This window comes from Lagenorhynchus albirostris, chromosome X, assembly GCF_949774975.1.
Source record: "Lagenorhynchus albirostris chromosome X, mLagAlb1.1, whole genome shotgun sequence".
NCBI classification, from domain to species: domain Eukaryota; kingdom Metazoa; phylum Chordata; class Mammalia; order Artiodactyla; family Delphinidae; genus Lagenorhynchus; species Lagenorhynchus albirostris.
The window spans coordinates 29078024-29150112 of record NC_083116.1 but is presented as its reverse complement, the minus strand read 5'-3'; the positions used below and the strand labels follow the sequence as shown (position 1 = coordinate 29150112).

The window sequence follows — 72089 nt, the reverse complement described above, 5'->3', positions numbered from 1 at the left end:
TGAAGAACAGAAGGGATAGCAGAACTTATTAATAAAATGGATATGCATGGGAAATAAGGCAGAGGAGACAATCAAAGATGGCTAACTTGGAAACTGGGTGAACAGTGATAGCTATTTACTGAGGTGAGGAAGACCTTGGGAAGAATAGATTGGAACAGGGTGAGAATCAAGTGTTCCATTTTGGACATGTTGAACTGGAAATCTACTAAATCTTCAAATGGAGGTGTCAGTTGAATATACAAGTTTGGAGCTCAGGGGAATGTCTGGGCTAGATTTTTATTTTGAGTCATCAGTATAGGTGGTATTTAAAGCCATGGGACTGGAAGAGATTATTAAGGGAGGAAGCGAAGCTGGTGAACAGATGTGGACCAAGGACTGAGTCCTGGAGCATTCTCACATTTTGAGATCAGACTTTGTCAGATCTGCATTGTCATCTGAGACTCACCCTTCTTAATTCTCCTGCCTAGCCTCTCTCTGTGTCAGGTCTGCCTCATGGTCTGAGGCATTTCCTGCCCAATCTTGCTTCCTCCTGCTTTGTATTTCACAGGTAGTACCTCCAGTAAACCTCCTGCACTCCTAACTCTGTCTCAGTATCTGCTTCCCAGAGGACCTGAACTGACAACAACTGGTACTAGGATTGGTCTGAGAAAGCAGAGGTAAGGTGGGGCTTTGGGACTGGATCATTTACTACATGAAATGAAATGAGAACGTCATCCCAAGTGGTATGTGGGCCAAGGCCCAGCTGCTAAAACTTTCACTGGTGGTGAGTTGGGAGAATGCTCTGGTGAAAGACAGTGTTCTGGCAGATGCAATGAAAAGATGTGGATAACACGTTTACAAGGACAGTGGAATTGGCTGGCTCTTATTAAATTGCATTGAAACCCTATGGAGGAATAATAGAACTGCTGAGGGCAACTAACATCAGAAAACTAAGTGTAAAAGCCAGGGTGCCTCTTTGGTAGCTCACAAAGAGGTCCTTACCTTCTTCAATGAGCGAGCAGAAAAATCTAAAGACCAAACTTAGAACTTAATAATTAGAGTCACCAAGCTTCAAAGATGACTGAATGCTTATCCAAAGCAGATCTGTTATGCCAAGGTCAGGGCTCTAGTTGGGAAAACCCAGGATCCTGACAAATGGCATGAGAACATCTAAGTAGATGCCTCCAAAGATTTCTGGCTCCCCAGACTGCTCTGAACCCTCAGAGCATGCAGAGGTAACCCATTCCTCCGTATTAAGGGCTAGCATTCACCCCACTTCTTTAGGGAAGACGGTAAAAAGGCCTCTCCCCTATAAGGCACAAGATCTGCCTTCACCTCTTCTCCTGGTTATCAGGCCAATAACTAGGGTATAACCCAGCCATGGATGTACTGGACTTGGTAAGAAAGAAAAGGGTCTATATACACCAAAAGGGCTGCCAGACCTTGCCCACATATGCTGGAAGGAGCCAGAGAGATCCCATGGATTGGATTTCAAGGGTGTTTCAAGTTCTGGGTCCAGAACTTAAGACTGGATAAGGGAGGGTTTATTGACTTGGGAGCACTCTCAGGATACAGGTCTTAACATCTTGGCACGGACCCTAGGGGTAGGTACAAACCCACAGTTATGGTGGCTCCTAGAAGCCTGGAGAAAGTGATGAACCACACTGAGCGAGGTTAAAATGCCTGAATTGCCAGAGCAGATGGTCAAGAAAGGAATTCAAAGGTTCCAAGAAGTAAGCATGCTGGAGTGGATATGTTACCTGAGGCCAGAAAACCCACCAGAGAGTAACGCGGCATGGGAGGACTCAGGATACACCCCACTGACCAAAGCCAAGAGGAATGCGCGGGTGAGAGGGAGGCCAGCATCGCCAGGAAGTTCTGCGGTGGCTCTTCTTTGCAGGCCAGGGGAGATGCTAGGAGAGGCAATCACAGAGTTGGGTTCATTAATAGAGGCCAAAGTAATAAGGACCGCAGCTTTGGCTGTGTTTAACTGCCCAAAGCCGGGAGGTCACAATAACTATAATGACTGGCAATGTCAGAGGGGCAGCCAAGAGAGTTTGACCCGCAGGGAGAGGATTAATAGAGTATGGCGCCCCTAGGAGCAAACAGACGGACCACCAATAAGGATGTTGTTTAATTATATAATTTTTAAAAAGCAGCAATAGAAAAGAGGCTGAGGGTTAACACCCCCCAGAAAAGCCATGATGCTCTGCCCAGTTCCTGGACCTGAGTCAGTTTTCAGACCCAGAACCCGCTGACTGAAGAAGTGGCTAGGTCCCCAGGAGGAAGGACACTGCATCACCATGGTAATTACAGACCATAATAATAGTTCCAGTCCTTCCCTAAAGGGATCTACGGCCATTTACTTAGGTGAGTGTATGCTGGGGAAAGGGGAGACATTTAGAGGACTGCTAGACATTGAATACCCAGAGATCTAAAGTGTCTCTCTAGGAAGGGGTTCCAGGTAATAAATAGGGAGGTAGAACACAAATTTGGATAAAAGATAGTTTGTAAATATAGGTGTATTCTCCTGGGATACAGGATTTAACACCCTGGCAAGGTCCCTCGAATATGGTACAAACACACCTTGAAGGTTGGATCCTAGAAGCATAGAAAACATGTTGGTTGATGTTAACTTTGGGTAGAAATGCCTGAACTGCCATGACAGACAGTGGCTTAGAAGGCTCAGAGTGGACCCTGGGAGTGGATATGTTATGTGAGGCCAGAAGATCCACTGGAGGATTATGTTGCACATGAGGGCTCAGGGAACACACCGTTCACCACGGCCATGAGGAATGTGCTGGTGAGAGGGCGCCAGCATCACTGAGAAGTTCATGTGGCTCTCCTCTGCAGGCCAGGGCGGACAGTAGGAGGGGCAAACACGGGACTGGTCTCATAACTAGCAATAGGGATGACAGGGCCTCTTCCGTCCAGGAAGGACCAGAAATTCACTCTCATGGAAATGGACATTTATTCTGGGTGTGGTTTTGACTTTCCTGCCCACAGAAACTCAGCCAGCACCACAGTATCCAGGGGCCTAAGGAGTGCCTGACTGTGGGCACAGTGTGTGCAGCTGACCAGGGACTTGCTTCAAAGGAAGTGTGGGAGTGTGCTTGTGACCACAGGACCCCCGGCATGTTACCTTCCACACCATTCAGAAGTAGCTGACCTGATAAAGCAATGGAATGGCCTGCTGAAGGTGCAGCTGAAGCACCAGCTCAGAAGCAATACTCTGCGAGGATGTGGTACCACCCTCCAGGATACAAAGTAAATGCTAATCAGAGACCTCTGTATAGCACCATCTCCCCCAGAGGAGAAGTACATGGGTGCAGGGACCAAGGAGTGGAAGCAGAAGTCACCACATACACAGTCATTCCCAATAACTTACTAGTAGGGAGACATTGTACTTTCAGTCCCCCATAATTTTGAGCTCTGCAGTGTAAGAGGTACTTGTCCTCAAAGAGGGCACACTCTTACCAGGGGCACAGCAAGAGTCCCACTGAACTATAAGCTGCCAGCAGTGCACTCTGGAGGCCAGAGGGATGGGAGGTAGGAATCAAAAATACTCTGTTATAAGGAACTTGTACTACACATGAAGCAGTATGGTATTATTTGAAGGCGGACTTAGATTAGTTAAAAATGTATATTATAGGGAATTCCCTGGTGGTCCAGAGGTTAAGACCCTGCACTCCCAATGCAGGGGGCCCAGGTTCAACTCCTGGTCAGGGAACTAGATCCCACATGCCACAACTAAAGATCCTGCATGCTGCAACTAAAGATCCCGCATGCCGCAGCAAAGATCCCACATGCAGCAACGAAGATCCCGCGTGCCACAACTAAGACCCAGCACGGCCAAATAAATAAGTAAATATGTTTTTAAAAAAGAGTAAGTTTTTTAAAATGTATATTATAAACTCTAGGGCAACAATTATAATTGGTACACTAACAGGAAAAATAGATAAAGAAACACAAAAAGAAAAGAAAAGAATTGGCATACTAAGAGAGGAAATAAAATGGAATCATATAAAAAGCTCAATTAAAATCATAGAAGACAGAAAAAGAGGATGGTGAGGAAACAGAGAACAAATGCAACAAATAGAAAACACTGACAAAGGTGGTAGATATTAATCTAACTATATCAATAATCACTTTAAATGTGAATGGTCTAACTGCACCAATTAAAAGACAGAAATTGTTGGAGTGGATAAAAAAACAAGACCCACTATATGTTGTCTATAAGGAACCCACTTTAAATATAAAGACAGGTAGGTCAAAAATAAAAAGGATAGGAACTTCCCTGGTGGCGCAGTGGTTAAGAATCCGCCTGCCAATGCAGGGAACACAGGTTCAAGCCTGGTCCGGGACGAACCCACATGCCATGGAGCAACTAAGCCCGTGTGCCACAACTGCTGAGCCTGCACTCTAGAGCCTGTGAGCCACAACTACTGAAGCCCGCGTGCCTAGAGCCTGTGCTCCACAATAAGAGAAGACACCACAATGAGAAGCCCACGCACCCCAAAGAAGAGTAGCCCCCGCTCATCGCAACTAGAGAAAGCCTGCGTACAGCAACGAAGACCCAACGCAGCCAAAAATAATAAACAAATAAAATTAAATTAAATTTTAAAAAAAATAAATAATAAAATAAAATAAAAAGAATAGACACAAATATACCAAGAAAACACTAGCCAAAAGAAAGCTGAAGTTGCTACATTTCTATCAAAGTAGCTTTCAGAACAAGGAATACTATCAAGCATGAAGAGGAGCATTACATAATGATAAAGTGGCCAATTCTCAAGAAGAGATAACAATCCTAAGTGTATATGCACCTAACAACAGAGCATCAAAATAGGTGAGGCAAAAACTGACAAAACTGAAAGGAGAAATGGATATACCCACTATCGGAATTGGGGACTTCAACATCCTTTTGCCAGTAATTGATAGATCAAGCAGACAGAAAATCAATATGAATATAGAGTGGATAGTGGAGAAGGGAGAAGATGACAACCAGTGGAAGCCCTGAGACCAACTGCAGCAAGGTGTAATTCTTCCCATTAACCTCCTCTACTATGTTTCCCATAGAAAGAGAGGCTCACAGGAAAATTGTGCAGTTTTGGAGAAGAAAATCCAGGCAACACAAAGGGAAAACTGGGCAGGCATGGAGGTGCACGGCTTAGATCACTCTTCAAGAAAGAATGTGCCATATATCTGTAAGGAGTGAAGTTAGCTGACAGCCTCCAGCTGCAGCACCTTCCAAGGTCAGCTGCAGCATTCTCGACAAGACCATGCTTTCCCTTGGAAGATTACAGCCAATGACGGAGCATGGCGGCAATACTAGGGCCTGGCCATTTCTGTCCAACTTTGGACTCTTCTAACAGGCCGTCTTTCCTCCAGAACTCTCCATTGGGTTGATCAAGACTTTGTCACATCTGCCTTGCAGCCTAAGTCATCTCTGCCCAATTCCCCTTCCTCCCCCAACACCTTCACATGTGTCAGATCTGCATTATGGTCTAAGGGTTTTCCTTGCCCAGTCTTCTTGCTCCCTGCCCTTTTAGCTTTCACAGGCATTATCCCCAGTCAATATCTTGTATTCTTTTTTTTGTGTGTGTGGTATGCGGGCCTCTCACTGTTGTGGCCTCTCCCGCTGTGGAGCACAGGCCCCGGACGTGCAGGCTCAGCGGCCATGGCTCACGGGCCCAGCCGCTCCGCAGCATGTGGGATCTTCCCGGACCGGGGCACGAACCCGTGTCCCCTGCATCAGCAGGTGGACTCTCAACCACTGCGCCACCAGGGAAGCCCAACATCTTGTATTCTTAACTCCATATTAGCATCTGCTTCCTGGAGGATCCAAATTAGCACAATTAGCCATTCACCACTGGCATCCACTTTGAGAAATTCTGCAGAAGACACTTAATCAAGCATTTCAAGGGTCTCTTCATTATGATGAAAATGTTTTCAGCAAGTTCTTCAGTTGAATTCACAACTAGGTAATCTAGACAATGAAAATCATTTAATACCCCAAACTCACAATCTCCATCAAAGCATATGTGCTACAGCTACAGTTTTTGCAATCATTGCATTCAGTTTCTCTTGCATGGTACTACAATGATGAAGCTTGTCATAAAAGCATAAATTTGGGTTGTTCAAAGTCAATCCTAGCTATGCTTATGATCATTCAAATTGAAGGTTTTCTCTCCAGAAAGACACAGATTTTTCTTGTTTTTTTTTGTTTTTTTTTTTTTTGGCGGTATGCAGGCCACTCACTGTTGTGGCCTCTCCCGTTGCGGAGCACAGGCTCCGGACGCACAGGCTCAGCGGCCATGGCTCACGGGCCCAGCCGCTCCGCGGCACGTGGGATCCTCCCAGACTGGGGCACAAACCCGTGTCCCCTGCATCGGCAGGCGGACTCTCAACCACTACACCGCCAGGGAAGCCTCAGATTTTTCTTGAAACTCAAATAGTCAAGTGATGACTTTTCCTTATGAAAGTCAGTGACTTTCTTGAGCAAAAGTAGTCATTTATAGTCATTGCCCATCTCTTCATAAAGCTGAGGAAGAAAATCCTTAACATAACTGACAAGCATTAAGTGCTTCTCTTGAATCTCCATGTGTAGCTCAGGTAGAGAGAGGTTTCCTGTGGATAACAGTGTGTAGATAGATGTGTTAGTCAGGGTAGATTAGACTCTGCTGTGGTAACAAACCAACCCTGAAATTTCACTGACTTAACACAAAGATTTATTTCTCACTCACACAAAGTCCTATGAGATGGTTCCTGTCAAACAACTCTCCTAGATAGGTCTCCTCTAAGTGATGAACTCAGGGATCCAGGTTCCTTGCATTGTGCTCTGCCATCTCAAGTCCTTTGCTTCCAGCTGCGGCAACAGCAGAGAGTTTCTGCATGAAAAATTAGGAAGGCTATTGGATGGGCCAGGCCTGGAAGTGGCAGTTATCAATCCCATCCACATTCCATTGGCCAGAACAAAACCACATGACCCCACTTGGCTAAAAGGAAAGCCAAGGGGAAATACAGACGAGCACATGGATATTGGCGTACAGTCTCTTCCATGATAGAACTTTGCTTTTGGTGTAACAGCTTGAATACTTGAAACAAGGCCTCAAGTTGGATTTACTACAGTTTTAACACCTTTCATACTTTATCCTTATACGTCACTTCTAGTCTAAATTATTCTCATGATGTCCTTCCGTATCTCTGTTAATTGCATCACCATCCACCCATTTACTCAAGTCAAAAATTTAGAAGTTATCCTTGTTTCTTTTACATGAAAAGCAGAAAAAAGAGAGCCAAAGAGCCCAATGCAGGGGTGATTCCAAAGCAGCTTCCATGAATATTATGGTCTTATAGGAAGGCATATTCCTACAATGAAGATGGGTTGATCACATTTACCTGTAAAGAGTATCTATACTAATATTCCCCTAACTTCTCATTCTAGTATGATAGCCCATTAATACTCCCCTAAAGGGAAGAGGGTGCCTTGAATATCTAATGTGAGTATTCAGGTCTGCTTAGCAGTCCTACTTCTCGCAGTCAATTAAGAAACATTCTGATGCATATATCAGTGTCATATGACTCGGTTCATTCATTCATTCATATATTAAACAAATATTTAGTGAGTGCCTACTAGCCTATGCGTCATGGCACCGTTCTAAGAGCCAGAAATATAGAAGTATACAAAATAGACAAAACCCCTGTCCTCATGGAGTTTACATTCTAGTGGGCTAAAGGAAGACAGGTTTTTAGGGAAAACACATAGTATGTCAGATAGTGATAAATTCTATAGAGAAAAAGAAAGCAGAGAAGGGGGCAGTGGTGGGAATAGAAAGGCCTGTTAGGAGGAAATTCCAATAATGTAAGGGAGAGAGAATAAATTTTAAAGGGAAAAATGAATGCCAGGCACAACTACAAGATTTTTGGCCTGAGTTACCAAAAAAAAAAAAGTTTCATTTACTGACATGGGGAAGACAAGGGGAGGGGCAGCTTTGGTGGGGAAAACCAGGGGTTTGGTTTGAGACACATTAGGCTTGAGATGCCCATTAGATGTCCAAGTGGAGCTATTAAGGAGGAACCTGGGTATGAGAATCTGGAGTTCAGGGGAGGATTACAAGCTGGAGATACATATTTGAGAGTCATCAGGACACAGATGGTATTTAAAGCCACAAGACTAGATGAGATCACCGTGGAAATGAGTTTAAACAGAGAAGAGGCTCAAGGACTGAGCATGAAGCACTCCAACATTTAGAGGTTGTGGAGATGAAGAAGAGCCAGCAACGGAGACTGAGAAGGAGTGCCCAGTAGTTATCAAGAGTCAGCCCCCGGAATCAGCTTATTGCAGGGTACACTGACAACGTTGAATTTCTGGATCCGCAAAGCTAAGGAATAGATAGCAGGGACTCCCACCAAGGTACTACTGTCCTGGGAAATCTGGCTGATTAGTCAGTCAGCTTTTCCCTTGGCCGTCTTTCAAAATGCAACAAACCTCATGCAAATTATATGCAAGAGAGCAGCAGCATGGCAATATTGTGGGAGATATGGCTAGTCTCTGGTTGAGGATACTAAACACCAGAACCGTGCGTGCCACACCTGCAGGAGGAGCTCAGCCCTGTGACCCTCCAACCAGGCTCTCAGGCCCAATCTTGGAGAGCTTCCAGAAGACACAATGAAAACCACTCCCAGTGCCCCAATGGCAAAGGGCTACACAGCTCATTGCAGCCAGCTGCTGCTACTTTCCTTGCTGCTGCCAACACCAGCTGATCTAGAAGGAACACTTTCCACGACAACAGCTGGACCCTACCAGCAGGTTAGGGTGAGGGTGAGGGTTAAATTAGTGTTCAGGTTGGATTAAGGTTAGAACTTCCCGTCTGTGATGGGCTAAATCCCAGTGGCCTTGAGCCTCTCCTCGGGATGTTCCCTCCACATCCTGCTGTAACTGAAACCTTGGCTGTCTGCTGACCCCTCTAAAGTGCAGGCTGTTTATTCTCTCATCTCCCCACAGCTAAATACCTTAGAGAGTGCCAAGGGGTGGAGCTGGAGCTCTCCTTGCTCCCCAAGGCCACTTCCTGATCTTTGCTCCTCCCCACTCTTGAGAAGTCTCTGGCTACTCCTTGACTCACACCATCCTGTGATTTCACCCTCTCCCCATCCTGCTGGTAGTCTTCTGTCACCTTCCTGGTCACTGCCCTCATTCATAAAAGCTTTAGTTCTTGACTGTCTGTCCTCTGTCCCAACTTCTCTCACCATTCTCAGTGGTTTCGACATTCACACGGTCAACCACCCAGCACCCTGGCCTCTTGTTTCCTCAATCTGTCCACTGCCAGTGACCACTGCCATTTTGCAGAGCACTTCGCAATCTGGAGCAGCAGTATGGGGCCCTGGATCTTGAAGGTCCATGTACATCAATGCATTTTTTTCATTTACACATCCACACATGATTTCCAGAAGCTGACAAGCCTTTAGTACAGGAATTATGTGAAGGCGCGTATGATTTACTAGGAATTAGAATTATAAAAGAATTATCATTCTTTTCTGTTTTGTTTTCCATTGGACTCACCATGGGTCAGCGTTTACAAATGGGATGTTAAAGTTTAACAGTGGATGAAAATAAACCCCCAACAATACAAAAATACACACGCAGGAGGTTGTTCATTGTAACACTGTTTATAATTGCAAAATATTGGAAACCACCTAAATGTTCATTCCTAGGAGCACGGCTAAATAAACTATGGTACATCCATACAATAGAATACTATGTGGTTATAAATAAGAGCGACAACAATACCCATGAACTGAGTTGGAGTAACCCCTAGGATATAGTATACAGTGAAAAAAGCAAAGTACCAAAGTTATAGCTATAGAATGTTACCTTTCATGTGATAAAAGGAGATATTTTCATGCAAGCACCTGTACACAAATGTTCATAGCAGCTTTATTCATAATAGCCAAAAACTGGAATCAGCCCAAATGTCTACCAATGGATAAGTGGGTGACCAAATTGTGGTACATCCACACATGGAATATGACTCAGCAATAAAAAGGAAGAAACTAGTGATGAACACAACAACGTGGGTGAATCTCAAAGGCATTGTGCTGAGCGAAAGAAGCCGGTCTCAAAAGGTTACATGCTGTATGTTTTCATTTATATGACATTCTCGAAGGGCAAAACTATGAGAACAGAGAACAGATCAATGGCTGCCAGAGCTGGGGGTGGGGGAGGCCTTGACTACAGACAGGCAACACAGGAGCATTCTGGGGGCTGATGGAGCAGCTCTGTATCCTGATTGTGAGGGTGGTCACACAGATCTATACATGTGTTAAAACTCATATAACTAACTCTACACCAAAACAAGGTAATTTTACTGTACATAAATGGCAAAAAGTGTAGAGGTGGAGCTGGTGATTAAAATGTGATGAGTTTAGGGAATTCCCTGGAAGTCCTGTGGTTAGGGCTCCACGCTTCCACTGCAGGGGGCACGGGTTCGATCCCTGGTCAGGGAACTAAGACCCCACATGCCATGTGGCCAAAAAAAAAAAAAAATGTGATGAGTTTAGCCCTAGGTCTTCAGATAGATATTAAAGGTGTATCATTTCATCACCCGGACCATCTCTTAGTGCTTTAAAACTACCAGCTGCAAAGAAACTAAAACAATTAGGTGACTACCATAAAAAGCCATTGTAATTTGAATTACCATAGCCTGGTAATGGGAGCAAATTAAATTCCATTATGTGAAATGTGTATCCCCAACATAGTTCCTGATACAGAGTAAGTATTCAATAAACATTTGTGGAATGAATAAATGAGTGAGAGAATGAGAGAAGGAAAAGGCTCACACATTTTGATATGAACCCTTCCTGCCTCAACATCATCAAAAATTTTGAAGCAGAATGGAAGGAGATTCAAGCATTGCTTAAAGTTAAACACAGTGTGCCAAGGGAGAGAAATGCAAAAGCTATGGAAGCCACACTTTATAGTGTTATATTTAACTGTAAAGGTCAGAGCTGCTGAAGTCATTGTTGACACACTTGCCAAAACTGCTGCTCAAGACATGGTGAAAATGATGACTGGGGACAAGGAGTCTCTGTCAAATATCACAGTTCACTTTAGAATTACAGATGTGGCTGGAAATTTAAAATGGCAAGCATTCAATTTCTGACAAAGCTTATATTATTCACTGGGAATTGATAAATCTACCAATCTTGTGAATCAGTTAATCTTTTGCTATTTATCATATATGACCTAAATAAATAATTTCGTGAAGACATTATGTTCTGCTAATCTTTTCCAACTTGTAGAACTGAAGAAGATTTCCTTCCTTCTTTCCTTTCTTCCTTCCTTCCTTCCTTCCTTCCATCCTTCATTCATCTAAGTAATGTTTACTGAGCACTATGTGCCAGCCAGTGTTCCAGGCACAGGGGACACAGCTGTGAACAAGAGACAACATCCCTTCCCTCATGGAGCTTACGTCCTGGTAGCTGGAAACAGACAATAAACCAAGAAAAGAAAAAGAGCAGTTAGGGATAAATGCTATACAGAGAATTGAAATGGGGCGATGTGGCAGAGTGAATGGGGGCTGTGTAGACTGGGTGGTCAGGCGAGCCCTCTAACAGGAGATAACAAGGAACCAGCTCTGCAAATATCTGAGGAAAGAAATTTCCAGAGAGAGCAGCTAGAAAAGTGGTTCTCAAAAGGAATGGCACTGTCTCCTAGAGGGCATTTTGGACACTGGGGAGAGGGGAGCCAGAGTGATTGGGGTACCCTACTGGCATTTAATGGGCAGGGCAAGGATGTTGCATATCTGCAATGCACCAGACTGTCCTGCATCCTTCATGGCTTTCAAAGATCCCACCAGGCATCCATGTAGGTGGAAAAGCTGTTTCTAATTATCAGAGTTGAAAACTTAACTCTGCTTAACTCTAAAATACAAAACATTTTTCTCACAGTGTTTATGTACACAGAATTTCCCAAGAATGCAATTACCATGTAAATAGAAAGCAGATTGTATTTTGTTTCATTCAGAACTGCACCAAGAGTTGTTCAACATTTCAAAACCAACACCTCCCTCATGACAAGGCAAATATCACCAGAAACACTGCAGCTAATGGGGATGTTTCAGGCAAAACTGATGATGGCGGAGAGATTTTTTTTTAATGGATAATACATACCCGTGGTAAAAAGAAAAGAGGGGAAAAAGCAAACAGTACAAAAGGGCACACAGTCAAAAGTCAATCTCCCTTCCACCTCTGTTCCTACCTCTCCCAGTTTTCTTCCCTAGAGATAATCTGATTATCAGGGGTTTTTTTTATATCCTTCCAATGGAATTATCTTTTTTCTTTAGAAGAGAGGAAGGGAGGGAGAGAGGGGGAAAATCCATACAAATGAATATTTGTCTGAGCATTAAGAAAAAAGACAGACGCACACAGCAGAGGGGGTATAGTTCAGTGGAAGAGCATCTGACTGCAGGAAAGATGTAGGCGCGCACGCGCGCGCGCACACACACACACACACACACACACACACACACACACACACACACACACACACACACACACACACACACACACACACACACACACACACACACACACACACCAAGCTCTTAAGGTTGGTTGCTCTAACGTTACCTCAGAGGATGCGCAGGGGGACTTAATTTTCTTTAATACACTTCTATACTGTTTTTCTTGGTATGACAGGTATATTCTACTTTTGCAATTTACAAAATTCCATAAGGTTAAAGAATAAAATACAAATTAAGAGAGCAGGAATCAACCAACATTGGCATAAATATAGCAAGATAAACTATAATCTTAGAAACACCAGCAAGTTAAACTAAGGTAATGTACTAACAGAAGATTTAACTCAGTGAGAAGAGAAACAAAAAGTGAGAGTTGGAGAATCAAAAACTGTGAGCATCTCCCAAGGCCTGATGAGGACGACAGGAGGCTGCCTACTGGCCTGAATCAGCCAGCCACCCTTTTTCCTCATATTACAATACTACTTCTAAGATTACTTTACTTACTGCCTCTTTCCTGTTTTTCTGTTTTCTTTTTTTTAGTTATCATAAATTTATCTTTAACACAGCAGTCCAGTTTCACATCGTGCGCCTTTTCCAAAGTTGGAGATCCTTAACTTACTATGTCCTTCACAGACTTTTCAACAAGTATGAAAAAGAGGCCATGAGATTAGCTTGAGTCTACAAATCACAATCTAAATATAGGACACCCTCAAGGACTGATTTATGTTTAAGATCAATCTACATAATATTCCCAATGCTTAGCAAATGAATGAGACTCTGGCTGAGTAAAATATGAACAAACCTCGTTACGTTAGCACATTATCATGAAAAGACAGAAGGCAGCAAATAAATACTTTGCTGTTACTCATTTTACTGTGCAAGGTTCCTGTTGTGAAAAATTACTTTCGACGTTAAAATATACCATCAACTCACGATCTCTCCTGGCCCACAGCTGTGAAGACTAAACTGGTTCTTCCTGCCTCTGGCTCACTTGAACATCTTATTCCTGCTGAAGACAAAAAGAACAGCAGTGCTAAAGAAAAGGGTATACCTGGTTCCCAAGGTGGATGCAATTGAAGGCTTACACAAGTTGCCTTCAAACCAAACAAAACCAATACAACCCAGTTGAGCCAATCTCCATACAATGGGGTTATTGCATCAACTGTTCCATTCCCAGGGCAGAGTTCCCTGAAGGACCTTTAGGATCTAGTCCTGTTGTCCAACAGAGTGCTTTAGGACAGAACTGGTAACTGAAGGTTCCCTTACTGTAGTCCCCACATTCTAATTCGAACCCTCTTAAAGTCCAGTGTCGGGCTTCCCTGGTGGTGCAGTGGTCTTTAGAGTCATCAACCTACTTTCTCCAACCTCCCACAGCCATGAAATTAGCTTACAGCAAGACAGGCGAATTCACAAAACAAGAAAAATAAGCATCCCCAGTGGTTGAGAGCAGAGCAAGGCTTCTGTAACTAGAACAAGTCCTCTTTTTCCATTTCTTTTTTATTTTATTGAAGTATAGTTGGTTTACAATGCTGTGTTAATTTCTGCTATACAGCAAAGTGACTCAGTTATACATATACATATTCTTTTTCATATTCTTTTCCATTATGGTTTATCACAGGATACTGAATATAGTTCCCTGTGCTATACAGTAGGAACTTATTGTTTATCCATTCTATATATGATAGTTTGCATCTGCCAATCCCAGTCTCCCAAACCCATCCCTCCCCCACTCCCCATACCCCTTGGCAACCACAAGTATATTCTCTGCCTGTTTGTTTCATAAATAGGTAGAACAAGTCCTCTTGATCTAGACCCTGCAATGCCGTTTAGAAAAGGATCCTTTATCATCATGTGTGTTAGTAAATGTAGAAAGTAACTATACAAGCCTAAAAGCAACTGTGTACCTGGGATGTCTTCTACTAATGGACTGCTAGACTGCCTTTTCACTATTATGACTGATATGGTTTTTTAAGAAGAGAAAACAGGGAGAAGTTTGGAATTTTTTAACTTATCAAAATCCTTCTTAGACTCTGGCCAAGTCACTCCTAACCCTTCTTTGCCTCTGTTGTCCCCTTAGCTCGCAGAACCACTGAAAATGGTTGAGAGACACTCTACAGTCGCCATGGACGTGTTAGTGTAGCTGGTAGTGGATGTTGGCATAAAATCGACCTAGATTTGAATCCTGATGGCGTCTAGCAGCTGTGCCTAGAGCAAGTCAATCTCTCTGTCTTGGTCTCCTCTTCTGTAAAATAACATCTAATCATGGCTAGCACATCTGTAGTGTTACCTGCATCATTTTTCATTTAATACTTACAACAACCCCTAGAGGAAGAAATTATAGATGAAGCAACTGTGGCACAGAGAGGTTGAGTGACTTCCCCAAGGTCACACAGCTGGTAAACTGCAGAGCCAAGATTCTAACGCATGTTGGAGTCCAGGCCCTAACCACCACACCTACAGCCTCTCCAACTGAGAGCAATAAATGAGGACACACCTACTAAGGGCTGTTTTGAGGATTAAAGGAGTAAATGTATGAAAAGCCTAATTCAAGTGTCTGATATCGTGTGTATGTTAAAGAAGGTTTTTTTCCTTCTGCACTGGGAAATCCGTAAGGCTTTTTCCTGGGGCAGAAAAAAAGGTTGGAGGGATGAGAACAGAGGCGAGGGGAGGAAGGGGGCGAGGTGGAACGTGGAAAGGAAAAAAGGCGGTGGAGGGGGCACTGAATATTCAGGACGCAAGAAGTGGAGCGGGCTAGGCCTTGAGAGAACGCGGTGACTCCTTCTCAACTGCAAACAGAAACCTACCGGCCAAAGAGCAGACATTAAACCGGCGCGGCCTCAGCCCCGAGCTGGCATCCTCAACCCCGCCCCGGCCCCAGGCCGGCTCGGCCGGGGCGCGGACCGGCTTCCCTTCCGGGCCGCGGGTACGCCCTACGCCGGGCGGAGCCTGGCCCGCCCCCCGCACCGGAGCTCGGGAGCCTCAGGCCCGAGCCACGCGATCTGCTGGCCGCCCGGGGCTCGGGTCGGGGACGCGCGATGGCGACTTGGCGGCGGGACGGCCGGCTGACGGGCAGCCAGCGGCTGCTGTGCGCGGGGTTGGCGGGGACGCTCAGCCTCAGCCTCACCGCGCCGCTGGAGCTCGCCACCGTGCTGGCCCAGGTCGGCGTCGTGCGCGGCCGCGCCCGGGGGCCGTGGGGCGCGGGGCTTCGCGTCTGGCGGGCCGAGGGGCCCCGCGCCCTGTGGAAGGGGAACGCGGTGGCCTGCCTGCGCCTCTTCCCCTGCAGCGCCGTTCAACTGGCCGCCTACCGCAAGTAAGAGCCGGGCACGGGCGGCGTGGGCGGGGCCCGGGGCCCGGGAGGCAGCCGCCGGGGGTCCCGCGGCCCGACGCCGCCCGGGTGCCCGGGATCCGGCCAGCGGCGCGCCACAGCCCCCTTCCGGAGCGCGTGGGAGCCCCTCGGGCCAGAAGGCAACCTCTCCGGCCTCCAAAGCGCAGCCCCCACCTTTTTCTTTTCACCTTTTCTTGGGATTCCTGCCCCGCCGGGTGCAGTTTTGTGGGGACGCAGCTCTGGCCCGGAGAGGCTGACCGGGTTGGTCGGGCGAGGAGGTGGAAGGGGGCCAAAGGAGATTTGGAGGGAAGGAGTGAAGAGATCTCCGGAGAGATGGCCCCTAATCCTTCCCACCATCCGCCAACTTGGAAATTTTGCTTTGGCTGGCTTGGGAGAGAGACCCTTTTGAAGATGCGTGTATGGAAGTGTGTCAGAGCCCCCAGAAGAACGTGCTTGGTAGGGGCACAGGTCCCAATCCACTGCGACAAAAAGGCCACGGAGTTCGGCGCTCCCCACCCCCCAAGAAACTGGACTTTAGGGTCCTACAGAGGCTGCAACTTCCCCTCCCCAAACTGCAAGCAGCTCCAACCTCGCTGCTCCCTGGACTCCTTCTTTGGGCTTTGAACACCTCCCCCCAAAACAGCTGCATTTTAGGAAAACATCTAAAGAGGTAATGCCAGATGACTCTTAAAGCTCCCTCAAGAGCTCAGAGATACCTGCATTTTAACTGGAAACAAAATCTAAAAGAATGAAGCGATAATGATGCAATTTCAGGTAGTTCTGCAGCTGGGGGGATGTTCCCCGTGTTCCTCGTTCGCTGGGCACACTGCCAACTCGGAAGACTGGCCTTGGCTCAGAATTAGAGAAACACAGCCCACAGTCTTGACCACGTAGGTCGGCCTTGGAGGCTAACAGTCAAAGCATTTTGCCTTTGGCTCTGCGAGGCCAGAGCTGGCAGTCTCACCTGACAGCTGACAAACAAGCCCGATGGAATCTTCCTTATCACTGAGTCCTCGAGGCCAGTGCACATTTCACCTGTGCCTGGGAATAGAGTTGCCTTCTCTTTCTCTAGGAAGGGAGGGTAGTGAGATCGTGGGGCATTTCTGTCAAGGCTCTCTTTCTTCCCCAGCCCCCTTTCCCTCAGCAACATCTGGCTTGCAGTCTGTAAACAGTTCTCCTCTGAATTTTAATGACTCAGTTTCTCCCCACTTCACTCTGCTCTCCACAAAGTATGGAACTCCTCCTTTGGAATGTGTACCAAGGGGAGGGAAGCAGAACTTCAAAGGCTGGTTTAAGTACTGTGGCTTTGCTGCTAACCATCTAGAATATATACAGTCATCCCTCCGTATCCGGAAGGGCATTGGTTCCAGGACACGGCCCCCCAACCAAAATCCCCAGATGCTCAAGTCTCTTACAGGAAATGGAGTAGTATTTGCATGTAACCTATACAGTCGTCCTGTACACTTTAAATCATCTCTAGATTGCTTATAATACCTAATACAATGTAAGTACTATATAAATCGCTGTAAATACAATGTAAATGCTATGCAAATAGTTGCCGATGTGCAGCAAATTCAAATTTTGCTTTTTGGAACTTTCTGGAATTTTTTTTTCTGAATATTTTCAATCCACAGTTAGTTGTGGAACCCACAGATACGGAGGGCTGACTTCATCTCGTTGGATTTTTAACAGCTTTACTGAGATATCATCGACATAAAAATTGTATGTTTAAGGTGTACAACTTGATGTTTTGATATATGTATACATTGTGAAGTGATCACCACAATCAAGCTAATTAACGTATCCATCACCTCTACCTAGTTACCATTTCCTGTGTGTGTGTGTGTGTGTGTGTGTAAATCGTTGGATTTTTACGACACCTGCCTCCTGCCCTGTAAGGTCCACAGGGCACGAAGTATTATGCCCACTTTCCAGATGCACAGTTCGGCTCAGATTGGCCACACCACTCATCAGTGACAGAGCTGAGCTCCACCACCTGGCCTTCCGACTCCAATGCCCATGCCCTGTTACTTCCTGCTGCCTTTCTCTCTGCCTTCATTAAGTGATCACGGTGTGCATGATGCTGGGGACAACGCAAGATGAAAGGGGCATGGTCCCTGTGCCCCAGAGCTTACAGAGCAAAAGAATAAGACTAGTGTGTCCATAGCATGTGATTGCTAAGGTTAAAGTGCTATAGCAATTCACACCTCTGATGATGGAGGAGGAGGAGAAGATGTGAAGATGTCACAGTGGAGAAAAACCATCGGAGTTTGGTGTTGGGAGAATGAGTAGGAGTTTTCCATCAAAGATGGGGAGAAAGATACTGCAGAAAATGCCACAAGCAAAGGCACAGAGGTGGGAAGGCATGCAGCGTGACTGGAGCATAAGGTGTGTCTCTGGCTGTAATGGGAAATACAGCCAGAAAAGCAGGTTGGAATGAGATCTTGGAGGGCCAGATTAAGGAGTTTGGACTTTACTTGGAATGCAAGGGTAGCTGTGGGGGATTTTTGATGGGGGAGTGCTGTGATTAAAGCAATTCAACAGGAATTGTCACCTGGTAGCAGTGGAGGACGGCTAAAGAGGAGGAAGGGTGGGGGGTGGCAGGACCACCCGTCGCACTAGTCCATGTGGCGGCTGAGGGCACCTGAAATAGGCTGATGACAGTGGGAGTGGAGAAGAGGAGATGTGTGGGAGAGGAAGAACAGATAGTTGTTACCCAGGCTAGGTTTGCTAATAATTTTTTCCTGCAAGATTAGTTTCTTTCTGGAAATTCAAAAGAAATATTTCAGTGATAGACAGCAAAGTGGTTGATTAATCATGGTGCCAGCCTTCCTACATAAAGACAAGACCTTGGGGCCATCATTATACTGATTAATCTCTACCCTCCTGACCAGGAATTTGCAAAACGGTTGGTTGGGGGTAATGGTACAGCCTATGATTATGGGTTTGAACTAAGCATAAACCTCCAGAGTGTTCAGAAAATGGAGTGGTTCAGTGACTTGTCCACAAACACAATTAATGGCAGAGCTGGAGCTTGAAACCAGGTCTTCTAGCTCCTTAATGCAGGGCTCGGCCCAACATTGTGAGCTGAAGTGTCTCCTTACTTGGATTTACAGTTAAAAGAATCCACTCAGTAGAGTCTATTAGGAGCTAGGTCCTTGTGCTAAACAAATAAAACCTAACACAATGGATGGCTTTCAAATATATCATATAGTAGACCCTCACCCAACTTTATGCCACAACTGTTTGTGTAGCTGTATGAACATTGGTTTGGGTCCCTGAAACTCTGAAATTGCTCATAACCAACACCATTTCCTTATTGTGTAATCGATTCATGAGCTTGTGTTTGCCTGCTAACTTGTGTTAGGTTGAAGTGTTGGCAGTTCTACCTACATACATCCAGGGTGTGTGTAATATCCATGTGCCTGAAAGGAAGGGGTTACTGCTGCTCACCAGCTTATCCAGTTTCGCTGGAACAAGCTGCTGTGCAGTGTGTAGGAGTGGGAGGAAGAGCAGAAAGGGGAACACTGCTGCCCCACCCAGTCAGACAAGCACTTAAGATGTGGGGACCAGGATGATGTAATCGATGGCCTATCAGGGGTGCCCTGCCTGGACTCTGATTGTAAGAGGAACGATTTGTAGTCTTTGTCTCCGTATAGTAAAAGTCTGAGAGGAAGGACTTGCTTTGGTTCTTCTTTTTAATTTTGTATATTTGATAGCAAGACCCTACATTATAAAACAAACTCATAGAAGACAGAACTCCTCGTCCTCGTTCATCAAGTCATTCAGAGAACCAAGGGCCGAATGCCTCTCTTGTTGCCCCTATCAGTCATCTCTTTGGCAGGGCTGTTGAACTCTCTTAAGATCTATGCTGAATGCTAGCGCAGTGTCTGGCAGTGTGGATGTTCGGTGACTGGGGAATGGATGCATTAACGCCCTGGGAGTGGCGAGCGGGATGGGGAATAAGGAGGAGGCAATGAGAATGAATGGTGTTTCTTTTGGCATTCAAACTCCTGCTTCTTCTAGATGGTTCCCGCTTGCTGCAGACCACCCCTCCAGCCAAGCATTTCCACTTCCTGTCTCCCCTCCCCTGGCTAAGGTTCCGCTGCCACTTATTGGCCAGGGGAGGGAGGAGGGAGGATCGAGGGAGTGTGCAGGCAGCGAAACCGAGGCAGACTGGAAGGCCCACTGGTGAATGCCAGCTTAGTTACCTGCATCTTTAAAAGGTTGCTGGTTCACTCAAGTGACTGTTTCAGCTGGTACAGTTAAGGTAGGGTGACAGAATGAAGTCCAGACTTTCCTACTGCTTGAAGGAGATGTTGTTAATCGACCAGTGTTTACTTGGGAGCAAAGGAGCGGTCCTAGAACCCCTTCAGTGGTTTCACCTGAACTCTGGCTCGTCTTGTTTATCAGAGAGGTGGCCCTGGCCTGCTGCCAAAGTGAAAAAGCAGGAAATACACAGCTTCACTGGAGCTTGGAAAGCCAAAGAACTGGGGATGCTCTCATTTTTAAAAAGATACAATGCTTTTATTTTAGCCTAGCTCTGTTCACTTTCTTTTTATTCAGATCCTTGCTATCCCTCTCCCTCTCCCCCTCCCCACCCTCCGACAGAAAATATTATTTTTCCTGGTTTCCAAGCCCTTTTTTTTATTTTGTCCTCATCAGCAAGAATGAGTAAAATTCCTTTGCTTCCTGGCCAGGGAACATGCACCATGTAAAAGGCCCCTTAGAACAATTTCTGCCGAGGTAGGCCCTCATGCCTGGGGATGCACTGCTTCCAGAAAGAGGGATTGTAACAGAGTGGCTTTCTATTCTGCATTTAGAAAAGTCCACCCAAAGCCATTTCTTTACTAAATTGTGAAACTGCAGAGAAACACAAAGAATAGTCTAGCAAACATTCATATACCCACCATGCAGAATTGACAGCATGAAAGATAATTAGTTTAAAAGATACTTCAAGTATCTTTTTTTTACACAAGAAGTAAAATATTACAGATAAAGCTGAAATCCCCTTCATTCTGATTCCCAGTCCCATCCACTCTCCACCTTCCTGGGGGTCTATTTTATACTTTTTTATATGTATCTATATCTATCCATGATTGGTGTAATATATGGTTTTGTGGATGTGTTTCTTAATTTAAGTGTAGTCAGCCCTCTGTATCTTCGGGTTCTGCATCCATGGATTCAACCAACCACAGATTGGAAATACTTGGGGGAAAAAATTCCAGAAAGTTCCAAACAGCAAAACTTGAATTTGCCACACTCCAGCAACTATTTACATAGCATTTACATTGTACTAGGAATTATAAGTAATCTAGAGATGATTTAAAGCATACGAGAGGACAAATAGTATACCATTTTATATGAGCGACTTGAGCACCTGCAGATTTTGGTATCCGTAGGGGGTCCTGAAACCTGTGGTTATACAGAGATGGCTGCAAATGGTTATCATACACCATAGGTCACTCTACAACTTGCTATTTTCACTCAGCTTTATGCTTTTACTATTTATCCGTGTAAATACATAGTTCTAAGCACATTCATTTTAACTAAAGTATCATTGTATCGCTGTTCTACAATTTATCCATTCCCCTACAGATAGACATTTAGATGGTTCGATTTCACTTACAAACAACGCTGTATGTGTCTTCATATGTACCCGTGCAAGAGTTTCTCTAGGATATGCACCTAGAAATGGAATTGCTGGGGTGAAAGTAGGCATTTTTCCAATTTTACTAGATACTGCAAAGTGACCTACCAATTTACACTTCTCATAGCAGTGGGTGAGCATTCCTGTTTCCACACTTTCTCACCATCACTTGATATTATCAGACTTTTTCATCTTTGCCAGTCTGCTGGTTGAGAAGTGGTATTGTGTTATTGTTCTTATTTGTTATTTCCCTGACAGTTGATGGGGTGGTACATCTTCTCTTATAATTATTAAACCAATATATTTTTTAAAACTCAATGACTAGGGATGCTCAAAGTCATCGTTTCAAGCAATTTCATTTACGTTGCAACAGAATCAAAGGAGCACATTCCAGTTCCGTATTTACCAAGTATTTCTGTTCATTTACACCCCACAGGCAAGCCAGGGTTGACAGTTATGCAGATAAAAGGGGGAAATGCTTGAAATGAAGTGAGGACTTAGGGTAGATAGAAATAAGAGGGTTAGGTATCTCTTCCTTATAGATGTTATATAAACTATAACAGCTAATTTTATATAACTAGAATTATATTCATTACTATGAGCATAATTGAACGTGTAGAATTGAATGTGTTATTCATTAATCCTAATACATTAGTAATTTTCATTTTGTAAAGCGTTTCCAAATGCAGGGAAATGGTGCAGTAAGTAGCATCGAGCACTCTAGCACAATCCGTGGCTGATTCCCTTGGGCTTTTCTCCCTATTTTCTCCCAGGTTTGTTGTGCTGTTCACGGATGACCTGGGCCACATCTCCCAGTGGAGGTCCATCATGGCTGGGAGTCTTGCGGGCATGGTTTCCACCATCGTGACATATCCTACAGACCTCATCAAAACCCGGTTAATTGTGCAGAACATGCTGGAACCATCTTACAGGGGGATCCTCCATGCTTTTTCTACTATTTATCAACAGGAAGGGTTCCTGGCCCTTTATCGAGGGGTTTCCCTTACTATTTTAGGTAAGATGGAACTTTTCACCTTGTCCAAGAAAAGACTGTGTTCTTTGATACATGCAAATGACTTGTATACCTTTGTTGGTAACCAGTTAAATCCATTTTACTGAGTTCGAGGAATATATATATATGAGTGTATTGTATACCTTTGTTTGTAACCAGTTAAATCCATTTAACCGAGTTCAAGGTCATATGGATTCAATCCACACAGAGTCCACTAGCTTCATTCTATTCCATAGCCATATACCCCACTCCTAACTCTGGTCTATTATATCCCAGGGAGGGAGTAGGACAGAGTGCATGTGGCTCAGCACAGATTGATAAGAAGACAGTCCCACACACTCCCCATCTGACTGCAGGAAAGAGTCTCTGCGTGTATCGGTACACGTATGAACACAACCAGCGTAGCAACTGTAGCTTCTGTGTTCTTTGGAAACTTTGCCAGGGCTACAGGTCACCAGGACCCCCAATTGCCAGTCCAGTAGACTTTTGCCTTTTATCTGACCTTTGTTGCAGCATTTGATGAGATTGATCACTCTATTCTGGAAACTTGGCTTCTAGGACCCCACTGTCTCCTAGATGTCTTTCCCACCTCTCTGCAGCTCTTTCTTATCTGGCTCATCTGACGATGCCAGCCCCCTGTGTGTCACTATCCCCCAGCTCCTGCCTTAGCTTTCTTCTCACCCTCCATACCCTCCCTGGGTGGCCTCATCTAAACTAGTGGCTTGAACAAGCATCATTATACTCTAATGACTCCCAATCTCATCTCTATAATAACAACGACTAACATCTATTGCAGTTTACTATGTGCCAGGCACTATGCTAAATGGTTTGCTTACAGTTCCTCATTTAAGCCTCATTTTACAGATGAAATAGATGCTTGGGGAAGCTAAGTGACTTGCCCAAGGTCACAGATAGAAAGTGGAAGAATCTAGCAATATAACCCCAGAGCCCTCTCTCTTAACCACTGACTACTACCACTTCCCAATGGCAGTACAAATGCCTGCTATTGGACACCCTCACCTGATGCTCCCTTGGCTTACTGAAGTCAAAAGTAAACCTGATGGCCTCGTTAGTTGCACACCTGCCCCCCTCCTGTGTTCCCTAATGAACAAGACCGCCTTTCTTTCATCCAGTGGCCCAAGCCAGAAGAAACCTAGAAGCACTTCAACTTCAACTCCTCCTCTCACTCCACTCCCACTTCAGCCACAAGTGTTGTCAATTTCACCTCTTTTAACTCTCAAGTCTGCCCCCTTCTCCATCCCCATCTTCTCTGCCATAGGTCACACTCTCATCATCATCTTTCCTGCAGACACTTATGAGAGGCTCCTACCTAGTCCCAGTCTTGGGTCTCTGCTGCCCTAGTCCGCCCTATGCCCTGCTGCCAGGGTGTGATGATCTTTCTAAGTGCAAGTTGATCATTTCACCAACCTCTTTCCACTGCCCTCCTTAAAAGCCTTCACTGACTCCTGTGAGCTACAGGGAAAAGCCCAGATTCCTTGTGGCATACTAGATCCTTCAGACCTGGCCCTGCCAGCCCCTCCTACCTCATCTCCTGTCACGTTCTACCTGCACTCCTGATTTGGCCATCTAGAAATACTTGCATTTCTTGGAAACGCCACTCTCTTTGTACATGCTGTTCCCTCTGCCTGCTCTCCCAGTGTCTGATGAACTCCTACTCATTCCTCAACACCCAGTTGAAAAGTTCTCTCTTCTGTGAAGTCCTTCTTGATTCCCCCAGGCAAAATTAATCCCTCTGATCCTTGTGTACCTAAAGCACTTTGTATAGCCCCCTTACTATGGCATATGTCATCTGTCTGTCTCTCCCACTAGATGGTGAGCATCTCCAGGAATTAGCCTACTTACACCTCTGTATATTCCTGGCACCTGGCATAGGGCCCATCACATAGCATAAGCTCCACAGATGTTTTCTGAATGAAGGAAAATGTAGGGTTGGTGCGTCATTTTTAATGTGTTTATTAAATAAATATTACATTTTTCTAAAGATGAGCAACCCCACTAGTGTTAGCCCCTCTTTTAAATCTCATTTTGAGGGAGAAATTTAGTCCCTGCATAAACTTCAGATTGCTCCCAAAGTTTCTGTAAGTTTCAAGGTGCCAACTACTGCACTACTTGCTCACCATCTTTTCCTAGAAAGGTGAGGCTGCCATACAGTGCAGGGTACACACTGAGCCCTGATATGGCCACATCTCATACTGCCTCACTCTTCAGGTTTCACAGAATGTCTCCTTCTCAGCTAGAGATCAGGTCCCCCCTAGTCTCCAAAACTTGATTAAGTACCGCCCACTAACTTTTTTTTTCATGGGAGTGAATTTTTTCCCCAACACTCTATTTTTTTAAATTCAAACACCCAGAAAAGTTAAGAGAATTGGAAACAGCCTGGATAAACAACAAGGTCCTATTTTATAGCACAGGGAACTATATTCAATATCCTGTAAAAAACCATAATGGAAATGAATATGAAAAAGAACATATATGTATCACTGAATCACTTTGCTGTACAGCAGAAACTCACACAACATTGTAAATCAACTATACTCCAATAAAATAAATTTTTAAAAAAAGAATTGGAGGGGCTTCCCTGGTGGCGGAGTGGTTGAGAATCCGCCTGCCAATGCAGGGGACACGGATTCGAGCCCTGGTCCGGGTAGATCCCACATGCCACGGAGCAACTAAGCCCGTGCGCCACAGCTACTGAGCCTGCACTCTAGAGCCCGCGAGCCACAACTACTGAAGCCTGCGTGCCTAGAGCCCGTGCTCCGCAACAAGGGAAGCCACCGCAATGAGAAGCCCATGCACCGCAACGAAGAGTAGCCCCCGTTCGCCGCAACTAGGGAAAAGCCCGCGAGTAGCAACAAAGACCCAACACAGCCAATAATTAATTAATTAATTAATTTTTAAAAATTAATTTAAATTTAAATTAATTTTAAAAAATTAAACATTCCCATGTTTAATTTTTATTAAATTTTTAATAAAAATTAAAATTTTAATTAAATTTTAATTAAAAATTAAACATGGGAAACACCCATGTACCCACCATGTACCCGCTCCTTCAATTAATGTTTTGCTTTATCTGTCCCTCTAACCATTCATCAGTCATATATTTTTTGATGATTTCCATGTAAGTTGCAAACATCAATACACTTCACCCCTCAACCCTTCAACATGCATATCATTAACTAGAGTTCAATATTTGTTTATGGCTCTTTTAAAAGTAAAATCGACATAGAGTACACAAATATTTAGGGAATCTTTTGATGCATGCATTTTGATCAATGACACAACCCGTATCAAAATATAGCACGTTATCATCACCCAAGAGAGTGCTTGCTGCTTCGGTTGGAGTGACTTGTTTAACAAGCCCAGAGCCGGTCCTGTTTACTTTCCCTGGATTCCCCACAGGCATTTATGTTCTCAAGCCAGTGTTTCCTGAGACATCACAGCCTCTCCCTGGCCTTGTTTTTCAGGTGCTCTCCCTTTCTCTGCCGGCTCCCTTCTAGTTTACATGAACCTGGAGAAAATCTGGAATGGACCCCGAGATCGGTTCTCTCTCCTCCAGAACTTCGCCAATGTCTGCCTGGCTGCCGCGGTGACCCAGACACTCTCCTTTCCCTTCGACACAGTGAAGAGAAAGATGCAGGTGAAGAGTTATGTTTGGGGGGCTTTGTGGGTGTGCAGGAGGGATGGCTTGCAGTGTTTGTGGGTGGGTAACAACAGCAAAGAACATGGAGCCTGAGCGATGCCAGGTTTCCAAGGAGCTCATGACTGCTCATACAAACACTCTGCAAACCCTCACTCCGTGGCATTTCTGCTGCTAACCTCAGGGCAATGGACTCGAGCCCAAGCCGCCTCCCCATTCCCATCCTCTGCTTTTTAGTCTTGTATAAAGCACTTTTCTTTCCTCTCTTCATAGCTGCCACTGCCCGTTACATCAAGGCGGCCTCCACAGCGAGGACAGGGCACCCTTGCCTTCATAGCCTGTCCATACTTCAGTGAAACAGATGGAAAGAACCAAAATAAGCCAGGAATTATCAATAGCAAGGGGCCAGTAGTCCCTGATTCCCCTGCTGAGGCAGTAACTGCATTTGAAATGGGCCGGTGTCTTAGTGGGATTGGCCCTGCATTTTCCTAATTGTTACCTAGGAAAACTCACAGTTTCTCTACAGACCACAGAGACAAAAGCCTGATATCTGAGGTCTCAAAGAGAGGAATTGGCTTAGCCTAGAATCAGCCGATTTTGATCAAAGAAAAATCAGAGTAGTCCAAGTAAGGTTGGGGGTTACAGGCAGGTCCACACAGGGAAGGGGTGGGAGTCGGTGGACTCAGAATCAAGCAAGGCTTCGCATCTGCCCTGAACCCTGCTCACTCTCCACCAGCCTCCCTTCGGACTCCACATCCACAGGCTTGCCTGCCTCCCTGGCCTCTTCCGGGCAAATCTTGATTTATACAATCGATGTATTCCTGAAGAGCTGCTTGGATATTAATTTGGGGGAGTTGAATCCAATTTTAAATGATCAGTCCCCACTGAATTTGTTTTTCCCCATGTCTCTAACTTGTCCCTCTGCTATCTCAGTGCCCCCCCACCCCGCCCCCGGCTTCCCCACGTGGTTGGTTTTCTTTGCCAGGCCAGGCCAGGCCTCACTTACCTCAGCACTAAAAAGCCCGCAAGTACTTTTCTCAACCTATAAAGAAAAGCTGCCTCAGAACAATACACATCACAATTACACCCAATTCTGCTGCTCCAATCCATCAAACTTTTCATCCGTCTGGGTTGCATTCCTTTCCTGTCCTTTGTCCAAACACATTTTTTAAATTGTCACGTTATTGTAAGTTTAACGTAGATGCAAGTTTAAAGCCTGCTTAGTGCATGCCTATTTATAGAAGCCATTATTCCTCATTTTAAGAGTAATGTACATTCGCTTAAAAATGGTTAAAATGGTCAATTTTATGATGTGTGTTTTACCACAATTAAAAAATAAGGAGGGCTTCCCTGGTGGCGCAGTGGTTGAGAGTCCGCCTGCCGATGCAGGGGACGCGGGTTCGTGCCCCGGTCCGGGAAGATCCCACATGCCGTGGAGCGGCTGGGCCCGTGAGCTATGGCCGCTGAGCCTGCGCGTCCAGAGCCTGTGCTCCGCAACGGGAGAGGCCACAGCAGTGAGAGGCCCGCGTACCGGAAAAAAAAAAAAAAAAAAAGGAATGCACATAGATTATAGAAAGTTTGGGAAATACAGAAAAATACAAAAAAGAAAATAATAATTACCTATAAGCCCAACACCTATGCATTATGATGATTAATAGTTTTACTTCTGTGTATGTTCATATGTGTACGCATATGTGTGTGTGCATAAATATAAGTATATAATATATGCATATGGAAAGTTATTTTTCACAAAACTGGATTCCTACTATATATAAAAATTAATATCTGTTATTTTCACTTATTTTATAATGGATAGTGCCTCAGACCATCAAGTATTAAGAGCATCTTTTCTAATTATCACATGTATTCCACCATATGGACGTGCCATAAGTTAAAAAAATAAAAAACAAATTTATTCTCTCAAAGTTCCGGAGGCTAGAAGTTTAATATCAAGGTGTTGGCAGGGCCATGCCCCTTTTGAAGGCTCTGGGGGAGGATTCTTCCTTGTCTCTTCCAGCTTCTGGTAGCCCTAAGCATTCCTTGGTTTGTGGCAATACAACTTCAATCTCTGGCTCCATCGTTCCATAAATAACAATTTCTGTTTTTTAATATTCAGGCTGTTTCTAATGCTTCAGTAGGATAACACCACAGTGAAAGCCCTTGTATTTTTTCACATTTGTGATGACACCCTTTAGCTGTATTCCTAGAAATACAGGCCACAAGATAAAAATAATTCTAAGGCTCTTAATGAAGTTTGCACCCCAGAAAGGCTGTAAGTTTACGCCTGCACCAGCAGTGAGTGGGGTGGTCCATCTCAACTCCTATCAACTGTAATGACTATCACTTTCTAAATCCTTGTGAACCTAATAATAGCTGGAAAATGCTGACACATTACTTTAATTTGAATTTCATTGATTATAAGCAAATTGCATGTTTTTCATATATCAATTTGTCCTTTGTATTTCTTTGTAAATTTTCTGTGTCCATTGCCTATTTTTCTAGGCTATTCAGCTTTTTTTACTAATTGGTAAGAAGTCTTTATACGTTAAAGATATTAGCCCTTTGTCATACACTGCATGCATTTTTCCCAGTTTGACAGTTGGCTTCTAATACTGTTTATGTTGTTATTATACATATTTTTAAATTTTTATGCAAATATATATATATTACTATTTTTTGGTTTCTGACTTTGCTCTTCTGTGGAAAAGGCCTACCCCATCCCACAATCATATGACTCTTCACTTATATAGTTCTTTAAATATTTTTGTTGTAATTTTTACACTTATCACTTTGTTTAGAATTTACCTGAGGTATGATGTGAGGTAATCATCTGACTTTAAAAAAAAATAGTTTACCAATTGTTTAAGCACTATTTTTGGAATAATCTCTTTTCCGCACTACTCCGTGCTGCGACTTTTACCACATCCTAGATATTTGTATATGTTCTAGAGTCTGTCTTGGGGCTGTGTATTCTGAGCTGTAGATTTGTCAGTCTGTCCTCATGCCAGTGCCACACTATTTCAATTCCTATAGCTTTGTAATACCTTGTAGTGTCTGACAGGGCATCTACCCCCTCACCACTCTTCTCTTCAACATTTCCTTGATTATTCTCAGTCACTTGTTCTTCCTGATGAACTTTAGAACTACCTTGTGATTATGACTGGAGTTATGTTCAACCTATATACTTGGAATAATTTATGTAAAATAGTCTATCTTTATTCAGGAATACTGTATATCTCCCCTATAGCTTCAGTCTTCTTTCTTTACATTGAACCATATGACATTGCCAACATCCTACCTTTTTGACATACCCAGAGGGCAACTTCATATGGTTAACTCTTACAAAAGTTGATTTCTTCATATGATAATTACGCTCTTTCTAAAAAAGATAGCTTCTTAAAAAAAAAATCCAGGGTGAGGTTGAGTGGGAAGGAGGCATGATACACTACAAGCTTTTTATTCATTTTTTTTAACATCCTGGCCCTAGGAATTTATCTTCCTGTCAGGAGTGAGAATGGGCTCTCGCTGGTTGGCCATCAGAAGATGGATGAAACTAAGGCGGCTTATATCACTGGCTTCCATGCTTTGAGGATTGCTTTTTGAAATAGTAGAGCCAGAGGCGTCTTGCCAGCACTTTCTGGCACCTCTTATAATTTAGTGTTCCTTATGCAGAGTTCAAGGTTTAGTGAGCTCACTTCCTTCCCATAGCAAGCCTGCTCAAACCCAGGGCTTTGAGCCTGGGGGTTGGAGCAGTCAGTGAGAAAGGGTAGAGTCTAGGACCAACTCCGGTGTGTGGGTTTTTTCCCTACACCAAGGAAGTCTCCAACGGCAGCTGAGTGTCCTACAATTCCACTCAACTCGGACACTCTCTACTCGGAGACAGCATCAGATTTCACGGGTCAAGGGCTCAGTCCCACAAGACTATCCCCCCACTTCAAATGCCGATGTCAAGTCCAGGTTGTCACCTGTGCTTCTGAAGTATAAATTAGAGGTTCCCACAGCCCCATCCTTGGATTCAATTAATTTGCTAGAGTGTCTCACAGAACTCAGGAAACCAGTTGACTCACTAGATTACTGGCAACCAGGCCCCATCCTTAGGTGCTTTCCAAAAGTCGCTGCATTAACATAAACTCAGACTTGGTTGAAAGGGGTTTGTTATGAATATCAAGGCACCTTTATTGCTCTCATCACTTAGGTAATGTCAAGGATTATAGGAGCTCTATGCCAGAAATGGGGACGAAGACCAAGTATGTATTTCTTATTATACATCACAATATCACAAAGGGTTTCAGATGAAATTCACTGACATCTAAATGTGAGGGTGGAGGTTTCAGTCTTCTCTGTAAACTTTTAGCTTTCCTTTTTCCACCTGAGAGCTAGAACAATGACCTCTTATGGGGTAATCTAGCCACCACTACATTCTACTCTAGACTATATACCTACCACAACAATCTGCTGTACACTAGAAGTGGGTATTTGGGGGTAAATTTGATCATATTTTCCCTTGTATGGAAACCTTATGCATAATGCATACACAGAGCTTCAACAGGAAGCTTTCAAATAAGTGCAAAGTCATGATGGTTGTAAAAAAAAAAAAAACAAAAAAATCCAAAGAGGCAATTGCATGGTTTTCACAATATATGATCAGCATCCAGTTATGAATGACAACATAAATGTCATCCAAAGATACGGGAAGCGAAATCTTACAGTTGCGATCAAAGTGTTATTTTACAGGAGCTAATAAACACTAATACCTTGTCCCGCCTACTTAAAAAGAATCAACTCCCCAAAACAGAACCACAGACTGCTTTAAAATGCAAACGTGCGTTGCTTTCTCTGGCCATTAGATGTCGCTGCAGTAACGGAGCTTATCTGAGCACTACCTGAGGGTATGGGAGCCCTGCAGCTGGTGATCACCGACTAGTTAACCCCCTAATCCCCGCTCAAAATACATCTTCAGTTCGGAGAGTAAGGAACCTAGAAACAACAGGCTAACCGTAAATTGTATTGTGGCTGTTGTTTGTGCCTGCAGAGCATTCAATCCAACTTCTCCAAGAAGAGAGAGCTTTAATAACAGTCTCCCCGCCGCCCGCTGTGGGAGCGGGCAGGGTTTGCCCGCAGAATTTATGAGGAGAGAGCTTTGCGGGGCAGCCGGGCTGCTCTGACCTGAACAACTTAATGGTAACATTTGCATTCCATCGGCTTTCCTCCTTACACTGTCCATCAGGAAGCAAATCAATGTCAGGTGTCTGTTGGATAACAAGCTGGACAGGGAATTTCCTGAACCCCCATACCGACTGGCCACTTTGTCTGGATGTCTCATTCTCCTAATGTATGCTTTATCCAGACACACACATACACACACACAATCTGTCCGTTTAATGCCGCATCAGGTTGGAAGTCTCTTGAACACTAATGACAGTAATCATAAGTCTTGTTTAACCAGCTGAGCCCTTCCTTCACCGTGCTTACACTCATTTTATTCCTTTTTCTTTTTCTCACCCCGGCTCCTCGCTGGCATGCTAGAGACTGGAGAGGTAAATAAATTATGCATGTGCATGTTTTGATGGGATGGTTTCTGCTGGGAAGGGGGTGAGTCAGCCCTGCGCACAGATAGGGTGAGGGGCCCCCATACCTGGGGCGCTTTCATGGCCCCCAGGACCACCCTGCCTGAAATGCCCTTGGCCACACTTCAGCACATTTCAGCTCAAGCTCTTCCGGGTACATACCCGGCCTTTCCGCTTCTGTCTCTCCCACACCTGGCCCTGAGCTTGGAACTAATTAGTTTGACGAGTCTGTGGGCTCTCCATGGGAGTCCTGAGCAAATGGTTCTCTGGACAGTTCATGTGGAAAAAAAAGAGGAAGATAAGCTGCCCGGAAAATCCGGGGAGCAGCTGAGAAGGTGGAGCTTTGGAATCTGGTGGGCCTTCTGAGAGGGTCAGGAGGGAGGCACCAGGCACAAGCTCAGTCTCCCACAACTCTCCCTGACCCCCCTCCCTGCAGCCCGTATTAGGTGTCTCCGTTTCATTAAACATAAAACCAAGTGTTAGCCTGTTGCTTTCTACCCATGGGACTTCGACCCCATTAGGGCTCACAAGGCAAGCAGGATTAGGCCAGGTCAGCATTTGAACTGAAAGCACGTAAGATGAGGGACAGAGGTAGTATCCAAGGGGCACAGCTGACTGAGCAGAAGAGGCACGGTCCCTGAGTGAAGAGGGGGCCCCAGCTGTTCAGACAGATGCTTGAACCTGCCTGAGATGCTGAACTGCGCACTCCCGCCAGGGCGCCCCGCCCCTCTCGTGGCTCCTCCCACTCAGGTCCACATCCTCAGCCCTGAGCCACATTTCCCGAGCCCTGGCCCCACACTTCTCACTGTTTGCCGTACACTGCCATTTGGCTGTCGCCTCTCCAGGGTCACCTCTAAGTATGTATCAAACTGTCTTCCCAAGGTTCTGCATTTCAGTGCTGTCATTCCCCCAGCTACCCAGGCTGCAGACCCAGAAGTTGTCTTTGACTCTTTCCCTTCCCCCTCCCCCAGTCAACCTTGAACCCAGTTGGGTCTTCATTCCTAACGTCCCACGTTGGTCTTTCTTTTTGTCACTGTCCCTGCCCTAATCTAGGACCTTATCAGCTCATACCTAGGCTACTGCAGTAATCCTCTAATTGGTCTCAGGATTAACTCTAAAACTGATCATAAACATTGGGTACTAATGTACCAGGCACTGTGCTGAGGGCTTTATGCTCATTATCTCATTTAATCCTGGCAGTACATCTGCCAGGTGGGCACTGTGCTTATCAAGCCCATTTCAAAGAGGAGAAAATCAAGGCACTGAGAGGTTCTGTAGCCTGCCCAAGTTCACACACTCAGTCACTGAGTAACCTGAGATGTAACGTATCACCAGGGCCAATATTCATTTCAGTCCCCTCCAGCCCAGGCTTCTGCCAGACGAATTTTCTTAAGATCTGCCTGCGTTGTGTCCTTTATTGCTCTGAGAGAATAAAGGCTGAGCCCCTTGGCCTGGCAGGCTGCCCTTACCAACTTTGCCGCGCTCATTGCACAGAGGCCCCCTATATCAGGAGTCGCAAAATCAGATGCCGGCAGGCACTTGGAAGTAACAGGAAAAAGAAAGTAGGGAAACCCAGGTAACATAACACTCACCCCCTAGAGAATAAGGATTCCGATACAGTCTGAGCCATCCTGGCTTTCAGAAGCATTCTGGAGCGCTAACTGCACTGTGCTCACAAAATGTGACCAGCATCTAAGTATGAATTGCAACGTGGAACAAAGTGGGCCAGGGGAAGCTGCAGCAAGTTCCTCTTCTCCAAAGGATAGATGCCATTTAGAAATGTGGGCTCACTTTTCAAGGGAGCCTGAAATCCAGATTTTTATGTAAGATCCCAATTTTTCAATGTTGGCAAATAAAAATTGTTAAATCCTGCCAGGGCTAAACAGAACATGCCTTTTTCTGACCTCTGCTCTGTTCCAGCCTCCAATTCAATCAAAATTATCTTAGCCCTCCTCCCCCATCCCCCTGAAGAATAAGTGTATTTCACATTCCTGTCCCCTCTGCCTGGGGCATCTACCTCCATCTCACCTGACATCTGCCACGTGGTGGCTGTCTCTTCTGACCTACAACAGCACACATCTGTTGCTTTCGTTTGATAAAGGAGTTGGCTTTTCCTACCCCTCAAACAGCTATTCTATCGTGATGGATAAAGGCAGGTGTTTTGCCTCTGTAGAACCACAAATGGGGGTGTTCCCCACGGCCTCGGAGGGGATTCGGGGGTAGGAGAATCCAGGTTGACTAACAGGGTGCTCTGCCGATAACTGCAGATGCTGTTTTCACTGTCACTCCCACCCCACCCCCAAGGGCATATTTTGTTCCAAAAGCTTTATGGGTGAACAACCCCTTTTAAACGATGCTCTTAGCCTGTATGTGCGCTCTGGTCCAGCTGGTTTATTTTCCACAGCATTTCTCCGCGTGCCCCACCTTCTGCCGTCTCTCCACCACTGCAGCACATCCCCACCCTGTGTGAGCCCCCTCCTGAAGCCTTCTCTCCCCTCCTCAAGAGGAAGAAGTCTCCCCATTCTGAACGCCCAAAGCTCCCTCTCGCTCTAGCTCTCAGGCCCATGTCACATGCTTCCTTGTATCGTAATCTGTGTCCATTATTCCTTCTAGACTTTGAGCTCTTTGCCTTTGGGACATATGTCTTACACATTTGTATGTCCCCACAGCACGTAGCCTCATGTAGCAGGCACTCGATACTTGTTTAAAAATGAATGAAGTTCAGGGCCGGCTTCTGAGATCTCACTGCCTCGTGAGTACAGAATTGAACCTTAGCTGCTGCTGGGTGAGCCCCAAGTCTGTGTGCTCGTCCCTACCCCCTGCTGAAGGTAAGAACAGCCTGCCCTTTCCCCGGCCTGCTGACCTAGGGAAACCTCGACTTGTCCCCTGTCTCAGACTGCCTGCAATCCTCGCTCTGAAAGTGCACTATCTCCCACCCCCTACCTTAGCTCTCCAGTTGTGTATCGCAGCTCCAACAGCTGTTACCATTTCAAGAGAAGTAAATATGCTAAAAGGACAGAGTAAAACAGTCTTGATGTACACCCCCCTCTTCATGGCAACCTCCCACCGCTTTGTACAGTGCCTGGAAGTGCCTGATGAATCAGCATCATAGCACTTGTATTCGTCAGTTTGTTGACTTCAGTAAATGTGATATGAATGAACAGGTCTAAATCTGTGCCCTCCTTTGGTGGGGAGGCTTTTGTCAGGGGACAAAATATGTCTGGAGGAGGTAACAAAGGGAAAGTTTTCCCTGGGAATAAGAAATTGTAATAATGTGATAATAACTACCATTTATTGGTCCTGTGATACAGACCAGGCAGTTTATCCTCCCATTCCATCCTCTTTATCGACCCTATTAAGTATTGTTATTATTCCTGGTTTCTAGGTGAGGAACTGAGGCACAGAGAGGGTAACTTGCCCAACAGTCACTTAGCTAGCAAGTGGGGCGGGGGGCTGGGATTGAACCTAGGTCTCTCCTTCAGGCCCAAGCTTTATCCACCAGGACTATAGGGGCTTGGTCCTAGATGCTAGGTAATTGGGTTTTTTTTTTCCAGTTCCCTTGCCCTGGGTGTGGGAGTAGAGGATGAGGGAGAGGGAAACCTAACCTTGAGATTTGGGAGCACACGACCTCGGTTGAAAGAAACAGTAGTGCGCAAGCTCAGAAACAGGCACGAGGGTGGCTTTGGCCAGGGAATGGTTAACTCAAGTTGGAGAAAAAAAAAACCTTTGGAAAACCAGGCTGTGGGCGCCTCTGGCTTTCTTTGGTCACTGGCAGCCTGACAATGGAAGGCTTGAAGCCGGCAGGTTGCAATGAGAAGCAGAGAACGTTCAGCAGCCGTGGACCTTTGGCTGCCTCAGACTGGCCACGCCGCTGGGACGGACTGGGAAGAAAGCCCCTCTGGCCCACCGAGCCCCTAGCAGAGCAGGTGCAAAGCCCCAGGAGGGGAAAGTGGATTGTTCTCATCACACCTGCTAGGAAGCGCTAAGCGAGTCGCAGATGTTCCGCCTAGTTCAACATTTCTTGGTTGACATCGTGTCTATTGTCAGGACGAATAGAGTTCTGTTTCCCCAGCACAGCCAACTTGCCCAACGATCCTGAAGTACAAACGCTGCTGGGTTCTAAGCTCTCGGGGCTTAGAGAGCTTAGAGAGGATGGGAACCTTACCTTTTTAGTTCGTTGCATTTTTAACTCCTTGCCATCATGTTGCTCTGGGGGCTGGCCCCTCTGGGGACTGACTTCTTCTGCCTAAGTCAGTAGCATTGCCTTGGCAATTCTGAGAAAAAAGTATGCTTTTCAGATCCAGGTAGATGTCTGGACATCCCTCAGGCCAGGCGGCTTCGTTTGAGCATCATCGTTAAGGTGTAAGGAAAGGAAAACTCTCCCCTTTGTTTTTTCCAAAGGTGTAGAGTGCCCTAAATACTTTGGGGATGACAGTTGCTGATCATGGAAAGGAGACTATCCCCTAGAGGGCAGGCAAGGAGGGAGCAGGGAGGAGCCTTCCTAATTCCACTCACTGTGAAATCACTCTGCCCTTTCTCTTGACCTGAGCTGGCTTACTCCTTCCAAGAGATAAAGTCTGGGTATCAAAATGGCCACCCTCTGCTAAGCAGACTTCTTTGAGCTCCAGCTAAACAGTAACAGCAGCTAAGACAGGCGTCCCCCTTCCCCCTGCCTCCAGAGTGGGTGAAGAGAGAGGTAGGGGAAAGGGAAAGAAAGGTCCCAGAAAAGGCCTTCTGTCAGCCAAGAAAGGCCTGCAGCTATGAGCAGTCATCTGCGGCTCCTGCTGTCAGGAGGAGATGAACACTGGGGGTTGCCCATCCCTCCGCTGGCCTCAAGCCAGCTTTAGAAACGCAGCACCAGTTTTTACCTCCTTTCCCCCACAGAGCTGTTCATTTGTTTTTGACAGCTGTGTTCATCTTAAAGCTTTCGTGGGCAGATTAGCTCATTGGTCCAGAGTGTGGGCTTTGGATGCCATCCCTGTCCCTTACTCTTTCCGTGAGCTTGGGTAAGCCACATCGCCTCTCTGAACCGCATCTTCCTCAATTGTAAAACGCGGGGAGAAGCCTAATGCCTGGCTCATATCCCCATGGAGAAGACTGAATGGGGTTAATGCAGATACAGAGCCAGGCACAAGATAAACACTCAATATAAATACTCAATAAAACCGAGGTACTATTTTTATTGTTCTTGAAGCATCTCTTCAGAATCTACGCATGGCGTTGAAGGCCTGATTAGAACCATAAAAGCCGGGCCAGGTGTGTTTGTGTGTTTCGTATGATCGCTGTAAACACGCAAATGAGCTAGCATTGTGAGACCTCAACAGATCTTCCGTCTCTATAGACAATGGTGATCAGGGGTGGTAGGGGAGTGGATCATTCATTCGTTGGGTTAATTTAACAGGCGTTTACCTAGAGGCCACCCTGTGCAGGTACTGCCTATGTCTGTATTCCCAGCCTGCAGAAAACTGACATGCGCCAAATCTTCTCCTGCACCCTTCCTACCCAGTCTCACTCCCAATCAAGGTGACACTAGGGAATTCCCTGGCGGTCCAGTGGTTAGGACTCCGCGCTTTCACTGCCGAGGGCCTGGGTTCAATCCCTGGTCGGGGAACTAAGATCCCCCAAGCCGTGGGGTGCAGCCTAAAAATTAAAAAAATTAAAAATTAAATTTAAAAAGGTGACACTGAAAGTTGGCTCTTCGCCGCCGCTGCTCAGCATGCGCTCCCACGGCCTCCCTCCGCTGCTCTCGCTTGCGTGCATCTCAATTGCTTTCTGCCCCAGCTGCACTTTTGATTTCCCCGCCCCCGCCCCCGATCGGGGAACTGTTTCTCTTCTCTTCCCAAGCAAAATACTAACCTGCTGTCCATTTACTCGCATCCCCCATGTCATTGCAGGCTTTCCGAGCAGGTCCTCGGGCACCTCGGCCAGGATGGGGGTGACTTGTAGGCTTGCCAAGCCGGGGGCAGCTGCCTGCACCCGTTTCTGTGGACGTCCCCACCACAGAGCCAGAGTGCTTCTCGGCTGTATGAGGATAACTCTTGGGGACCTAGCTCTGCCAAGAGAAACTTGGGCCATGTGGCTCACAGGACATAAAGGTCCTTTTACTTCAATACCATTGGCTTTTTTTTTTTTTTGGCTTGTTTGACTATTGGGGATTTGCCAAAGGACAAAAGCCTCCTACCACAACTGCCTTCCACGCATGTATGTCCTCAGATGGCTTGGGAAGTGGACCACTTGGTCTTCAGGTTGCGTCCCATATGGCTACAGAAGATAAAAGTTGTTTCCAAATAACAAGTGAAAGGTTCTGAGCTCCTGTTTGCTCCAACTAGCAGACTCTCATTTTGTTTGTTTGTTTTTGTTGTCTTTCTTTGGTCTCTCCTTTTAAATGCTTTTTTTTTTTTGTAATTAAGACTTTGGGGTTTTTTTGGAGCAGTTTTAGGTTCACAGCAAAATTGAGAGGAAGGTGCAGAGATTTCCCACGTACCCCTTCCCACACGTGCGCGGCCTCCCCCATTACCCACAGCCCCCACCAGAGGGGTGCATTTGTTACCAAGCGTGAAGCTACACTGACACATCAGAATCGCCCAAAGTCTGTAGTTGACCTTAGGGCTCACTCTTGGTGGTGTACATTCTATGGGTTTGGACAAATGTATAATGATGTATATCCATCATTATAGTATACAGGGTGCTTTCACTGCCCTAAAAATCCTTTGTGCTCTGCCTATTCATCCTCTCCCCCAAAGCACTGATCTTTTTACTGTCTTCATATTTTACCTTTTCCAGAATGTCATATAGTTGGAATCATACAGTATGTAGCACTTTCAGATTGGCTTCTTTCACTTGATAGTATGCATTTAACTTTCCTCTGTGTCTTTTTGTGGCTTGGTAGCTCATTTCTTTTTCATGCTTAATGATATTTCATTGTCTGATACCACAGTTTATTTATCCATTCACATACTGAAGGACATCTTGTTGCTTCTAAGCTTTGGCAATGATAGATAAAGCTGCTTTAAACATCCATGTGCAGGTTTTTGTGAGGACATAAGGTTTTTTTTACCTCCTTTAGGTAAATACTAAGATCTAATCTAATCAGTACAATTGCTGGCTCCTATGGTAAGAATATATTTCGTTTTGTAAGAAACCACCAAACTGCCTTCCAAAGTAACTGTACCATTTTGCATTCCCACCAGCAATGAATGAGAGTTCCTGTCTCTCCACATCCTCACCAGCATTTGTTGCTATCAGTGTTCTGGATTTTGGCCATTCTAATTGGTGTGTAGTGGTAATTGGGTTGTTTGTTTTCTTATTGTTGAGTTTTAAGAGTTCTTTGTATGTTTTGGATAACGGTCCTTTATCAGATACGACTTTCGCCAATATTTTCTCCTAGTCTGTGGTTTGTCTTCTCATTGTCTTAATTAATGCTCTTTTAAAATTAATATTCTACCTTTTGCATAGGTAACATATGCATATGATACAAAATCCAAAAGGTACAAAGAGTGTCCATTGAAAAGTAAGCCTTCCCCAACCTTTGTCCCTGGGACTCCCAGTTCACTGCAGAGAAAACACTGGTTGTTTCCAGTTTCTTACCTGGTCGTTCCAAAGGTGGTCTGTGCAGAGATACACATACACGTGCACATTTATGTTCTTTTTGTTTTTAGATAATCAGAAGCATGCTACATACACTCTTTTGCACTGTTTTTTTCACCTAAAAATGTATCTTGGAGATGTCACCTTATCAGTCCAGATGGAGCTGCCACATACTTTTAAATGGTGACATAGCATTCCATAGTCTGATGTACTGTTTCTTTAACTAGCCCCCATTGATGGACATTTAGATTATTTCCAACTTGATGCTGTTACTAACAATGCTGCAACAAAAATCCTCGTAACACATCATTTCCCACAGGGGCAAATATATCTGTAGGATAGTTTCCTAGAAATAGGATTGCTTTGGTCAAGGGTATATGAGTTTTACATCTTCATAAATATTGTTTAATTATTTCAGAACTCATGGAAAGAATGAACAACCTAGAATGTTGCCTCTTTTGGAAGGCCTCTATGGAGTTTATCACAGAAACAATCGAGCACATTGCTTTGAAGCATTTACCTTTCATTTCCATCAACTGCAAGTTCGTTCCTCCTTTTCTTCAGTATGTATTAAGCACATACTGGATGCCTGGCATATTGGTAGATTTGGGGGCTAAAACCACATACAAGATAGATAGACATGGTCACTGCCCTCATGGTATTTATAGTCTGTGAGGTGGGGGAGACATGAAAGAAATAATTATACACTAAATCATTACAAACTGTGTCACGTGCCAGGAAAGAGAAGTACAGGGTGACCAAAAGTGTTTACTAGGCTCCTGACTTAGGCTGGAGATCTGGGAAGACTTCTCGGAAGAAGTGCTGTTTAGTCTGATTAGTAAGAGAGACTTAGCTAGGCAGAGGGAACAGCAGATTTGAAGTCCTGGGGGCAGGAAGGAGCCTTGAGTGGGACCAACAGCATGGATTAGAGGAGCAAGAAAGGGCCTTCAAGTTCATTTAGTTCCAGTCTCCTTACCTGACGTGTGAGGAAACTAAGGTTCAGTGAACTAAAGGACTTGGTCAAGGTTATGCAGATAGTGGCAGAGCCAGGACTAGGACCCGGCTTTCTCAGATGTCTGCTGCAGAGTGCTGCATGCCCACCTGGCAGCTGCAGATCTGAACTAGACGCCATGGGATAGTTGCCTGGGTTTGTGTGGAGGGAGGATTTAACTTCAGAGCCTTGTAGCTAGTAACCTGACATGTTTTGTGTGTCTTTGCTAGGAAGATACGGTTCGGGCAAATGGCGGTCTAGCGTTCTAGTCTACTGGGTTGGTTTAGTCTTCAGTATACTTTTCTCCAAGTTTTGGTTTTTAATTTTTTTGGGGGGTTGGGGATTTTTTTTTTATTTGGCCATGCTGAGCAGCTTATGGGATCTTAGTTTCCTGACCAGGGATCAAACCTGCACTCTCGGCAGTGAAAGCGCAGAGTCCTAACCACTGGACCACCAGGGAATTCCCTCTTCTCCAAGTTTAAATACTAAATAGTAATGTTAATGGTGGTTACTATATGTCAAATGCTGTTCTAAGCACCTTACATATGTTTCATTTAATCTTGACAACAATCCTATAAGGTAGGTGTTATTATTATTGTCCCATTTTACAGATGAGGAAATTGAGGTTCAGGAAGATTGAGGCATTTGCTCAAAGTCCCAGAGCTAGTAAGTGGCAAAGTGAGGTCTCCATCTAAGCAGTCTGGCCTCAGGACCCGTGTGCTTTCCCCAGGCATTCTCACTGTCAGCAGCAGATTGATGGGCTCAGGTCTCAGCCAGAGCTGCCTTGTGCTACGGAGGGCCTACACCAGTGATCCTCAACCTGTCTGCATATCAGACTCATGTGAGGAGCTTGCCAAAAATGCTGACGTCCAGACCTCACCCTAGGTCAGTTAAATCTCAGTCTCTGGGGGTGGATGCCAATCACTGATGGTTTTGAAAAGCTTCCCTGTTTCATCTAACATGCAGCTAAAGGTTGAAAAGCACTGCTGTGTAGCCTTACCATTCCTTCTTTCTTTGGGGGTATTTTAGTTGGAGCTGCTGTAACAGAAATCCATAGACTTGCTGGCTTAAACAACAAGCACTTATTTCTCACAGTTCTGGAGGCTGGGAAGTCCAAGATCAAGATGCCAGCAGATTTGGTGTCTGGTGAGAACCCACTTCCAGTTTGCAAATGGCCACTTTTTTGCTGTGTTTCCCCCATCGTGGAGTGAGAGACATTATCTCTCTTGTGTGTCTCCTTATAAGGGCACAAATCCCACTCATGAAAGCTCCACCCTCATGACCTAATCACCTCCCAGAGGCCCTCACCTCCAAATACCATCACAGTGGGGGTTAGGGCTTCAACACATGAACTTCGGGGGTGCACAGACATTTAGTCCAAGGGGCAACCAGCAATATGGTTTGCCTTTGTGATCTGGGTATCTGTTTAGTATGACACTTGCAGAGGCATTTATTCATACCACACCATGAGCTGCAGTCTTAGCATAAAGAATTCATTTGGTGTGCATGTGGCACTCACATCCAAGGACGATGTGTGGAAACGAGTCTGTCGAGGGCTGAGGTAGTCATCTCAGTCCTGGGCATCAGGAAACAGTGTAGCTTAGTGGGGTAGAGCTTGAATCTGAGTCGAACAGACCCAAATTCAGGTTGATGCTTTTTCTCAGACAGTCTGTGATTTGGGAGATTTATCCTTTCTCGGGCTCCATTTTGCCATCTATAAACTTGGGCTAATAAGATAATGCTCCCTATTGCATGGGGCTTCTGTGAGGATTGAACGAGCTGGTACGTGTCAAATGCTCAGTGTAACGCCTGGCACCTAACACCTCTGTAAATATTGGCCATTATTTTACTTCATGGCCATCCATGTGGCTTACTTGAGCCTGGTCACGGGTAAACAGTTGTATTTGGGAAAAACTACTAGTGACACTGATATTAAGGGGAATTTTGTTTGACATTTAATGAGCGCCCAGTATGTGCAATGAAGGGTATTAGACCCCAAAGAGCTAGGACAGTGAGGAAGGCCTAGTGCCTGCTCCCATGAGCTTGCTGGCTGCCAGCCCAGAAATTGCACCCAGATAACTCATACTAGGTAGCCTGGACCACAGCAGAGGTCTAACCAATAACTAAGGGAGCACAAAACAGGAAAAGAACCTCGATTCAAACAAAGAAACTATAAACTAATTATAAGGCAATCAAGGAAATGTGAACACTGATTAGATACATGATGATATTAAGGAAATATCATAGGTGTGGTAATGGTATTATATATTTCTATATATGTAATATACTTTATTTTATATTTTAGAGAAGAAGCCATTGTATTTTCGAGGAACATAACTAAATTTAAATTAAACAGATAAATTAAAATTATGTCTTGCAAGGGATAGAGATGAAAAAAGATTGTCAATACACTGCTAATTGTTGAAGCTGGGCGGTGGGACTTTCCATTCATTTTACTAGCCTCTCCACTTTTGTATATGTTTGATATTTTCCACAATGAAAAGTGTTTTTTTTAAAAAAAAAACAGGGACTTCCCTGGCGGTCCAGTGGTTAGGACTCTGCACTTCCACTGCAGGGGGCATGGGTTTGATCCCTGGACGGGGAACTGAGATCCTGCATGCTGCATGGCACAGCCAAAAAACAAACAAAAAAACAAAAAAACACAGAGAGAGGTAAATTTCAAGAAAAGGAGGGAAGGAGACAAAGGAAGAGGGAGCAAGGAAACAAGCAGTTCCAATCACAGCATCAAGAAGTTTCAAGATGAGGTGGCATCTGACCTGGACCTGGGTGAGGAGAATTTTGCCCATCAGAAAAAGTATACGTAATGTTCAGGAGGTAATGGGTATGACTGGATGTAGGGTTCCTGGGGTGGGGGTAGGTATTAGTCAAGGTTCTCCAGAGAAACAGAACCCATAGGATGTATATATGGAGAGAGAGAGAGAGAGAGAGAGAGAGAGAGATGGATTTTACTTGGCTCACGTCTGAAATCCGCATGGTAGGCCAGCAGACTGGAGATGTTGCAGTTTAAGTCCAAAGGCAGACTGCAGGCAGAATTCCCTCTTTCTCCGGGCACCTCAGTCTTTTTGCCTCTTAAGGCCTTCAACTAACTGGATGAGGCCCACCCACATTATGAAGGGTAATTTGCTTTACTCAAAGTCTAGTGATTCTTTTTTTTTAATTGAAATATAGCTGATTTACAATGTTGTGTTAGTTTCAGGTGTACAACAAAGTGATTCTGTTTTATATATCTTCTTTTTCAGATTCTTTTTCCTTATAGGTTATTACAAAATATTGAGTATAGCTTCTTGTTGATTATCTATTTTATATACAGTAGTATGTATATGTTAATCCCAAACTCCTAATTTATCAAATTAACAAAGTCTAGTGATTTAAATGTTAATCTCATCTACAAAATACCTTTACAGTAACATCCAGACTGGTATTTACCAAATAACTGGGTACTGACGGCGGCCTAGCCAAGTTGACACATGAAACTAACCATCACGGGGTGATAGTGGGAAATGATACTGGGAAGACAGGTGGGGGCCAAACTGTAGAGAGTTTCGAATTCTGTTTTCTTTGGAAAACACTCCTTCTGGAAGTCTTTCTTTGGAAAATTGGGGGTTGGTGAAGGTTTCAAAGCAAAGCAATGACAGCATCTGATGAATTTTGAGTGGTACCTGGCTGCTGTGTGCAGGATGGATTGGAGAGGGCAGAGACTGGAGATGGAGGGATGGGTAAGCAAAGTCTGGTCGTCACTCAAGAGAGATGAGAGGTACTGGCAGTGGAGCTGAAAAGTGTCTGAAGCATAGAATGTAATGCAGGAAGGAACAAGAGATCAGCCTGAGAAGCAGGCAGAGACCAGGTCATGGAGGGCCTGGTAAGCCAGATGAAAGAGTCTGGACTTCATTCTGAGGGCAACAGGGGCACCCTGAAGAGTTGAAGTCAAGGAGTAACCAGATCAGATCACCCTGGCCGCTCTGTGGGGAATAAGGGCAAGTAGACGAGCTAGCAGCGGTTGTGGTGAAGGTGAAAGATGATGTGGCTTGGACAAGGGTGATGATAGTGGGAAGAAAGAAAAGTGGACAGATTTGGGATACATTTGGAGCACTGGAACTAGCTGGTGAGAGATGAGATAGCAGAAGGTGAGAGATGAAGAGAACTTAAGGGTGACTCCAGTTTGGGGCCTGATCAAATAGGTCAATGGCGGTGCCATGTCCTGACATGAGGACAACTAGAGACAGTCAGCGCTGGGGTGGAGTTCTGAGCAGGACATATAAAGTTTGAGGTGTTTGTTAGACTTTCGAGTGGAGATGTCAAGTAGATAGTTGGTTACACGATCCTGTGGCTCAGAGGAGAGAGGCGGGCAGAGGAGAACAGAAAGAAGGCCAGTGCAGCTGAAGTGTAGTATGTGAGCAAAGAGAGTGACACAAAATGAAACTGAAAATATGTACGGGGGCAGGTCACTCAGGGCCTGAGCCTTTGAGTCATGTGCTACAGCCATCTCCTACTGGCTCAGGAGAGCTGATTATTAAATTGCAGCAAATTTGGGAGCCGGTTGACCTCACGGTTGGTAGCCTGCAATCTGCCACGGTGGGAGTATTTACACCATTGAGGTCAGCAAATGCTACAACTCAGGGCTTCCCCCGCCCACAGAACCAGTTGTTAAATATTTACCACTATATTACCACTGCAGCTTACAGACAACAGTAAGAAATTTATATTTTATCCTAAGTGGCTTTAATAAAGCCATTAAAATATTTTAAGCAGGTGAATAAAATGCGTTGATTTTTTTTAATCACTCTAGCCGCTCTATAGAGAGGGAGGGCAAGGAGTTTCAAACTTTTTATGTCCCAAGGAGACTACTAAGGAAGCTGCTGCGGTGGTCCATGTGAGCACTGATGGTGGCTTGGCGGTGAAGGTGGAGTGAAGGAAAGACATTTGGAAGATTGTTAGGGTCCTAAGATTGACTACAGATGGCCCCCGATTCATCACAAATTGATTATAACTGACCTGTCATATAACTCACGTATATGAGTTATACAGGAGTTAGACACTTGATTAGTGTCTTCTGTTTTAGTTGTGGTAGGGGGTCTCAGGTTGCAAAATTATTACCTTGACTCATGACTGGGGGCTTTTTGCAGTTTTACTGGAAACTGGCAGAAAATAAATCAATAATATTATCTCATAGCAGAATAAGACAGTTAATTTCCTACATGAACACAATCTCCGTTTTTCAATATTTCAGTCTTACAGTAGCAGGAGGAGCTTCAAATCTTGTGATTAGGCTGATTCTTTCTAAGGGAAAGGAGGCTTAATATCTGTTTGACAGCAGTTCTTTCTCGATGGGGCAAGAAGGGAAGGAGGCCGAGTCGGAACAGTGCTAAGGTAAATGCTTTAAAATAAGACATTCGCCAAAGTCCCCTGACCATTTTGGTTCCTGTAACTCCAGGCTGGAGACTCAGCTTGTTCATTTCATATCCTGTTTCTCATACTCTGGTCTGTGCTTGGTTGTTACTGTACCTCAAAGGGAAGGCCAAACCCCAAAGTTCACCCTTCGCCCTGATGGAGGACAGAAATCCCTTTTCCTACAGAGCTGAACTTCTAGTTGGGGGTAGGAGCAGACCAGTAAAGAAAGTAAATAATTACACCAACTATTAAAAGGCAGGGAAAAGATATAGGTCTGGTCAGAATCAGTTCAGTGAAGTCATGGAGACAGATGCCACAGGGAGTGGGTAGAGCAGTGAGTGGGGAGGTGGGAAGGGTTGTGCCTCAGCAGGTGAATGGATAACCAAACATCCACACGATGCAATACGACTCAGCAATAAAGAGGAAACTAGTGATGAACGCAGCATGGTGACTCTCAAAGGCATTGTGCTGAGTGAAAGAAGCCCGTCTCAAAAAAGTTACATGCTGTATGTTTCCATTTATATGACATTCTCAGAGGGCAAAACTATAGGGACAGAACAGATCAGTGGCTACCCAGGGCTGGGGGTGACGTTGATCATAAAGGGGCAGCACTGGAGCATTCTGGGGGCTGATGGAGCAGTTCTGTATCCTGATTGTGAGGGTGGTCACACAGATCTATACATGCGTTAAAACTCATATAACTAACTCTACACCGAAACAAGGTAACTTTACTGTATGTTACTTTGGGAATGAGATTGGGCAGTGTCTATAGGACAAAGATTGGAGGAAGGGGTCATTTTTAATTTGGGAGGGACTTGAGTTTATTCCTCTGCTAGGGGGGAAAATCAGGTCTCTTGGGAAGGGTGCCCAAGAGGAATTCAAAGGTGTGAGATCCAGGGCACCAGTGGGAAGAAAAGATGATCTATTTTCCCTATGAACTGGGAGGCAGGGTCGCCTGTCTAGGGCGGAGGACACAGTGTGGCATGCGGGGCGTTGAGGGATGCGGTAAGGTTGGGAAGAGCCACTGTGAGGAATGGGAAAGGATGCTTCCAGGGCTCGCTCTGCAGTATGAGGATCCAGCAGAGGTTAGAGACCTCAAAGCTTTGGTGGCACAGACCTGCCCCTTTGTGGATTCATGTTCAGCGGCTTGGAGCAGAGGAGGGGTTGGTGGGGAGGGGGGCATGGAGATCAGCTGAAAGACAAAGGATTTCGAGACTAGGAACAAAAAGAAGTGCTGGGAGGACAAAAAAAGAGGACCGTGAAGCCAGCAGGGAACTGGTGGCCTGGGAGACAAGGGAGAGGGCATGTGACTAGAGGGGTTAGTGATCTGAACGATGGCGGTTAAGAGGCATCAGGGAGGGGCTTCCCTGGTGGCGCAGTGGTTGAGAGTCCGCCTGCCGATGCAGGGGACGCTGGTTCGTGTCCCGGTCCGGGAGGATCCCACATGCCGCAAAGCGGCTGGGCCCGTGAGCCATGGCCGCTGAGCCTGCGCGTCCGGAGCCTGTGCTCTGCAACGGGAGAGGCCACAACAGTGAGAGGCCTGCGTACCGCAAAAAAAAAAAAAGAGGCATCAGGGAGCGGGGCAGCTGGATGGACGAGGACACTGGTCCGAGCAGTTCAGAAGTGGAGACAGGACTAATAGGTCAGGTGAGGGATTTGATTGATATTTAGAATAATTTCTACATAATAGTAATAGCAGCACTAGCTCATATTTATTGATCCTTTCCATGTGCCTGACACTGCTGAGTGCTTTGCAGGCACATCTCATTCATTCTCACAGCAGATACTATTCTTATTTTCCAAATAACGAAACTGAGTCTCAAAAAGGTTAGGTGAGTTGCCCAGGGTCACATGGCCAGTAAGCAAGTGGGGCAGCCATGGGCTAGAACCCAGCCTGTCCGACTCCAGAGTTTATGCTTTTCCGACTCTTATACTCTACTGCCTCTCCCACATGGAAGGGCTTGATTTCATTGCAATAAAATGCTATACTAGCCTCAGCTAGACATTTCAGAAACGAACCAAAGTCGGTGCGTAGCTTGAGGTAAACTTGTCACCATTTCTGAAAGCCAGCTATGAGGGGCTGTCCCCCTCACAGTGAACAAATAGAGTCCATTTGCATATAGATGGTATAGTGAAAAGTTATTTCATCTGATCGTAAAATTGTTTTTCTAAAGGACAAAAAAGTTACTTTCAAAGATGGGGCATTTTGGTGGTCAGTCAGGATGGTACTGGGGGTGATGATGAAATCCATGGGGTGGCCAAAGGGGTGTAGAGGTGAGGATCACTGAAGCCGAGGTCCAGAAACTAGGTATGGGAAGGCTTGTGACTACAGATGCTGAAGTGAGTCTGGAAGATGGGCAGCTACCAGGTGTCACAGGCCTCAGTGAATGTGAAAGAGTGGCCAGGAGGCCAGTAGCTGAGAGCAGGGACCAGGATTGTGGTTCAGTGGCACGAGCCCCAGCTGAGAGCTTTCGGCATGAGAGCAGCAGAGTCAGGGTCTGGGAACAGAAAGAGGGAGCTGGAAGAATGTCCCCAGCCTGGGACATCTGTGATGTGGGGAGATGAGCAGCGCCCACTTGAGAACTTCACAGAGGAGGAATCGGTTAAGACAAGGAAACAGAAGGCACTTAAGAAAAGATGAAGGGCCTGAGAGGTGTCTACTGCATCCAACGGGCATAGTTTGGGAGGCAATGTTAAGTGTGAAGTTGAGTCCATCCCAAATGGCTGCTTCCTTCCAAGAAAAAATAGCCACAAATATGTGAATGGGGTGTCATGGCTTTACTGCATGTTAATATTCATTCTAAGCCCACGCAACAGGTAGAGCCCTGTGGCAGCCATTCTTTATCATCATCTTGGCCAGGACATTGCATCCAGAGCCCAGACTTGAGACCTTGACTACTTGACTAGAACCATTATTTCCCAGTGACTAAATCACCTCATCCCATCTTCTGTTTCCTGCCAGGCTCAGAGCTCCTACCTTCCCCACTGTGGAGGAGTAGATGTCCATTTCTCAGGAGCAGTGGACTGCTTCCGGCAGATAGTGAAAGCCCAAGGGGTCCTGGGGCTCTGGAATGGATTGGCAGCCAACTTACTGAAGGTGAGAGGAGTGGTGAGTCTACTGCTTGTCTGCCTCTTTCACTTCTACCCTGTTCTGTGCCTTTGATGCTCCCCCTACAGTTTGCCTGGAAACAACTCCTCTAGCACAATGCAGGCTGGTTGTCAGCCCTGGAGAGTGGAGACCCTGTGCAGTGTTGGGGCATCTGACACCCCATCCCAGAGGAGCTGAGCATTTAGTGTAAAGGTTCCCAACATGTAGGTTCATGGACTCCAAAGGGAACTTAAACCCCCTGTCCTAAAATTGTATGCAAAAATGTGTCTATATGGGCATCTGTGCATCCCTCTGCAGAGAGGATCCATAACTTTCATTATTTTCCCAAAGAACTCCATAACCAAAAAAAAAAAAAAAGTTAAGAACTGTGGACTAACCTTGGACTAACCTTGATGCAAAGTGATTCCTGATTCCAATCAAGACAAGCACATATTGGGAATTCCCTAGCTGTCCAGTGGTTAGGACTCGGTGCTTTCACTGCTGGGCCCAAGTTTGATCCTTGGTTGGGGAACTAAGATCCTGCAAGCCGCGAGGCACAGCCAAAAAAAAGGACAAGCATATGTTGACAGGCAGTGTCAGACTGCCTACATGCATATCAACCCAGACCCAGGCTTCCCCAGGGCATGCCCTTCAATGGTTCTGCCATTCCTCTCCCCAGTCTTCACTGGGCCAGCTTGCATTTTGCCATCTTCCCTGATTCCAAAAAAGAATGACCATGTTGTATTGTCTACAGCCTTTATCTTAGTTTACCCTGATCCAAGTCGATTGCAGACGCATTGATGTTTTCTTTTAAGATTTTAACATGATTTTCATTTTCTTTTTAAACAGATAGTTCCATATTTTGGAGTTATGTTTGGCACCTTTGAGTTCTGCAAGAGAATCTGTCTTTACCAAAATGGTTACATCGTGTCTCCTCTGAGCTATAAATTGACCCCAGGGGTGGATCAGAGTTTGAAGCCCCAGGAATTACGGGAATTAAAGAAGTTTTTCAAAACTGGACAACTAAAGTCTAAAAAACCAACTCTTTAAAACGGAATGGAGCTAGAAGTGCACTGACTGAAGGTGTGTTGCAATCAGAGAGAAATGTAGCCTCAGAATTGTGCACGCGTGGAGTGACAAGAGGGTGCTCCTGTCTGCTGCTCTTGGAAATGAGAAGATTCGGCCATACCTGAGCTCCAAACTGATGGCCCTGTAAACATCTACACCACCGAGGGTTTCCCAACATGACCGTCGCAGGATGGCATCCCACCAGGTTTTACAACAGAACCTAGCAGTAGTGAAATGTGCAATTCACACTCTGAATGTAAGTAGGCAGTTTACACAACACCAAAAAAGGGCATTGCCATGACTCCTCAGAGCAACATGTAGTTGAAGCGGCTGGGCAGATACCATGCCGGGAGCTCCGCCACAGGCTCACAGCTTACACCAACCCACAGCAGCCTAGTTTCACCCAGATTCACTCCAGGCTTCCTGATACAGTCCTGGAACTCATAATCTTTGCTGACTTCTGAGTGCACACACCATGGTGTAAATTATGCCTTATCAGAAACTAAATGAAAACATTTAACATTTAAAAGTTACCACTGTCGAGGAGGAAAACAAGATGGCAGAGTAGAAGGACGTGCTCTCACTCCCTCTTGTGAGAACACCAGAATCACAACAAGCTGCTGGACGATCATCGACAGAAAGACCCTGGAACTCACCAAAAAAGATACCCCACATCCAAGGACAAAAGAGAAGCCACAATGAGAGGGTAGGAGGGCACAATCACAGTAAAATCAAATCCCATAACTGCTGAGTGGGTGGGTGCTTCACAGACTGGAGAACAATTATACCACAGAAGTCCACCCACTGGAGTGGAGGTTCTGAGCCCCACATCAGGCTTCCCAACCTGAGGGTCCAGCAATGGGAGGAGGAATTCCTAGAGAATCAGACTTTGAGCCTAGTGGGAATTGATTACAGGACTACGACAGGACTGGGGAAAACAGAGACTCCACTCTTGGAGGGCACACACAAAATAGTGTGTGAATCGGGACCCAGGAGAAGGAGCAGTGACCCCAGGGGAGACTGAACCAGACCTACCTGCTAGTGTTGGAGGGTCTCCTGCAGGGGCGGGGCATGGCTCTGTTTCACAATGGGGACAAGGACACTGGCAGCAAAAGTTCTGGGAAATACTCCTTGGTGTGAGCCCTCCCAGAGTCTGTCATTAGCCCCACCAAAAAGCCCAGGTAGGCTCCAGTGTTGGGTGGCCTCAGGCCAAACAACCAACAGGGAGGGAACCCAGCCCCACAGTCAAGCGGATTAAAGTTTTACTGAGCTCTGCCCACCAGAGCAACAGTCAGCTCTACCCACCACCAGTCCCTCCCATCAAGCCTCTTAGATACCCTCATCCACCAGAGGGCAGACAGCAGAAGCAAGAAGAACTACAGTCCTGCAGCCTGTGGAACAAAAACCACATTCACAGAAAGATAGACAAGATGAAAAGGCAGAGGGCTATATTCCAGATGAAGGAACAAGATAAAACCCCAGAAAAACAATGAAATGAAGTGAAGATAGGCAACCTTCCAGAAAAAGAATTCAGAATAATGATAGTGAAGATGATCTAGGACCTCAGAAAAAGATAGGAGGCAAAGATCGAGAAGATGCAAGAAATGTTTAACAAAGACTTAGAAGAATTAAAGAACAAACAAACAGAGATGAACAATACAATAACTGAAATGAAAAATACACTAGAAGGAATCAACAGCAGAATAACTGAGGCAGAAGAACGGATAAGTGACCTAGAAGACAGAATGGTGGAATTCACTGCTGTGGAACAGAATAAAGAAAAAAGAATGAAAAGAAATGAAGACAGCCTAAGAGACCTCTGGGACAACATTAAACGCAACAACATTCACGTTATAGGGGTCCCAGAAGGAGAAGAGAGAGAGAAAGGACCAGAGATAATATTTGAAGAGATTATAGTCGAAAACTTCCCTAACATGGGAAAGGAAATAGCCACCCAAGTGCAGGAAGCGCAGAGAGTCCCATACAGGATAAACCCAAGGAGAAACATGCTGAGACATATAGTAATCAACTTGGCAAAAATTAAAAAGAAAAATTATTGAAAGCAGCAAGGGAAAAATGACAAATAAAATACAAGGGAACTCCCATAAGGTTAAGAGCTGATTTCTCAGCAGAAACTCTACAAGCCAGAAGGGAGTGGCATGATATACTTAAAGTGATGAAAGGGAAGAACCTACAACCAAGATTACTCTACCAAGCAAGGATCTCATTCAGATTCGATGGAGAAATCAAAAGCTTTACAGACAAGGAAACGCTAAGAAAATTCAGCACCACCAAACCAGCTCTACAACAAATGCTAAAGGAATTTCTCTAAGTGGGAAACACAAGAGAAGAAAAGGACCTACAAAAACAAACCCAAAATGATTAAGAAAATGGTCATAGGGACATACATATTGATAATTACCTTAAACATGAATGGATTAAATGCTCCAACCAAAAGACACAGGCTTGCTGAATGGATACAAAAACAAGACCCATCTATATGCTGTCTACAAGAGACCCACTTCAGACCTAGGGACACATACAGACTGAGAGTGAGGGGATGGAAAAAGATATTCCATGCAAATGGAAATCAAAAGAAAGCTGGAGTAGCAATACTCATATATAAGATAAAATAGACTTTAAAATAAAGAATGTTACAAGAGACAAGGAAGGGCACTACATAATGATCAAGGGATCAATCCAAGAAGAAGATATAACAATTATACATATATATGCACCCAACATAGGAGCACCTCAATACATAAGGCAACTGCTAACAGCTATAAAAGAGGAAATCAACAGTAACACAATAATAGTGGGGGACTTTAACACCTCACTTACACCAATGGACAGATCATCCAAACAGAAAATTAATAAGGAAACACAAGCTTTAAATGACACAATAGACCAGATAGATTTAATTGATATTTATAGGACATTCCATCCAAACACAGCAGATTACACTTTCTTCTCAAGTGCGCATGGAACGTTCTCCAGGATAGATCACATCTTGGGTCACAAATCAAGCTTCAGTAAATTTCAGAAAATTGAAATTATATCAAGCATCTTTTCTGACCACAACGCTATGAGATTAGAAATCAATTACAGGGAAAAAAACGTAAAAAACAAACACATGGAGGCTAAACAATATGTTACTAAATAACCAAGAGATCACTGAAGAAATCAAAGAGGAAATCAAAAACTACCTAGAGACAAATGACAATGAAAACACGACGATCCAAAACCTATGGGATGCAGCAAAAGCAGTTCTAAGAGGGAAGTTTATAGCTATACAAGCTTACGTCAAGAAACAAGAAAAATCTCAAGTAAACAATCTAACCTTACACCTAAAGGAACTAGAGAATGAAGAACAAACAAAACCCAAAGTTAGCAGAAGGAAAGAAATCATAAAAATCAGAGCAGAAATAAATGAAATAAAAACAAAGAAAACAACAGCAAAGAGCAATACAACTAAAAGCTGGTTCTTTGAGAAGATAAAATTGATAAACCATTAGCCAGACTCATCAAGAAAAAGAGGGAGAGGACTCAAATCAATAAAATTAGAAATGAAAAAGGAGAAATTACAACAGACACTGCAGAAATACAAAGCATCCTAAGAGACTACTACAAGCAACTCTATGCCAATAAAATGGACAACCTGGAAGAAATGGACAAATTCTTAGAAAGGTATAACCTTCCAAGACTGAACTAGGAAGAAACAGAAAATATGAACATACCAATCACAAGTAATGAAATTGAAACTGTGATTAAAAATCTTCCAACACGGGCTTCCCTGGTGGCGCAGTGGTTGAGAGTCTGCCTGCCGATGCAGGGGACACAGGTTCGTGCCCCGGTCCGGGAAGATCCCACATGCCATGGAGCGGCTAGGCCCATGAGCCATGGCCGCTGAGCCTGCGCGTCCGGAGCCTGTGCTCTACAACGGGATAGGCCACAACAGTGAGAGGCCCGCGTACCACCAAAAAAAAAAAAAAAAAATCTTCCAGCAAACAAAAGTCTAGGACCAGGTGGCTTCACAGGTGAATTCTATCAAACATTTAGAGAAGAGCTAACACCCATCCTTCTGAAACTCTTCCAAAAAATTGCAGAGGAAGGAACACTCCCAAACTCATTCTATGAGGCCACCATCACCCTGATACTAAAACCAGACAAAGATACTACAAAAAAAGAAAATTACAGACCAATATCACTGATGAATATAGATGCAAAAATCCTCAACAAAATACTAGCAAATAGAATCCAACAACACATTAAAAGCATCATACACCATGATCAAGTGGGATTTATCTCAGGGATGCAAGGATTCTTCAGTGTATGCAAATCAATCAATGTGATAGACCATATTAACAAATTGAAGAATAAAAACCATATGATATATCAATAGATGCAGAAAAAGCTTTTGACAAAGTTCAACACCCATTTATCATAAAAACTCTCCAGAAAGTGAGCACAGAGGGAACCTACCTCAACATAATAAAGGCCATATATGACATGCCCACAGCAAAGTTCATTTTCAATGGTGAAAAACTGAAATCATTTCCTCGAAGATCAGGAACGACACAAGGATGTCCACTCTCAGCACTATTATTCAACATAGTTTTGGAAGTCCTAGCCACGTCAATCAGAGAAGAAAAAGAAATAAAATGAATACAAATTGGAAAAGAAGAAGTAAAACTGTCACTGTTTGCAGATGACATGATACTCTACATAGAGAATCCTAAAAATGCCACCAGAAAACTACTAGAGCTAATCAATGAATTTGGTAAAGTTGCAGGATACAAAATTAATGCACAGAGATCTCTTGCATTCCTATACACTAATGATGAAAAATCTGAAAGAGAAATTATGGAAACACTCCCATTTACCATTGCAACAAAAAGAATAAAATACCTAGGAATAAACCTACCTAGGAAGACAAAAGACCCATATGCAGAAAACTATAAGACACTGTTGAAAGAAATTAAAGATGATACCAACAGATGGAGAGATATACCATGTCCTTGGATAGGAAGAATCAATATTGTGAAAATGACTGTACCACCCAAAGCAATCTACAGATTCAGTGCAATCCCTATCAAATTTTTTACGGAACTTTGTTCCTTAATGACATTTTCTACAGAACTATAACAAATCATCTTAAAATTTGTATGGAGACACAAAAGACCCTGAATAGCCAAAGCAGTCTTGAGGGAAAAAAACGGAGCTGGAGGAATCAGACTCCCTGACTTCAGACTATACTGCAAAGCTACGTTAACCAAGACAATATGGTACTGGCACAAAAACAGAAACATAGATCAATGGAACAAGATAGAAAGCCCAGAGATAAACCGAGGCACCTATGGTCAACTAATCTATGACAAAGGAGGCAAAGATATACAATGGAGAAAAGACAGTCTCTTCAATAAGTGGTGCTGGGAAAACTGGACAGCTACATGTAAAAGTTTGAAATTAGAACACTCCCTAACACCATACACAAAAATAAACTCAAAATGGATTCAAGACCTAAATGTAAGACCGGACACTATAAAACTCTCAGAGGAAAACATAGGAAGAACACTCTTTGACATAAATCACAGCAAGATCTTTTTTGATCTACCTCCTAGAGTAATGGAAATAAAAACAAAAATAAACAAACGGGACCTAATGAAACTTCAAAGCTTTTGCACAACAAAGGAAACCATAAACAAGACGAAAAGACAACCCTCAGAATGGAAGAAAATATTTGCAAACGAATCAATGGACAAAGGATTAATCTCCAAAATATATGAACAGCTCATGCAGCTCAATATTAAAGAAACAAACAACCCAATCCAAAAATGGGCAGAAGACCTAAATAGACATTTCTCCAAAGAAGACATACAGATGGCCAAGAAGCACATGAAAAGCTGCCCAACATCACTCATTATTAGAGAAATGCAAATCAAAACTGCAATGAGGTATCACCTCACACCAGTTAGAATGGATATCAGAAAATCTACAAACAACAAATGCTGAAGAGGGTGTGCCGAAAAGGGAACCCTCCTGCACTGTTGGTGGGAATGTAAATTGATACAGCCACTATGGAGAACAGTATGGAGGTTCCTTAAAAAACTAAAAATAGAACTACCATACGACCCAGCAATCCCACTACTGGGCATATACCCACAGAAAACCATAATTCAAAAAGACGCATGCACCCCAATGTTCATTGCAGCACTATTTACAATAGCCAGGTCATGGAAGCAACCTAAATGCCCATCGACAGACAAATGGATAAAGAAGGTGTGGTACATATATACAATGGAATATTACTCAGCCATAAAAAGGAATGAAATTAAGTCATTTGTTGAGACGTGGATGGATCTAGAGACTGTCATATAGAGTGAAGTAAGTCAGAAAGAGAAAAACAAATGTCATATATCAACGCATGTATGTGCAACCTAGAAAAATGGTACAGATGAACCGGTTTGCAGGGCAGAATTTGAGACACAGATGTAGAGAACAAACGTATGGACACCAAGGGGGGAAAACGGCAATGGGGTAGGGATGGTGGTGTGCTGAAATGGGCAATTGGGATTGACATGTATACAGTGATGTGTATAAAATTGATGACTAATAAGAACTTGCAGTATAAAAAAACCAAAAAAACAACTAATACTAAACTTTCTTTGGGTTATTTGTATGGAAATATGTTAATATAAATGTTTCAGACATTACATGAAATTTCTAAAAATCTTATATGTTCTAGTATAATGTTATAAGTCATAATTCTAGTTATTACTTTAAAATGTATATCTCAAAAATAACTAAATTTCCTTGTCAATTGCATTATTATGAACTTTCATCAAATCTTTAACCGTGGTCATTTTTAAGGCTTTCGTCATTTACAGACAGTTCTGGGTGTACTCTGATGCTTTTGCAAAAATGTTCCTATAAAAGGGTTTCATCTTCAAGGAATTCATAGAAAAGACTGACAAGTACAGGTTTCTGGTAACTGACTATACTGCTGAACTGAATGAATAAGCATTTTCAGAACTCTAATGGAAAACTGATGAATTCATAAAAGTGCTAACAAAAGATCAAGATGAAAAAAATTAATTACATGGGACTGAGTGAACTGATGAGGACGATTATAATTTTTGTGACTTTCCATTTGAATAAAAAAAAATCCCACAAGGACTCAGAGGCAGAAAATATACAAATCAATTTTCACTGCAAAGTAAAGGAGCCGTTACAGTGGAGGATTCCTGGACTTAATGTCAATATTATGACATAGTATGAGTGTGTTTCGTGTTTGGTAATTGCAATCATTGTTGCTTTTGTTGTGGTCATCCATTTACAATGCTTGGTGTCAGTTTATCTCTTGTAAAAATAAAATACAGTGTGTGTGTGTGTGTGTGTGTGTGTGTGTGTGTGTGAAAATAAAAATGGGGAACTGAGAAAAGAAATAAATTACAAAAAATAAAACAAAAAAAAACAAAAGTTACCACTGTCATAGTAGAACCATCCTTCTTTATTTAATTTGAAGCATCCTAGGCTTAGAATCTTGTGTTTCTGGAAGGTAGTTTATACCATGACTGCTTCATCATGCCCCAGAAGACCTTCTTTCAGTTGAAGTCATGTATAGTTCAAGTGGCCTGAATTCTCTGCCTTTTTAACTTGCTTTACAAGCCTACCCTGAAAATAAATTAGTCAACTTATTCTCACAACATGTCCCAGTTGCCTAGAAAGGATCAAATAGAACATTGGATGTACACACACACACACACACACACACACACACACACACACAAAATGTAACTAAACAAAAAATACTTCAGTCTAATCATCTCTACTGAATTTTTTAAAATCAAATTTCGGGTTTATTCCACCTTGGGGATTCTATGTCAAGTTTATGTAACTGTACCTTTTGAATAGTGCCTATCTATACATTAAAAAACTATCTAATATTAAGTTGTTAATTTATACACACACAGAGAGAGACTTGCAGTATGTTGAAAGTATTTTTCCCTATTAAATTTATTTTCCAAAGAAAAATGATGTTGGTCATTTATTACTAATCTGAGTTGTAAAACTATAGCTATCTATATATACTGGCCAAAATCTTTAAACTCTTAGAAACCTGTCCTATTGAAATATATCAAAATAACTCATTTTTCCAACCGCTGGGCAGACTGTGTTTTATGGGGAAGAGCAGTTAATACACACATGAAAATCTCATCTGTAACGCAATCTGTTAGAGTTTAGAGGGTAGCAAATTCTTAACCCAGAATGAATCGTTCATGTTAGTTACTTTTGATTTTCCTTGAGGTGAACAACTTCTTAAAAAATTCTGAAAGCTGCAAAAACTTATATTAAAACTCTAGTTCTGTTCCTGAAATGAACTTCCAGCTCTTTGCATTTTCTCAGAGGTATGAAGGAAGTGTTCTGCTTTTCTGCCTTATGGCTGGCAGTGGGCACCACAAAACTGGGCTAAGTACTTCAGGAGGATTGTAAAGATGTGTGATGCAATATATTTTTTTAATATATTTATTTATGGCTGCGTTGGGTCTTGGTTGCTGCACGCAGCCTTTTTCTAGTTGCGACGAGCAGGGGCTACTCTTCGTTGCAGTGCGCGGGCTTCTCATTGCGGTGGCTTCCCTTGTTGCGGAGCACGGGCTCTAGGCACGCAGGCTTCAGTAGTTGTGGCTCGTGGGCTCTAGAGCGCAGGCTCAGTAGTCGTGGTGCACGGGCTTAGTTGCTCCGCGGCATGTGGGATCATCCCGGACCAGGGCTCGAACCCGTGTCCCCTGCATTGGCAGGTGGATTCTTAACCACTGCGCCACCAGGGAAGCCTGTGTGATGCAATATTGACCCAAGAGTAACTTATAGCCTTAAGGAACAAAACATACCTATGCATATGAAGTGACTATAATTACAAAGCAAATACAAGCAAGGGCATGATAATGCAGCAGCAACTGTTTACAAGATTACCGAGGGGCTCCACATAAACTTAGTGAATCAATGATTAAAGGGATAATCACAGGTGAGAGCAGGCAGTTTGGGAGGGAATGAGTCTTGAACTAAGTTTTGAGGGACGTGAGAGGATAATAGTTGGTGAAGAGGAGGTTGGAGGGAGAGTAGGTTGAAGGTTGAAGGAAGGGTGTACGTGGTGTCTCAGAGGTGGAAGGAAGCAAAAGGTATCTGGAATAAGCTGAGAAGACTGGCTTCGTGCATTCGTTCAATGACCGCTTGCACTCCAGGCACAGTGGCACATGAGGCAGCTAAGTTCCTTGCCCACGTTCTAGTGAAGGTGGCAGTCAATAAAAAACTAATCAACAAGTTAGGTAAGTATAGATTGTAATGTTATGAGGGGAATAAACAGGGTGCTTTATCAGAGAATTATGTGGGGAGTAAAGGAAATATTTTAAATCAGGGAGCCAGGGAAAGCCACTATGAGAGGTGATATTTGAAATGAGATCTGAAAAATAAGAATGAACCAACCACATAAAAAACTAGGGAGAAGAACATCTTGGCAGGGAGTACAGAAGATGCAAAAGTGGTACCGGTAATGGGAAAGTCTTGGTAAACAGCAAAGAAGTGAGCGTAGCCAGAGTGTGGTGAGTGAGAATGGGTGAGATGAGGTTGGAGAGAAGGCCAAATCATATGTGGCCACTTGGCCCTTAGTAAAAAGTTAGATTTTATTCTAAATGCAGTGGGGAGTCATTGAAGGTTTTTATGCAGAGAAGCTGTATAATCTGATTTTCATTTTTAAAATATCTCTCTGCTGTGTGGATAATAGATGGGAAGAATGAGTGGGAAGACCAGTTAAGAGGCCATTACAAAGTCCAAGTAAGAAATGATGGCTTATGGGGAATTCCCTGGCAGTCCAGTCGTTAGGACTCAGTGCTTTCATTGCCGTGGGCCCGGGTTCAATCCCTGGTCGGGGAACTAAGATCCCACAAGCAGTGCAGCCAAAAACAAAAAATTAAAAAAAAATTTTTTTTAATGATGGCTTGGACTAGAATGGTGGCAATAAGGATGGAGAGGAGTGAATGGGTTCAAGATATATTTTGGAGCTTGGACTCAGCAGGATGTGCTGAGCAACTGAATATAGGGAATAAAAGAAAGAAATCAAGGATGGCACCTAGGTTTTTCGCTTTTGACTTGATTAAAAAGGTAGATAAAAAAAAGATAAAAAAAAAAGGTAGATAATGTTGCTATTTGCTAAGGTGGGAAAGACTGGTGAGGGCCGGAGTTTTGGTGAGAAAGGAATTAAAAGTTCTCTTTTGGACATGTTAAATTTGAAATGCCTACGAGACATCCAAGTAGAGAAGTCAAGTAGACAGTTGACTGGAGCATAGGCTGTTCATGTAATTGTCCAAACCAGTTGTGGTAGACAGAATAATGACGCCCCCTCCATCAAGGGTGTCCACACCCTAATCCCTAAGAACCTGTGAATATTTACCTTACATGGCAAAAGGGACTTATCAGACGTGATTAAGGTTAAGGATATTGAGATGGAGAAATTATCATGGCTTATCTGGGTGGACCCAGATAAAGTGGAAGAGGAAGGTGGAAGAGAGACTTGAGGTTGCAAAAAGAGGCAGAAGAAATGGGGCATGAGAAGGACTTGGCTGGCTTTTAAGACAAAGGTGGCCAGGAGCCAAGAAATGGGGGTGGCCTCTAGAAGCTGAGGATTACTCTCAGCTGACTGTCAGCAAGGAAATGGGGACTTCAGTCCTACAACCACAAGGAATTGAATTCAGCCAACCACCTGAATGAGCCAGGAAACAGACTTTCCCCTAGAGCCTTCAGAAAGGGTTGCAGTCCTGCCAGACACCTTGATTTTAGCCCAGTAAGACCTGTGTCAGACTTCTGACCTCCAAAACTGTAAGATAATAAATTTGTGTTGCTTAATCCACTGAGTTTGTAATAATTTGTTACAGCAGCAATAGAAAACTAGTATACCAGAACACTATTGATAATCGTGTCAGAGTAATAGGCATAAACCTGGACTGTCCTGGTCGAACAGGACAAGTCTGTAGTTCAGGAGGGAGTGGTGGCTGGAGGTAGAAAGTTGGGTGTGGTCAGCAGGTAGATAGCCTTTAAGCCAAGAGACTGAAGGAGACAACCGAAGGAGACAACCAAAGAAGTGGATGGAAAGAAACTCCTGGGGGAGGGGGAAGCAACAAGAAATGACACTGAGGAGATGGCGGCTAAGGAAAGGCCTCAAGATGTGGAGGAGCTGGAAATCTTGTACCCTGCTGTTGGGAGTGTAAAATGGTAGGATCATTTTGGAAAACAGTCTGGCCATTCCTCAACTGTTTTAACACAGAGTTACCAAATGACCCAGCAATTCCACTCCTAGGTATCTACCCCAGAGAAATGAAAACATATGTCTACACAAAAACTTGTACAGGAATGTTTATAGCAGTGTCATTCATAATAGGCAAAATGTGGAAATGGCCCGAAGGTCTATCAAGTGATGAATGGCTAAACAAAATGTGATATGGCCATACAATGGAGCTACTTAGCAATAGAAAGGAACTGACTATTGACACACAAAAAAAGCATAGATGAATCTCAGAGTATATACATTGATATATCAAGTGAGAGAAGCCAGATGCCCCCATCCCCCCAAAAGGGTACCATACTATATGATTCCATTTATATGAAATTCTAGGAAATGCAAACGAATCTATAGTGACAGAAAGCAGATTAGTGGTTGCTTGGGGAGGGATTACAATGGGACGAGAGATAATTTAGTGTGGTGATGGATACTGTTCACTATCTTAACTGTGGTGATGGTTTCATAGGTGTATATGTATGTTAAAAAGTATCAAATTTGGGCTTTCCTGGTGGCGCAGTGGTTGAGAGTCCGCCTGCCATTGCGGGGGACGCGGGTTCGTGCCCCGATCCGGGAAGATCCCACATGCCGCGGAGCGGCTGGGCCCGTGAGCCATGGCCGCTGAGCCTGCGCGTCCGGAGCCTGTGCTCCGCAACGGGAGAGGCCACAACAGTGAGGGGCCCGCATACCGCAAAAAAAAAAAAAAGTATCAAATTTTATACTTTATGTAAGTTTCATTGTATATAATTATACCTCAATAAGACCGACATTTTGTTTTGTTTGAAGCAGTTAACCAGGGATGGAATCCATCAAACGCTTTCTAAGTCTGCCCAAAGGGGCCAGAAACAAAGTCCTTGATTGGGGGGCGGGGGGGCTTCAAATGCTAAGCTGAGGAGTTTAGGATTGATCCACTAAGCAAAAGGTAGTCACTGGTTTCTTGAGGAAACCAGTGATGTGATGAAAACCGGATGTGAGCAAGATTGTTCCAGAAGCTGAAATAGAAATGAGAGACTAGAGAGAGGAAGATTGGCCAGCAAACGAGGGGCACTGTTTTCTCCTCAGTGATTACACTGGTTTGGTGTGGGGTTTTTTTTGTTGTTGTTGTTGTTTTGGTTTTTGCTTGTTTGTTTTTGGCTGCACCACGCGTCTTGCTAGATCTTAGTTCCCCGACCAGAGATTGAACCCAGGACCTCGGCAGTGAGAGCACTGGAGTCCTAACCACTAGACCGCCAGGGAATTTCCCTCAATGATTACACTGCAAACACAAGTGTGATGTTACAGGCTTCCACACTGCAAATGCAAGCCCAGTCTAAAAAGTGAGTGATTTTTCTGGGGTATCTCTCAGAGTCTCAAATCCTCCTTAAATGGTCTCTGATATGGTTACCAGATTATAAGTAGGGTCCTTACCTGGGATAGAGAACTGGCTTACCACCCTACTTAAGCAGGGATGGAGTGATTTGTTCATTAAAACTCAGAGTTAGCCAACCTAAGTTAGTATTTTTCTTTTTTTAAGATATATATTTATAGGGTTTTTTAAAAAATTAATTAATTTTATTTTTGACTGCATTGGGTCTTCGTTGCTGTGCGTGGGCTTTCTCTAGTTGTGGCGAGCAGGGGCTACTCTTCATTGTGGTGCGCGAGTTTCTCATTGCAGTAGCTTCTCTTGTTGCAGAGCACGGGCTCTAGGCGCGTGGGCTTCAGTAGTTGTGGCACATGGGCTTAGTTGCTCTGTGGCATGTGGGATCTTCCTGGACCAGGGCTCGGACCCGTATCCCCTGCATTGGCAGGCGGATTCTTAAGCACTGCGCCACCAGGGAAGCCCAGTATTTTTCTTAGTATTAATAAAATCTAACATGTATTGAATGCTTACTATGTATTAGACTGTTTATGCATATATTATCTCATTTAATTGTCCCTATAGTCCTTCAAGGTACAGGTACCATTATCGTTCCCATTTTATACCTGAAGTCATGGAAGTCTGGAGGGGTTAAGCAACTTACCCAAGGCCTGACAGCAAGTGGCAGAGCCAGTATCTGAACTCTAGCAGTTTGGCTGCAGAGCCCACCCTCTTGACCACTAGGCCAAATTACCTCTCTCTTACTTTGTCCCAGATTCCCAAACTCAGAAGCTCAATCCATTCAATCTTATAGACACAAAGGAATAGAGCCACAGAATCTTAGAATTAGACGGGTGCAGAACTCTCTTCCCAGCCAACATAGCAATCTCGTCTACAGTGTCCCTAACAAGTGGCCATTTTACCCCAACTCTTAACATTTCCAGTGACAAGAAGTTCCCCACATCGTAAAGCAACCCATTCCACCTTTAAGTCGCTCTTTTGTTTGTTTTGGCTTGGTTTTTTGCCACACCATGCGGCTTGCGGGATCTTGGTTCCCCAACCAGGGATTGAGCCCAGGGCCCCAGCAGAGAAAGCACAGAGTCCTAACCACTGGACCACCAGGGAATTCCCAAGCAGCTCGTATTTTAGAAAGTTATTTCTTGTTCAGCTGAAGTCTACCTTTATGACACTTCTACCAGCTGGTGTTGATTCCATACAGAATGTCTTTTTCTCTTCCACCTGACAGCCCTTCAATTATCAAAACAGTCATGATGGCCCTCCTTCACCCAAAGCTCTTTCCCAGTTAAATCTCTCTCATTCATTCAGCCATTTCTCATATGACATGATTTGCAGGTACTTCACTTTCCTGACTGCATTCTTTGAATATGTTCCAGTTTGTTAACGTCCTCTTAAACATGGTATCCAGAAGTAAGCACAAAGCTCTATGGGCAGAGAATGGATTTGAGGACACGGGGAGGGGGAAGGGTAAGCTGGGACGAAGTGAGAGAGTAGCATTGACATATATACACTACCCAATGTAAAATAGCTAGCTAGTGGGAAGCAGCTACACAGCACAGGGAGATCAGCTTGGTGCTTTGTGACCACCTAGAGGGGTGGGATAGGGAGGGTGGGAGGGAGACGCAAGAGGGAGGAGATATGGGGATACATGTATATGTATAGCTGATTCACTTTGTTATAAAGCAGAAACTAACACACCATTGTAAAGCAATTATACTCCAATAAAGATGTTTAAAAATATATATACAATAAAATAAAATGGATAACCAACAAGGACCTACTGTATAGCACAAGGAAGTCTGCTCAATATTCTGTAACAACCTAACTGGGAAAAAATTTGAAAAAGAATAGATACATGTATATATATAACTGAATAACTTTGTTGTACACTTGAAACTAACACAACATTGTTAATCAACTGTACTCCAATATAAAATAAAAAGTTAAAAAATTAAAACTTGGGGGCTTCCCTGGTGGCGCAGTGGTTGGGAGTCTGCCTGCCGATGCAGGGGACACGGGTTCGTGCCCCGGTCTGGGAGGATCCCACATGCCGCGGAGCGGCTGGGCCCGTGAGCCATGGCCGCTGAGCCTGCGCGTCCGGAGCCTGTGCTCCGCAACGGGAGAGGCCACAGCGGTGAGAGGCCCGCGTACCGCAAAAAAAAAAAAAAAATTAAAACTTGGGGAAAAAAAAAAAAGCTCTATGGGTGGACCAGCAGAGGCCCAAATGGGACTAAAAGTCCCCTGATCTGTTGATGACCATCATCCTGACCCAACTCAAGACTCATTAGCATTTTCTGGCGTTGCCAACTCACAGTCAAGTAAGACCTTCAGTTCTTTTTCACACATGCTCTAGCTCCTTATCCTTAAATGTCCTGCACTAAATAGAGCATTAGAAACCTTTATTGTGGTCCTTTCCATTTTATAAGCCTGTGTTTATGCTGGACTTTAGCCCTTCTGACTCAGTTCCTAGAGGTTTGTGATACTCTTTGGTCTTTGTCCTTGGAAGCCTAGCCCTCACTGTGTCATCTATATATGTACTTTCAAAATCTGAGCTCATCAGAGGATAACCTGGAAGGGCATTTAATTGATTAGATATAGCTCCCTTTTTAATTTCTCATTGGAATTTTTCCAAATTGTACAGGTCTGAATTTTACCTTGGGAATCTCTCACCCTCCTGAGCTATCTTTCTGTTTGGAACTTGGCCACGAGATCATATTTATCTTTTCTCTGATCCTTCTGAAGTCTGACACACACACTCCACAGGTTACTTAACCTATCTGACTATGCCGAGCATTCTTTGGTTTGACAGATCCAGACCAGTCAGTCTTGGTCAGTTTCCCTCAGATTCTTGTCACTTTTACTTTGCTAACCAGATCTTCCTTATTTATTATCAGGATTAAGCCTAGTTTAGCAAGTTACCTCATTGCTTCTTCAGTGTTCTGAGAACTGTAATTATCAGCAAGAGAGTAAAGAATTTATCCAGTGTGTTGCTATCAGAATAATGAAACCTACAGCAGATATTCAGATGGTTTGTCCCTGATCAACATTTCTAGTCTAGGTGATGGCTTTATGAAGTACTATTCATAGCTTTTATGTATCTAGGCAATCTCTAGATATGCTTCCATAATGACAATCACTTTCATCTCTCCCTTTCATTTTCATGGAATGCTTTTCACCCTCCCACCAATGAATTGTTCTCCTTCTATATGGTATCTCTCTGAACCAGGTTTACCCTTCCTTTTCCTGATGCCAGTCAGAAGTCCCATTCCATCAAGTTTGAACAATACCTATCAAATTGTGTTTTCTTGCTTGTATTGACATTTTACATTCACTTTATTACCCATACTCTGGGTGTGTTAGTACACAGATAACTGAGGCCTTAAGTATCATTTCTGATCCTCTTCCTTGTTTTTTCTGAGAGTTACTAGGCACTGCCTTAGCTTTAGTTTCTCTTTCTTAATTATACATGTATTCTACACAACTTCCAGTTACTAACACAGAGCTCTCACTATGTCTCACTGGAGGCATTTGTTTTTGATGAATTGACTAGCCATATATCATTATCAACATCATTATCATTGACATTAGTCTCTGTTTTCCTGGACTTTTGCTACTGGTTTCTTTATTTTTTTTCCTTTTTTTTTTCTTTTGACGTTTTCATTTTTTTAACTTTCAGAAATAAAAATGTTGCCCCCAAAAAACCAGTATAAAGAATTTCCATGTATCCTTCACTCAGCTGCTCCAAATGTTAACATCTTACATAACTACTATAACTAAAAGTACTATTGGTAGACTATTATTAACTAATATACAGATATGTATCCAAATTTCAATAGTACCATCAATGTCCTTTTTCTGGTCCAGGATCCAATCCAGGATCACACATTGCATTAACCTGTCATTCTCCTTAGGCTCCTTTAATCTGTGACAGTTCCTCAGTCTTTGTCTTTCATGACCTTGACACTTTTGAGAACATCTGACTCCTTGAGGTACCCCTGGTCATTGGCAACCAGGAGAGCTCCAGCTCACAGTAGATTTAGCAAAATACCGAGTCATGACATGGACTCGCTTTTAAATGTATTTCATCTTCAGTAAAACTATACTTAAGCACCCAAAGACTGAAAAGGGACAAGTTCTATGTAGTTATTTGATCATCTTTTTGTGGAGAGAGAGAAATCTAACAGAACAATAAATGTGGAGATGCTTGAAACAGTAAAAGAGCTTTGGACTAGAATATGGTAGGGACATCATGCTCAAAGGGTAGCAGATGTGGCCAATGAAAGGTAGAAAAAGGTACATAAGTGATGGTAAGGTGGGTCAGAGTAATTAATATTTGAATAAAAATGCATTCATCAGAATGTCAAGAGTTCAGACTAGAAAGGTTTTGAACTGTATTTTGAAATGCATTCTAAAACCCACCTCCCTCTAAACAAAATGCTCCAGAGACTTTTTGTTTTAGCTGTTCATTCTCTCACCAGTAGAGGTAGAGGATTGGCTACCGCTTTCAGAGAACACACTCTGTCACTGAAATTGCACAGCAAGGTCATTTCTGTATCCAGCTGCATTTCTATTATAATCAGCTAACAAGAGCCTAGCGGCCTCTCGAGAATACAGGTCAAAGATAGCCCCCAGGACCAACAAAGCTGGAGTGAAAATTTCACTTCTTTGAAAACTTGCTGTGTGTGCTCAACACTTCGGATTGCTGGGGTTCTTGGGAAGACTAAGGAATTGCAAAGTATACTTAGAGGAAGGACCTGACATTCCTGGAGGAATCCTAGAATTGGGTCCTTTAATGGGCAGATCTGGAGAAGGTGGGAGAGGGCAAGAAAGTAAAGTGAGGGGTATGCCACCTATGTTTTCAGTGTGCTGGGTACCTAGGGCTCAGCTGCAGTTGGAGTTTTCAACAGTTATCCTTACTTTTATAAACATGGTTGTGATTACTTACATAGGATTTGTGATGACACTCTCAGCTCCTGTTCTGAATCTGAGGGAGTGTACTCAAGCTAACAAGTAAGTTTTCAAGGACATGTGTGGCAAATGCTCCCCCAGTGCAGAGATTAAGGGACTCAGTAAGCACTTGTCCCTTGACACAATGGGTGTCAATCTAGTTCTATTGATTCCTCTAAACTTTTCTGGAGTTCAGGAATCTACTCAATTCAAGAGCACGTTACCTGGGGTCCAGGCACCCAGATACCAGTCTAATTCACACAACCTCTTAACCTTAACGGTACAACCTCCATCTTTGGCTTCTGGCTAAAATAATTTCCCCACCCACTCCCGAGTTCTTTGGACTCTCCTCTGCCAATTCCCGGCAAGATCTCTGTTAAACTGCATTTGCAAATCGGGGTCTGGGGCACGCTGACGGTGTCCCAGCTCTGCTGTTCCCCAGTTTCCTCTAGCGTCACCCGTCAAGCTCCAGGGCAGTGCTAGGTCTAGGGTGAGGACAGTGAGGCACTTGCCTTGGTACCAAATGTAAGCGGGCGCTAAACAACTCAGTAATCAAGACGAATGATTATTTTAATGCACTATTTTAAAATATCAAAAGGAATACAAAAATCCATGATGAACAACGTTTCGAAATTTATAATAAAGACAGGCTCCCATCTTGCACTTGTAGGGTCCTGCCTCACTTGCCTCACCCTCATTCCAGCCCTGGGGCTCCAAGTAAACTTTATTTACAAAAACAGGCGACCGGCCAGAGCGCCATACTTTGTCTACACGAATCTTTCTTTAAAATATTGCATTAAATATTATTTATCTTGACTACCAAGCTTGGGAGGGGGGTGTTTGTTCTTTGGAGTCCCCTTAAATATCGCGCCTCACCCTTGACCAGGCACGTCGTGACCTCCCCTCCCTCCGCGCCCCCAGGCCTCCCCCAGGGTCCCGCGTCCGGGCCGGGTACTCTCTGGGGCCGCCCCTTCCTCGGGCCGGGTCAGGCGCTGCGGGCGAACCGGGTAGACGCGGAGGGCGGCCGGTGCCCGACTCCATGGCTCCTCCCTCCGCGCGCTGAGCCACTCAGCGGCCCCGGCACCCGCCCCCGACGCCGGCCGCCCGGGCGCCGGCCTCCCCTATATAAATCGGCCATTTGCTTCGCTCCGCCCCAGAGCCTCGGAGTCCAAGCCGGTTTCTTACTGTTCCCGCAGTCGCCCGCCTCCTCTTTCCTTCCAACATGACAGATGCCGCCGTGTCCTTCGCCAAGGACTTCCTGGCAGGTGGAGTGGCCGCGGCCATCTCCAAGACCGCCGTAGCGCCCATCGAGCGGGTCAAGCTGCTGCTGCAGGTACGTCCCGGAATCGGAGAGCCCGACCAGGAAGTGGGGGGAGGGGGTCGCGCGGGAAGCGGTGCCCCAGGGCCTGGGGAGAACGAACCCTCTGGACCAGTCCAGGGAAGTGGCAGCGTGGGAGCAGGGGTGGCCGCAGGGTCGGACCAAAAGGCAGACTTGAGGGAGATGCTTTAGTGATCTGAAGTTCAGGATCTAGGAAAGGGTCAGGGGCGGAGGGTCGGGGGAGGAAGCCCAGGGCCTGGGCATCCCGGAGGCAGCGATTCGAATGGGACAGCCCGGGGGTGACTGGCTCCCGGGCCTTGAGGTCAAGGGCTAAGCCTGAAAGCCGGCACTGAAAAGAGGGACACCTGCCCTTACCGAAGACCTCAAGGTCGCGGCAAGGAGATAGCAGCCCCGTGGAGGCCGTGCGGCCGGTGGAGCTGCCTCACAGCCGGCCGCCGCGCTCTGACCTAGCCGGGCCGGAAGCCGGCGCAGGGAAGCGCGTGTCCCTTCTGCGTCCTCCCCCGCGCAGCCGCCGGCGCGTCCCCGCGGCCTGGCGTCCTGCGCGGCGCGCTCTCCCGCTCCGGCTCTAGAGGGCGCGCCTGCACGGGCGTAGGGGTGGTGGCCCACGGGTCACCTCCAGGAGAGGAGGGGGGCCAGAGCGGGAGGGAAGCCGCTCCGGGGACCCTGAGGCGTAGGCCACGGTCACCAAGGTGATTGCGCCCGACGTGGGCCTCGCCCTGATGCTTCTGAACCTGGGTCTGAGGTAATGACTTTTCTCCGAGGCTTAAAGGTCACGGGTCCGCTTGAGGGTGCCTCCTCCCCATCCAAAGGGATGGAGGCTTAATGCTTCTAAGGGTGCAGATCACCTCTTCCACCTGTGACAGCGTCAGAGGTTTGGGAGGCGTCCAGCCTGTGTGACATAGAAGACTAGATTTGGGGAAAGTGGGAGCCAGCTAACCTTTAAGGGTGTCTATTGAGATGATATATTCTCCTCGCTTTTCCCTTCTCCATGGTTATAACTCTCCCTGTTGGCCTCCTCCTTATCTGTCAGGTGCAGCATGCCAGCAAGCAAATCACTGCAGATAAGCAATACAAGGGCATCATAGACTGCGTAGTTCGTATCCCCAAGGAGCAGGGAGTCCTGTCCTTCTGGCGTGGTAACCTGGCCAATGTCATCAGATACTTCCCCACCCAGGCTCTCAACTTTGCCTTCAAAGATAAATACAAGCAGATCTTCCTGGGTGGTGTGGACAAGAGGACCCAGTTTTGGCGCTACTTCGCAGGGAATCTGGCATCAGGTGGCGCCGCCGGGGCCACATCGTTGTGTTTTGTGTACCCTCTTGACTTTGCCCGTACTCGTCTAGCAGCCGACGTGGGCAAAGCTGGAGCTGAAAGGGAATTCAGAGGCCTTGGTGACTGCCTGGTTAAGATCTACAAATCTGACGGGATTAAGGGCCTGTACCAAGGCTTTAACGTGTCTGTGCAGGGTATTATCATCTACCGAGCTGCCTACTTCGGTATCTATGACACTGCGAAGGGTAAGTTTGCTGTGTGCTTCAAAACTGTGTTCTCGTGAGATCATTTATAAGATCGTTGTGCCATCCTAATTTTCCAGGAGCCAGAGATTTCTTTGTAATTGCCAATGGAAGCCACGGTCACCCAGTACAGCCCTTTGTGTACAGATGAGATGTTGGGGATGAGGGGATGTGGCAGACAACAAGTCAGGAGGACTCTGCTTTCTGGTCAAAGTGTCTCTTTTCTATCCTCAGGAATGCTTCCAGATCCCAAGAATACGCATATCTTCATCAGCTGGATGATCGCACAGTCCGTCACAGCGGTTGCTGGGTTGACTTCCTATCCGTTTGACACAGTGCGTCGCCGCATGATGATGCAGTCAGGGCGCAAAGGAAGTAAGTTCCGCTTGAGCAGAAGACGAAGATGTGGGCATGGAGCATGGGCACAAACGAGCCGTGCCTGTCTTTGAAAATGGCAATCTGTTGAGATCGCAGGTGGGGTTGGTTGGTCTGTGTCTACTGCACAGTTGCCTTTGAGTGGGCCCTTTGGGTGCTTATGCCCAAGAGGCATCCATGGTATTAGAGGTTAAGACCAGCGGGTAGTCTACATATCCCTGTTGTTCTCTAGCCACCAGATTAAGATTTCAGTGTTGCCCACACTAATGTGTCAGTGTTGGATTTTTAAAAACTGACATTAGCTCTTAGAGGTGGGGCTCTGGTTTAGTCTAGTTAAACCTAAGGATATTTCATCAGCCTCAGGTCACCAGCTCCTTGTCTTTGTCCTTTGCAGCGGATATCATGTACACAGGCACACTTGACTGCTGGAGGAAGATTGCTCGTGACGAAGGAGCCAAAGCCTTTTTCAAGGGCGCGTGGTCCAATGTCCTCAGAGGCATGGGTGGTGCTTTTGTGCTTGTCTTGTATGATGAAATCAAGAAGTTCACATAAGTTATTTCCTAGTTTTTCTTCTTCTGTGAACAGGCATGTTGTATTATGTAACATATCTTGAGCATTCCTGACAGACTGTCGGCTGTCTATTTATCAATGGCAACTATCTACCGGTTGAAAATGGGAAGCAATAATATACACCTGACCAGTTTTCTCTTAAAGCCATTTCCATGACAATGATGGGACACAATTATGTTTTTTATTTTAGTCACTCCTGATGAAATAACAAATTTGAAGAAATAAAAAATACCTGAAATATAATTTTGTTTGTGGTTTATTTTCATGTAAAAGTACATTTTATAATTCAGTAAGTGCTGTGTTTGAGTAAAATGCTACCTGTTTAATAAATGCTACAGTATCTCCTGAGGTGAAGCGCTTTCTTCTACTTAGCGAAGAATAGCTCGGTCATGTGACCCATCAGCATTCCCAATACATTAGCAAAGTGAAATTCAGACCCAGAGCATCCAAAAAACCATTGGTCCATTGCCCGTGGACAGTCATAGCTGATGAGCTTTCTCTAAAAAGTACTATGTACCCACCTTTCCTATCTTGTGGTTATTAATCAAGAAATATAAGCTGAACTGTTCACTTTAGAATGGTGGTTCTATGAATTTCACCTCATTTCAACAGAAGTATTGTAAAATATAAAGTGGTAACAGCTAGCAACTTTTGTCCGGTTGCCCTCCCTCATCTATCTTCACCTGTCTCAAGTCATTTTAATTTAATCCTGTTCACGCGGAGGATTAGAGCTGGCGGTTACCCGGTGCTGAGATGGCAGTGCTGCTAACGATTATGGAGAGAGCTGCCACGACCTCAAAACTCATTTT

The 72089-nt window shown here is 44.6% G+C and overlaps 2 protein-coding genes across 2 annotated transcripts; both read left to right on the top strand.

Annotated features, from left to right (window-relative positions):
• The first annotated feature begins 15535 nt into the window (after positions 1-15535).
• SLC25A43 (solute carrier family 25 member 43) lies at positions 15536-49837 on the top strand. Its single transcript, XM_060138370.1, has 5 exons — positions 15536-15810; positions 22249-22490; positions 25973-26145; positions 48662-48796; positions 49637-49837. Exons 1-5 carry the CDS (start codon positions 15536-15538, stop codon positions 49835-49837), a joined length of 1026 nt encoding a protein of 341 aa, XP_059994353.1.
• Positions 49838-68624: 18787 nt separating this feature from the next.
• Positions 68625-71523, top strand: SLC25A5 (solute carrier family 25 member 5). Its single transcript, XM_060137008.1, has 4 exons — positions 68625-68815; positions 69852-70338; positions 70570-70710; positions 71105-71523. The coding sequence occupies exons 1-4, from the start codon at positions 68705-68707 to the stop codon at positions 71260-71262; spliced, it is 897 nt and encodes a 298-aa protein (XP_059992991.1). The 5' UTR covers positions 68625-68704; the 3' UTR covers positions 71263-71523.
• The last annotated feature ends 566 nt before the right edge of the window (positions 71524-72089 follow it).

Bases quoted from the DNA above. Each gene is read 5' to 3' on its own strand.
- SLC25A43 (XM_060138370.1), top strand. From the start codon at position 15,536: ATGGCGACTTGGCGGCGGGACGGCCGGCTGACGGGCAGCCAGCGGCTG. The intron at 22,491-25,972 runs GTAAGATGGAAC...CTTGTTTTTCAG, and splicing joins GGTTTCCCTTACTATTTTAG to GTGCTCTCCCTTTCTCTGCC. The intron at 48,797-49,636 runs GTGAGAGGAGTG...CTTTTTAAACAG, and splicing joins TGGCAGCCAACTTACTGAAG to ATAGTTCCATATTTTGGAGT.
- SLC25A5 (XM_060137008.1), top strand. From the start codon at position 68,705: ATGACAGATGCCGCCGTGTCCTTCGCCAAGGACTTCCTGGCAGGTGGA. The intron at 70,339-70,569 runs GTAAGTTTGCTG...TTCTATCCTCAG, and splicing joins TATCTATGACACTGCGAAGG to GAATGCTTCCAGATCCCAAG. The intron at 70,711-71,104 runs GTAAGTTCCGCT...TGTCCTTTGCAG, and splicing joins GCAGTCAGGGCGCAAAGGAA to CGGATATCATGTACACAGGC.